Source organism: Xenopus laevis, chromosome 1S (genome assembly GCF_017654675.1).
Source record: "Xenopus laevis strain J_2021 chromosome 1S, Xenopus_laevis_v10.1, whole genome shotgun sequence".
Classification (NCBI taxonomy): Eukaryota; Metazoa; Chordata; class Amphibia; order Anura; family Pipidae; genus Xenopus; species Xenopus laevis.
In genome coordinates this window covers 96,269,716-96,332,302 of record NC_054372.1, presented here as the reverse complement: position 1 = coordinate 96,332,302, position 62,587 = coordinate 96,269,716, and the positions used below count along the sequence as shown (strand labels likewise).

At 37.6% G+C, this 62,587-nt stretch overlaps 1 protein-coding gene across 1 annotated transcript; it reads right to left on the bottom strand.

The window, feature by feature from the left end:
• Positions 1–26,396: 26,396 nt before the first annotated feature.
• On the bottom strand, positions 26,397–32,398 carry gdf15.S (growth differentiation factor 15 S homeolog). Its single transcript, XM_018242844.2, has 2 exons — positions 31,991–32,398; positions 26,397–28,231 (listed from the first exon to the last, which is right to left on the bottom strand). The coding sequence occupies exons 1-2, from the start codon at positions 32,304–32,306 to the stop codon at positions 27,414–27,416; spliced, it is 1,134 nt and encodes a 377-aa protein (XP_018098333.1). The 5' UTR covers positions 32,307–32,398; the 3' UTR covers positions 26,397–27,413.
• Between the last annotated feature and the right edge of the window lie 30,189 nt (positions 32,399–62,587).

The window sequence follows — 62,587 nt, the reverse complement described above, 5'->3', positions numbered from 1 at the left end:
ACTCAGTAGTTTGGAGCAGAAAGGCATGGGTACCCATTTTAGATTCAGTAGAATGTGTACTTTCCAAAAATATATGGGTTTGGGGGGTAAACATATATTTCTGTGTTTTTACCCCAGAAAAATGCAGTCAATGTGTTGATTTTTCATTAGATGAAGTTACCCACAGGACTATTTGTATGCGCTAACTTCATTTTGAGGCCTCTAAATGCCAGATACTTTGGTAAACCTATGAACAATGGCCACCAAACTGTTTGGAGGAACCCTGGCAATCATATTTAGGGTGCTTTTTCTTGGTGCGTAACGATACATGGGTGATATGGTGCTGAGAAGTTGAAGCTTTGAGGCAATTTTCAGATATTTCACCAAAACCGACAATTGTGGGAAAGCCTTGCGACTCAGTAGTTTGGAGCAGAAAGGCATGGGTACCCATTTTAGATTCGGTAGAATGTGTACTTTCCAAAAATATATGGGTTTTGGGGGGTAAACATATATTTCTGTGTTTTTACCCCACAAAAATGCAGTCAATGTGTTGATTTCTCATTAGATGAAGTTACCCACAGGACTATTTGTATGCGCTAACTTCATTTTGGGGCCTCTAAATGCCAGATACTTTTGTAAACCTATGAACAATGACCAACAAACTGTTTGGAGGAACCCTGGCAATCATATTTAGGGTGCTTTTTCTTGGTGCGTAACGATACATGGGTGATATGGTGCTGGGAAGTTGAAGGTTTGAGGCAATTTTCAGATATTTCACCAAAACCGACAATTTTGGGAAAGCCTTGCGACTCAGTAGTTTGGAGCAGAAAGGCATGGGTACCCATTTTAGATTCTGTAGAATGTGTACTTTCCAAAAATATATGGGTTTGGGGGGTAAACATATATTTCTGTGTTTTTACCCCACAAAAAATGCAGTCAATGTGTTGATTTCTCAGTAGCTGAAGTAAAGTCCTGAACAATTTGGATGTGCTAACTTCATATTGGTGTCTCTAAATGCCAGATACTTTGGTAAACCTATGCATAATGGGTATCAAACTGTTCAGTGGACCCCTGGCAATCATATTGCAGGTGCTTTTTCTTGGTACCTAATATAGTTTGGGATATGCGGAGCAGCAAAATAAAACCTTTGAAATGATTTTTCAGAATTTTGAATTTTTTTTTGAAAAACCACTATGTTCAGACAAGCTTTTATGTTTAGTAGTTGGGAGTAGAGAGACATAGTTACCCATTTTGTAATCGGCAGAATGTGTACTTTTCAAAAATGTATGGTTTTCTGGGGTAAACCTATGGTTTCAGGATTTTTTGCCTTGGAATCTAAAGCATGCCGTTTTCTGCCTTAGTGCTTTCAAAATTCGGTAATATACTGCCGGGAGTTTTTGAGGTACAGAAGTCCTAAATCTCCCTAAAACTATAAATATCTGGTATTGGCACGTTCGAGAGACATAAGGCTTTCCAAATCAGTTGGATTTTCATCCGTAAAATGAAATATTTTTCTGGTATAAATTGATATACGATGAAAAATGGTAATTTTTCATTTTTTTTTGGTATTTAGCACTATAAATTTTTTTGCACAGGTGGAAATACATGAAAACTCAGGCAGATTTAGAAAGCTCAGTTTCTACCGAAAAAAACAATGTATAGTTTTCCTAGGTAAACTATAGGTTTCCCCTCAGAAAATGCCCCTAAAGTGAGAGAGCACAAAATGCTTAAAAACGGCTGGCATTTCGTGTAACCAAAATGTGAAATTCTGCTGGCACTTAAAGGGTTAATGTAGACTGACACAAATGTAGCTGTGACGTTTATATATACTTCTTTGGCATTGTGATGTTATAATGACATGTCATGTGACTACACAGGGACAGAAAACTGGATTTCCTCAACAACAGCTGTATTGTGAGGTCATCACAACAGGTCATGTGACAAAAACTGTTTGGTGTAAGGTATATGGAACCATTAACAGTGCCAATGTATTAGGCCATAATAAAATGCATTGGATCGTAATACAGTGTATTAATCATAACATCATCAGGTCATATTATTTTCAAGCAGTTATTGGGTTTTTAATGATTTGTGATGTTGTTAAACATTATGCAAAACCTGTTTCTTTGCCAAAAATGCCTGGGTTTTGTAGCTCTACAATCTAAATGTATGACGCACGTTGTGTGCTGACCAGATAGGTGGTGTTGGGTGCAAACTGGGAAGGGTGGCACTTGTGAAGATCCTACCCCTTAAGATACAATGTCAACCTGTAACTACCAATTGTTTATTGCCTTTGTAGGCAAGGCACTTAGTTCTGCCAGACCCAGTATAGTATCTCATATATGTGTGTTTAGGAGGGGAACCATTATATTGAAATTGAATAAATCTATCCCTGGTTGTTGAATATTGTCTAAGAGAGTGAAGTGTATCTATCCTGGCTTCTTCAGTTAACATGGGAATGTCTCTTTCCATTGTTCAAGGAGTTTAGACAGCTTACAATTGTTTGCCATGATTAGGTGGGCATAGAAAGTAGAAAGTGATTTTTGGAGTGTTTGGGATTGGGCTACTTCAGTCTTCTAGGGGTAGTGATAATTGGGGTCATAGGGAACTGGGCTTGTACTGCATGTCTCAGTTGAAGATAGTGAAAGAAGACTGTGTTAGGGAGTGCATAAGGTGTGTTTAAACACACTGAATTCCACACAAAGATGTAATCCTAATTAAAGTCATGAATGTTTGATTGCTGTGTACATTTATTGCAAATGATCTTTAAAGCAATGCTGAAATATTCTATGTATTTGTCATTAGGACTAGAATCTAATACAAGTCATGTTTATGGTTTAAATGTAAAACAGATTAGACAGGGTAGATCCAATCAAAGACTTATTAGCTGAGTCTTCTTCCTGATGCTTATTCCTTATTTGCTCTTGTAGGGTGTCAAGAGGATCAGTTTATCTGGTAAGTGTGAGTGCTGCGCTCAGTCCAATTCGCAAAAAATATTGCTAGCTGCACCAAAGTTTTATGCGAGTCCACACAGGGCCCGCAAAATAATGTAGGACAGTTTAGGATTTGGTGCGCTAAATTGATATTCGGTCCCCAAAATCTAAGTAAGGACGGAAAGATATATATAGTGTAATACAGTCGATTGTTTTTAATAAAGGTTGCTGGTCAGAACTACTCACAGATTCAAATTTCTTGACAGACGTTTAAGTGGCTGTTCCAAAGTGGAGTCGGTCTGTAGAGCGCACCTATAACAGACAACTGCAATAGTGTAATACTATCGGACTTTTTCGGATATATTTAACGGTCAATTGTACTCACCGAGTATCAGTTAGTAATAAGCGTCTTTGGGAGAGTTCTCCGTCTTCTGCACAGAGTGTCCACCTCACCTCCACCGACTGGTTAACGATCTCTTGCTCCAAGGCTGCAGCGGTGTTGTTTTAAATGCCAAGATATCCCTCAGTGTGTTGCCGCCGATTCTCTGTGGGGCCTTGTGGGGTATCTGATTCAGTGCTCCGGTGCGAGTATCAGGTAGGGGCCATTGTCTTCGGGGAGGATCTCTGCCTGATTGTGCGCAATGTCTACCTTACTTCCACTGGTAGCCCGAGGACCGCACGCTCTGGGATCACACTCACGTGGTTCTGGAAGCCGGAAAATCCCTCAGCGTGTTACCGCCGATTCTTTTGCAGTGCCTTGTGAAATCTCTGATCTAGTATTCCGGTGTTTTAGTTTTTGGGGGGATAGAAATCAACTTGGCTGACAATTATATTATAAAATATTTATTTATTCACTAGTAAAAAAGCCCAACGCGTTTCGTATCTCATATACTTCATCAGGGGCAGACACCATGTTTTTTTACACTGGTACTTAAATAGCATTCGTGGTCATTCATTTGCTTATTTGCATAATTGTTTAAGTACAGATGTAGTAATTCTTCTCTATTTAATAAGGGATTAATACAATATTAAAACATTAAAATTAGTACAAACATTGAATGTAATAAATCAATCATTTAAAAAACATTTTAAATCAATATCTATATTAAGGCCTTGTGGTGTCAATGTTTTCAATTTATGTATCCACAGAGTCTCTTCTCTCGAGATTATATTAATAATATCACCTCCACGCCAATGTGTTTTTTCCGAAACAATGCCAGTGAACTGTAGTAGGGAGGCATCAGAATTATGATAAGTTTTAAAGTGTGCAGATACACTATGTGTCATTAGTCCTTTTTTAATATTATTCATATGCTCCCCAATTCGTGTTTTTAAATTTCTGTTTGTTCTTCCTATATATTGCAAATTGCAGGGGCATTGTAGCAAGTATATAACATTGCTACTGTTGCAAGTTATTATATCTTTAATGGCAAATTCTACATTAGTTACATTTGATTTGAAATTAGTAACTTTTCTTTCATTTACTTTACTTGTCTTGCACCCTTTGCATGTTCTGCAAGCGAAAAATCCATTTGATACTCCAGTGTTGAAAGGGTCTGACGTTTGTTTTTGTTTTTTGGATGGAAAACAGCTTGGTACCAGCATTTGTTTAATTGTGCGAGGTTTTTTATAAATAATACGTGGATTGGCAGACAAATGGTCATGAAGATCTTTATCTTTAAGTAGTATATGCCAGTGTCTTTGAATTATTGTTTCCAATTCTTTGTTGGAATTGTTATATGTTGTAATAAATTGAATAAAATTATTATCTGGTGAAATTTGTTTTTTCTTGATTTTATTTTTATTCTCTAGCATTTTGTTTCTATTTTTCTTATCGCACATTGCCTTGGCGTTTCTTATAATGTTGTCTTTATATCCTTTTTCTTTGAATTGTTTAGTCAGAATTACACTTTCTTTCTCATAATCTATATTTTTGCTGCAATTTCTCTTTATTCTATTAAATTGGCTGTATGGTATATTATCTAACCATTTTTTGTGATGACAGCTAGTTCATAAAATTTAGCCATTGCAATCAGTGGGTTTTCAGTATAAACTAGTCTCAAATTTACCTTTTTCTACAAAAATATTTAAGTCCAAGAAATTCACATTTCAGGTACTGTAATTGCTAGTAAATGTAATGTTCGAAGTATTGTTATTCAGACCTTCTAGAAAAATGGTTAAATCATTTTCGGAACCTTTCCAGATGAATAGACAGTCATCGATATAGCGTTTCCATGTAATCAACCCCACATCTTTATTTAGTTGAGGTATAATGTTATTTTGTTCCCACATTCCAATAAATAAATTAGCATAACTTGGTGCGAAACGCATCCCCATCGCTGTCCCTTTGGTCCAGTCACTAACTGCGAGTTTTACTACCCCCCATGGAAACACCTTTTGTTCCAGTCCTTTGCCAGTCTCCCTGTCTGTGTGTTCTGTCTGTGTTTTGTTTTTGTGGTGATGCTTGCCTGCTTTGAGCTTCAGGTAAATTAAATTTGGTTTCCTGATGTACGCAATATAATCATGCTATGTACCAAAATGATAGCATGGGTAACTGGTTGTACCAGTGACAATTAATAAAGAAATGTATGTAAAATAGCAATTTAATTAACCTTTTAAGTGGATTTAAGCAGTATATGGAATGTTTTGCTGCCAAAATGCATGTTTCAAATGTTTGTGTCTGTCAGGGGGCCTATCGGCTCCCAGCGGGAGTGGTCAGGACCAAGGAGGAAGCTTTAGGGGTTAAAGTCCAGAATTGCAGTACAAAAGGGTTCAGGCAAAATCGTGATCAAACTCCAGGCAGAATAATATCTAGATCAAGGTCCAAGCAGGGTCAGAAGTCCAGGAAACAGTTAAGCAAGAATAATAGCACAACCAGGAATGTTCTAAACAAACTCTATAATCGAGCATTGAACCTGTGACCCGGATGGCCTTTTAAGTTCAAATTTCGCGCCATGCACGTGACATCATTGCGACAGTCGTCAATGCGCCGGCGCCGCGATTACCCACGTGTGAGCCATGGGCGCCGCCATCTTGGATGTGACGCAGCCGGAGACGGACGCCCCGGCCGGCGCTCCTGACAGCATCAGGGAAAAATGTAAGATTAAAACTGAATATTGATTAAACACCTTATAATTTACTTCATATCTCAATTATTTACATGTAAACAATAATAAACCCCTAGAATAAGTAAACAATTACATTTTGGGTGAATTTTTACAACAATGACAATTCCCTTTCCCCTAACCAGTATATTTACTCTAATCCCACCTATTCCCCCCGCAAGTCGTGCCCCATTGCCACCCATAAATCTGATATTTGTGCCTCTCAAGGCCCCAGTTTGCTACAGGAACTCTAACTCTGGACTCCCGTCTGAGGTAGTCCTGTCGCTACTTACTGTAGAACTGTGTATTTTTTTTATAATTAGTCATGCATCTTTTTTTAATCCCTATCATGTATTAATGAAGAATTGTCAGTGTATGTGATCCATATTGTGATCCCAGCTCCATTTCTAGCTTAGTTTTAGAATAATTTTGCACAAGGAGATATTATCACGTCTGTAGGCTATGAGCTCAGTGCTTCCCATACAGTTTTATGGGAGGTTTACTTTGCTTTATTCAAACAGTCCTGTATGTCATTGCCTAATACAGAACATACCATACAGCATCCCTTGAAAAGGGCCATAAATAGTTTCACCAAATTTGCTGAACTAAATTGCTATACCCTTTACCTCTTTGCTTGCAATTAAATTAAGTAAATATATATTAATTGCACTGTGTGCAAACTTTCCAGTTATAAAGACTAGGCATGAAGGAAAGGTCTGCATTCTTTGTACCCCTGAACCCCAAGAAGGGATCTTTGTATAAGAATACATTTTTAATATGCAATTGATACACTGCTTTTATTGGCATAACATATATTTTTAATGTATTCGTTTATATATGTATCCAGATGGAACAAAGAAAATAAAGCACATAAGACACTCTGTGAGAAGGCAGAAGTGACAAACATTATTCTTACAACATCCTTTACAAGCCGTTGTTTCATTTGCTGGTTTCCTTGACATGTAACAATAAGCTTCTGTAAGGGCATAGGCGAGGTGATGAACAGGAGATATGATGGGCAAAGTAATATCATTAATTGTCTTATCATCTGATTGTCTTCTTATCATTATTATATACCTATTGCCTAATTGCTATAATAAACCTTGAGCTCTGTCTTCTAATGACAGTTGAATAACAAAATTTCAGGCCAAGTTTAAAGTATACTGAGTGGCCTAAATCCATTTTAACAAGCTCGAACCAGCAATTAACACCTTAGATGAGTACAGGTACTGGCACAATGGGAGATTTGTCACCTTTCTGTACTATTGTGGGATATTAAGGTAAATGCTTTCCCTATTGTCTGCCATGCCATCTGTTCTCTGTAGCAAAAGTCAGTCAGAAATGAGCACACAAGTGTGCCACATTTAGGCCCTAGGTATCCTCCTTCCAATTAGCTCTACTACAGAGAGAAAACACACTGTGGCTCCCAACCAAAAAGATGTGCCTTGAGCATCATGCATAAATGTTTTAATCACACCCCCAAATTACCATGTCCATTTTACAAATTTTGGCAGGTTATGAAGTTTGAACACATTTTAAGGCAATGTTTTATGTGTTTTACTAATGATGGTGAAATTTCCATATAAAGGAATTTTCAGTATAAAAAAAACTGGTTCAATGGATAGGCTGTGCAAAATAAAAAATGTTTCTAATTTAGTTAGTTAGCCAAAAATCTAATGTATAAAGGCTGGAGTGACTGGATGTCTAACACAATAGCCAGAACACTACTTCCTGCTTTGCTGCTCTCTTGGTTTCCACTGATTGGTTACCAGGCAGTAACCAATCAGAGACTTGAGGGGTGGCCACATGGGCCATAACTGTTGCTTTTGAATCTGAGCTGAATGCTGAGGATCAATTGCAAACTCACTGAACAGAAATGTACCATGTGGCCCCCCTTCAAGTCGCTGACTAACTCAGAGTTAGAGAGCTGAAAAGCAAGACCTTACCCTAAGGTCACAAGCATGCCAAATAATAAATCTTATTCCTGTACAAGATTCTGTTTGGTCAAATCACCTAAAATATATAGTGTAATTTCTGTCAGTTATAAAGGTCAGAAATCTGAGTTACACTTTTTATTAACTGAAGTGGCATATCAACCTTATTATAAACTGTACTAATTAGGCTTATAAAATGAACAGATAGCATCTCTTTAAAATATGTTTACCATTTCCTGTCCCCCCACTTCCTATTCAATGCAACAGTAATCTCTTATCTGATATCAGTAGTGAAAGTTTGGAAATATCAGCTGGTGTAGCGCTTCCTACTCACTGAAGGTTTTTGCATCATAAGGTAAAGGTAACTTCAAAAACGAAATGCAAATAAACCTGCCGCTTCTTCAGCATTTTACAATCAGATGTTTAAAAAGATGGAAATAGAGTTACATTATTATAAAGACATTATGCTTCTTAAGTTACACTGAAATATATATTTTTAAAAAATTGGTCTCTTTTGTAACCTTTGCAAATGTGCTAAATACCTACTGTTTTCTTTCGTCTAACATGCTCTTCCTGGAAAATATATTGCTTAACCCATAGACTCCCTCTGTATCTAGATAATTAAATTAAAAGTAGTAGATAATTAAAATACTTTACACCTGTGGCATAAACAACAGTGAGTGGGTGCCTACATATTGATTTGTAAACGGAAGTCTACCTTGTAACTGAGGTGGGATGGTTGATTCTTCTTAGGGAGTTCACTAATAAAATGTAAAAATGATATAGAAATAATAATTTAAAAAGAATTGCAGAAGAAAAATGCCATCACCTTGTATTCATAATGACTATCTCTTTTAAATTTGGAGAAAATTGTTGTCACATTTATTTGGGTGAAAGAAATACAAGTAATTGTTATAAGGATTTTTAATCATGATCTTATTTAGACCTTGGTAGTCGATACACAGTTGAAGACTCCCATTCTTTCTCACTACAAAGATAAAAACCGAGAAAGGAGACAGCTGGTTAAATCCATGTTGATTCAGGGGGCTGGATTAAAAGTGGCGTAACTATAGAAAATCTGCCATCTCAGACCTGCTGAGGTTGTGTATAAGTCAATGGCAGAGGTCCCTATCCTATTTTAAAGTTTCTGTGGTCTGCACTGGAATTAGCCCAAAAATCCGAAAAATCATATGATTTGGGTTTTTGTTTGATCTTATCAAGATTTTACCTAAACTGATTAAATCGAGCTGTTTTTATAAAAAAAAATAAGGTAAACTCGGGTATGGGAGTTAGGTCATGGTTTATATATTTAAAAAAATTAGATACATTTGGACTTTAGTAAATAACCCTCCCCATCCTTCATGTATCAGAAACCATGCTCCCCTTGAGCAATGTGAATATAAAGCTACACTATCACATATTTGTGATGACAAAGGCGTAAGAGTTTGGTAAGTCTCTTGGTTCTGGTGTTGTCTAAATACATGCTACATTCAGATGTGCTGAATACATAGGCAAAGGAGCTTATGTTTGGGGCAAATATTGGCTCAGATACCTAGGGGCATCAACAGGAAACCTAATTACCTGGAGCAGAAGGAGACTATAAGGCACATTTATCGAGTGCAAAAACTGACACATATTTCCCAACGTGTTTCCCACAAGCTGTGTCTAGTGGTGCAGAGTTGGGAAAAACGTTATTTAATTGCATGGGCTATGCATGTGAGCAGTCCAGGGTTGGACTGGGGTGCGGGACATTGAGAAAACACCCAGCAGCCTGCTCTTCCCTCTTTACTGAGGCCTTTGGACAGATATACACTCTCCTACATGAGGGGAACTCAATTAAAGTTTACTCTAACTCAACCACAGTGCATGACATTACCTGGGCGTGACTGCACTAACTCTCCCACTCACATTTACACAACACCAGCCCTCTTCTAGTAAAGGGCATTAACACTACATTAGAGACCAAATTCTGTAGGGGTGGCTACTCACTAATCCCTTATGCATGTAGAAGCAACATTTGCAACAGAACCTTTCACAAAATCTACTGCTGTGTTAGCATACAGCAACAATATATATTTGGGCCAGGTAATCTTTAGCTAATGATTATTGTACCTGCTAGTTAAATGAATTATGCTACTCGTGTCTATTGTTCCTTATCAGTTAGCAGTAAATGTTACTAGTGCGTCTCAAGGTTAACTGTAAGGAAAATCAGCATTTTTCATTCGTTCACTAATTGCATTACTATTTTTATATGGTAATATGATTTAAAATACGTTCTGTGAATAGTATGTTATATAGTGGCCTATTTATTTTTTATTGTTTACTTTTTCTCTGCCAGCCCAGAGTGGAAAATTGCATATGGTTGTCAGGGCCACTGACCCAACAATTTGTGAGAAATACGTTTTAAACGTATTCTTTATATTCCTACATTTTGTTGGCACAAATATCTGAACATATTATAATAGTCAATCGTCTAAAATTCCATAAATATTCAAAGTCCTATATAACATATTCTCATTCATCCAGGTCATGGTATATCTATAGAAATAAGTCAACAACAAAAAAAACACAGCAAGTCCAGTTGATTTGACTTATTTCTATAGATCTGTAAAAATAAATTATACAGATGATAATAACATGCTGAATTTCGCTTCATATGATGATAATGTTGTAAAGTTTTTGTTGAACATTCAACAGTTTTAACAACATATAATCATCATACGAAGCTATGTTTGGAGAGTAGCTTTTTTATGTATAGTTATATATTTTTAGTATACATATGAAAACTACAATACAAACATTGCTTCATAGCTTGTATTGCTTGTAGGGCCAAACCCTGCTCATTTTCTTGTCTTTTTTTTTAATTAATAAATCCTACGTGTGCTGTTTATTAGTACAGGTACAGTATGATCCATAATGCTCGGGAACCTGGGGTTTTCCGGATAGTGGATCTTTCCATAATTTGGATCTTTGTACCTTAAGCCTACTAGAAAATCATGAAATGTTAAATAAACCCAATAGGCTTGTTTTGCTTTAAACAATGATTCATTCTATCTTAGTATGGATTAAGCACAAAGTACTGTTTTATTATTATGACTTAAAATAAAAAAAATGAAAGGGTGTCTTTTTTCAACCTTACTTACTATGTTACTACTATGTTACTATGTAACTTATTTCCCAGATATCTGAGGTTAATTTAAAAGAGCCCTTTCATATTGGATATGCACATATAGGTAGAGAACATTCACAGGACATTTTTATTCGTGTAGGGTGAAAAAAGCCTTTTCAATAATAACTGGAAAGAGTCAGTTTTACCAACACTATCACCTTAATGTTTATCCCATGTTCTGTTTTTCTGTAGACTGGAATAAGGATGCTTTAAACACATATTTGTAATAAGCAATAAGTAAGAAATGGGATAATCTTTTGTGCCACCCCATGGAAAATGTTTGATGCATACCAATCAGTACTTGGTGTATATAAGGACAACATTGTTTTTAGCAGTACTGTTTAATAATTAGTTCACAATAACACCTTGCTTCCCCCCTTTATTTCTCTATAATTCTTTATTATGTTGGCTTGAAAAACACGTTCTCTGAACTGACGAAAATTTTCCATGGCAATTTTTTTGCCAAGATTTTCACTATATTTATCTTCTGACATCACTGCTGCATGATCCTGTGGGCTCAGTGACGCAAAATACATGTCTGGGTGATAATGCAACTCTATCCACAAGACTTCAGTGCAGATGAAGAAATATTAACCTTAATCACATGACTGAAGACATTTAGGAAGGGTTTTTTTTTTTAACTGTTCCAAAGCTGTGTTTTAACTGGTATATTCTATTACCATCCAGTTTTTGTTATGCATTTTACGTCATACTTATCTGCTTTGTGAAAGTTACTTAAGTACTTCACTGTAGCCATTTAATGGAAATTGGAACCATGAAACAAACTACAATGTGCAGAAAAGTGGGTGGGTACAAAAATATGTGTTTACCACACAACTCAAAGCCTAGAGCAGAAGTCCACCAACTTTTATTACCCGTGAGCCACATTCAGATGTAAAAAGAGTTGGGGAGCAACACAAGCATAAAAAATTTTCTGGGTGGTTCAAAATAAGGGCTGTGATTGGCTATTTGGTAGCCCCTATGTGGACTACAGGATGCTATGTTTGGCAGTACACCTGGTTTTTACCAACCAAAAGTTGCCTCCAAGCCTGGAATTCAAAAATAAGCACCTCCAGTACCCAGGATTATTTATACCGGTGTTAAGTATTTTAAATGGCTTAATTTTACTAACAATAACATTTTACTAACAATAACATACAAACAGGCATTTTTTTGGAAGACCTAGGCCAAAATATTGGTGTAAAATGTGGGTAAACATGGTATGGAATCTGGAAAAACTTGAAATGCATTGTAAATTGTTGAGACTGCAGAACTGGGACTGGTGTAAAATCAAGTCATGACTGTATACCTGTATATGTATAAATTCCATAACAAAGCAGCACGTGCCATTGCTATGAAAGAGTGGAAAAAGAAAGCTAATGACAATGCACAGCCTAAAGATATGTTTCATATTGATGGGGTACTTTCTGACCACACATGGAGTAATTTAATAAGTGTTAGGAAAGACTCTCCAGCAGTGCTGTAGTTAAGTGGCAATCACAACTGGCCAATCAGCAGCAGTGGGAGGCCTTAAATAGTCTTGCTTACACTGGCCAATTGCCGGTACAATTGGTTAAAAAGAGCACACAAGTTAATACTTGTTAGCTGTTCCTAGAGTGATTCAAAGTTTAAATTTTTCAAAGCCAGATTTGACCCCGCTTTCGGTATCTCCTTTTGGCTTAGACGTTTCGGTATCCTTGATCCCCACGTACGACCTCAGTCCAGCTCTGACTTGTCTTCAGTTTCCCCTCCAACCCATGACCCGCTAGCTCAGCCCCGCTAATTTACTCCGCGCTGCGGCGTGTACACCCGCTCACTGCTCTCAGCTTCGGCACCACGCAGGTGCTGTTGTAATCCGTTCGGGTGCGCAAGCTCACCGGCAAAAGGTTCCCCGTTGGAAACTCTAACAGTAAGCAAAAGTGAAATCACCAGAAGGGTAACCAAACTGCAAGTTTCTACTTCAAATGGGACATTAAGGTCAGAGACACCATGAATAAGGAACCAGCATTTTGCTGACAAACATATGTAATGATAGATATTAGTGTTCACGTGGACAGTGTACAGGTTGGACACAGAAAATAAATCCCAAGCAATAAAACAATTTATGTTACAAGTGAACTGTTCCTGAAGTCTTGCTGGGATTTTCTTTTCAGTACACTAAGGGGCCCATTCATCAAGAGTCGAATATCGAGGGTTAATTAACCCTCGATATTCGACTAGGAACTAAAATCCTTCGACTTCGAATATCGAAGTCGAAGGATTTAGCGCAAATGCTGCGATCGAACGATCGAAGGATAATTCCTTCGATCGAACAATTAAATACTTCGAATCGAACGATTCGAAGGATTTTAATCCAACGATCGAAGGAATATCCTTCGATCAAAAAAACTTAGGCAAGCCTATGGGGACCTTCCCCATAGGCTAACATTGACTTCGGTAGCTTTAAGCTGCCGAAGTAGGGGGTCGAAGTTTTTTTTAAAGAGGCAGAACTTCGACTATCGAATGGTCGAATAGTCGAACGATTTTTAGTTCGAATCCTTCGATTCGAAGTCGTAGTCGAAGGTCGAAGTAGCCCATTCGATGGTCGAAGTAGCCCAAAAAACACTTCGAAATTCGAAGTTTTTTTACTTCGAATCCTTCACTCGAGCTTCATGAATTGGCCCCACAGTGTTTTTCTTTGAATTACTTTTAAAACTGTTGTATGTCATAGCTACTATTATAGTTAACCTTTGACAAGATAAAATGTCTTAGAATGCTGCAGTTACTTCTGTTTTACAGCACTGGAAGCGCTAGTGTGCAAATTCAAGTAATAATACTGGTTACATGGCTGCTTGCAATTCTTCTCAGTGCCACAGTGAAGTAGGATTGTAATGACTTAGAGAGTTCTGCGCAGTATATAAATGCATATTTCACCTTAAAATTAGCTTTTAGCATTATGTAACCATCGGCATTTTAAGATATCTCAAGTTTGTCTCCATTTAATATATTTTTGTGGTTCTCAAAATTTTTAAGTTTTTTGATCTGCAACTGTCAGACTTGAAATTAATAACCCTGGCAACCAAGCCGCAGTTTGCAAGAATTAAACACATTTAATATATTTTTTCTTTTCTTGGGTCAGTAACATAGTTAAATTGAGTTGAAAAAAGACAACGTTCATCAAGTTCAACCCCTTCAAATGAAACCCAGCATCCATACACACACCCCTCCATACCCTCACATAAATTACATATACCCATACCTATGGCCTTACCAGGGACCTATAAATAGCCAAAATTATGTTTTCATCCCATGAGTTTATTCCCTTTTTTATGCAAGTGGCCATAGAATGACACTTCACGGAAAAAGTCAACTTGTTATCTAAAAAAAAAACGGATGTCTCATTTAAGGAAACTCCCAACACATTGACATTTAGGGGCCCATTTACTTAGCTCGAGTGAAGGAATAGAGGAAAAAAAACTTCGAATTTCGAATGTTTTTTTTGGCTACTTCGACCATCGAATGGGCTACTTCGACCTTTGACTACAACTTCGAATCAAACGATTCGAACTAAAAATCGTTCGACTATTAGACTATTCGATAGTCAAAGTACTGTCTCTTAAAAAAAAAAATCAACCCCCTAGTTCGCCACCTAAAACCTACCGAAGTCAATGTTAGCCTATAGGGAAGGTCCCCATAGGCTTTGCTATCTTTTTTTAGTCGAAGAAAAATCGTTTGATCGATGGATTAAAATTGCGGTAAATCATTTGACTTCGATATTCGAAGGATTTCAATTCGGCAGTCAAATATATAACTATATATGTATAACTAACCCTCGATATTCGACCTTAAGTAAATTTGCCCCTTAGTGTATAAGTTGCAGTGTTATTTTCAAATCAAGAGTTTTTAGTTGCAGGATGGAAATTGGTCAGAATATACAGTAACTGGCAATATTTTAAATACATGTAAAATAGATAATGTAATATAATTTACTTAGATTAGTTCTTAAACATACTAAAAGTGAGTATAAAGTCGAACATCCCCTTTAATCAGTGTTACCCCTGTGAGACCCCTGTGAGATTCACTTCAGTGGGAATTGTGCACCAAAGGCAGGTAATGCTAACTCTGGGGTGTTGTGAACACTCATCCTGAAGTTGCACTGGATGATTATATAAACAGCACCCACCTAACAGACACTGTGAAGAGATTACATATGTCTGTATGTTATTTAAAGTCACAGTGTTCTACAAATAAACCTTTCAGCTATATTCCTGTGTGTGATTGTGGATCAGAGAAGTTCCCAAGGAAGGGTATTACAGACCAGTCTGTCCTGACCCTGGGTGGAGGCACGCCACTCTATAGTGTACCTGCTCTCCCTTGTAATGGAGACACAGGACTCCTGTAGCGCCATAAGGAAGGGCAGTAAACCTTATCACACTGGATTGTGTACAAGACAGGCCAGAAAAGATATCCTTCACTGCAGAGGCACATGTCTGAGGTAACTAAACTTGTTATAGAGCCCTTAGCAACCTTAATTTGGCCCAATCCTTCACATTAATGGGTTGCACTTTTATGGGGTGGAAGTTCCAGTATCATGATGATCACCTGGTGGAAATCTTTTTATGATATTAATAGACAAGATCTGAAAAAATGTCAGGACTGAAGGATAACTGGAAGAAGGTCATAAGGATGTTGCTTGATAACCAACACCCAAAGCCCAGAAAAGCTCACAGGAGGCAAAATATGCAACTTGTTATGTTGGCAACTCATCATAAGTAACTGATTATGTCACAGCATGCTGCATCTTGCCACTAAGCAATTTGTCTACTTCCATCACTGTTATAGGTATATATAACATTTAAAAATGTCTAATTAATGCTCTTTCTAATTTCAGAGCAAAGGGTACAGAAAATGGCACATGGCATGAACAGAAACAAGGTTATACGTTTGAAATTCAACATCAAAATTCAACCCCTTGCTTTGGCAAGCACTTAGATTTTACTACCTCCAATAAAAAGGTTTACCTTTCTCAGGTGACGCAAGCATATAGATATAGAAATTTAAAGAATGCTATAAATATGTATGGGTAAAATGACAATGACATTCAAGTCACAAAACTGTTAAGTTCAGTGACCATTGAGGCAACAGTGAGTCACACCATAGAAAAAGTCTTAAAAGTTCCTCTTGATTTGTTTCTTGTGCAGTCAGGACAATAACAATAATACAATAATGCAGAAATTGCAGTTGCTGGGGAATCAAGAATATAGAAGGACTAAAATGCCTGTAGTACATGTTTTTACCCCCATGGTAATCTTTTTTTTTTATGTCACAGAAAGGTTGAAGTTGACTAGAGGTCAGAAAAATGAAAAAAACCCTTCTGCTCTCCAGTCCTCTCTCCTTCTGCTCCAGTCTCCTTCTGTATCCTGTCCTCCCGCTATCTCCTTCTGCTCCAGTCTCCTCCCGCTATCCTGTTGCCCAGATCTACGCCCGCACCGTCCTTTCCTATCCAGTCTGTTCCAGTCCCGTCTGAATTATAGCCAGAAACGTAACTAGAGGGGGGCGGGCCCTGGCGCAGGACGCGCAGCCGGGCCCCCTCCGTACACCCGGAACCGGCCGTCGCAAAGCGGCGTGCAAACTGCCGGGGGGCACTGAGGGGGTGCGGGCCCTGGCCTGCTCGCACCCCCTGCTCCCCCGGTAGTTCCGCCACTGATTATAGCCCTCTTCAACCTGTTCCTGCCTTCCCTTTATGTGTTCCCTAGTCACAATCAACTCCTGCTTTTATAAAAAAATTGCCATACAAGCCCCCAGACCTTGCTTTTGATTATATGGGTTTTATCACATCATACAAAAAAATCTACCCAAAAGGCCACCAGTATGGTATTTATACAAGTGTTACTATTGCTGAGAAGCTCCTCACCTTTTGGATACATGATAACTCATTAAAAACAAAAATGCAAAGGAAGTGGACACTTGAGTGAGAAGTGGACACTTGGGGGCAAATTCACTAAGGTCCGAAGCGCCGACGCTAGCGTTAATTCGCTAGCGTTTGGCATTTTCGCTACTGCGCAAATTCACTAACGAACGCTGGCGTAGTTTCGCTAGTGTTACTTCGCAACCTTACGCCAGGCGAATCTTCGCTAGCGACGAAACTACGCAAATTCACTAACTTGCGCAGTGTAGTGAACGCTACCTTTTACGCTAGACTTCCTTCGCCACCTCAGACCTGGCGAAGCGCAATAGAGTAGATAGGGATTGTTTCAAAAAAAGTTCTATATTTTTTCTAAGTCCCAAAAAACGCTGGCGTGTTTTCTACATGATGGCTGATAGGCTGAAAAAGATCAAAAAATTTTTGGGGCTCCCCTTCCTCCACCCTACATTTCCTGACTCATGGCAACTTACCTAGACAGTGGGCACATGTGTAGGGCAAAATAAAATTTTTATTTGCAGATTTGAAGGTTTTCTAGGCATTTGTAGTGCAGATACGTGTTCCTCCATTGAAATTTGAATTTCGCGCCATATGCAAATTAGCCTTCGCTAGCGCAACTTCGCTTTATATAGCGAAACAACGCTAGCGCAACTCCGCAACCTTACGCTACCCCTGTGCGCAACTTCGGATTTTAGTGAATTTGCGAAGCGCTGGCGAAACTACGCCTGGCGAAGTGCGGCGAAGTGCGGCGAAGTTGCGCCTGGCGCAACTTCGCATCTTAGTGAATTTGCCCCTTGGTGAGAAAGGGCCAATTAAATGTAAACTGACTCATAATTGATTAGGCCGAGATTTTTAAATTGTGCACCACTATGCCAGAGGTTTTCTCCACTACAAGTTTTCAATCATTGGGTCCAGAGGGCTGAGGATTTCATACGGCAGATTTAAAAACCTATGAAATCTCCTGGGCCTCCCAGTGCTCCAGAACAAAGTTTAGATGCAGTTGAATAGCATGCCACAGAGGAGGCCTTATTTATCAAAGTCCGAATTTATCTGAATATTTTAATCAAAAAAGTCCGGCCAAACTAGGCTCCTCGATTGTACCTTATTTATTATTAGAAAAATCACAATTTAATCGGAAAATCTGAATCATATGACTTTTTATGAGGTTTTTCCTGAATCGCTTGATTTTTAATGGCTTTTTCCCGAAGAGCCTGATTTTTTGATCTTTTCCCAAAAAGTCCCAAATAGTCGAATTTTCAAGATAATTCCAGTGCAGACCACAGAAACTTCCAAATAAGTCTCCCATTGACTTATATACAATCTCGGTAGGTCTGAGATGCTGGATTTTCGGATTTGGACTTTCTAAAAAACCTGAGGTTATTTTTCCACTTAAAATTCTGATTTTATAGTAAAAAAAATAAATCGAATTTTTGGAGTCCTTAAAGTCCTTCTGCCTTTGGCTTGGGCCTTTGAGACCTTCCCACATAGCCAGGCATTTAAGTGATATACAAAACAGAATGCATCACTACAAATTCTTTTGCTCAATAAATTAAACAGATTATGTTATTTTTAGTTGATGGCATAGGATGTAATCCTTATATACTGTATATTTTAACTATGGAAAAGGCAACTATATGTCTATTTCTTCTCAGCTGGATTCTGTAACTGAAATGGAGTTAATAAGTAACTGCATATTAAGCATGTGTCCTGTAAAGTGGCAGGTACCCTTTGATTATTGTAATCTTCCAGTTTCTAAATTTGCGAAACCATAGGTCATTCTGTATATTAGCTACATTTAGCACAGCTTGTCATTGAGTCAAAATGTGGCACCGTGAGTAATGCTGATCTGTAAACTTTTCCTTACTTACTGAATTATGCCATGATTTTAGTTCCTATATATTTATACTGCACAAGAGACAGAAAAGACACTCTAACCTATGGACAGAATAGTCCATGTCTAGGGATGAGTGAAATATTTTGACACATTTAGCCAAGAAAAAATGCAAATAAACTCTAATGGACAGTATAAAAATGTTGTGTGGTTTGAAAAATTTTCAAGCAAAAAGACGCACAGTTAAAATTAATGAGTTTGCTGGGGGTTTTTTTTCCGGTTTTGGGGGGGTTAATGTTGCAGTTATTAAAGATGCAAGCGTTACAGGTTAATAAAGCTGCTGAAGGTTTGCATAGAGGAAACATTAAATGGAAGTGAGGAAAACAGTGAATGTGGTTAGAGACAGGGAAAGAAGCAGATAAATGAGGTATAGTTAGGAAAAGAAATTGCACTTGTTGGAAGTTGTGAAATCTTGTAAATAAGAAAGATATTATTGGTTAAGCCATTGAGCCTTTGTATGCAGAACAGCACCAGACTGTGAAACTTTTATGTTTAAAAAGCCTTTATTTCAGCTTTGGGCATCACCGCAACGTTTCAGGCCATGCGGCCTTTTGTCAAGCTTGTCAAGCTAAATGTAGCAAATTGTAACTATTCAGATGCTGCTGGATCCATGAGCTGCTAGATATGAACACTAGAGAAAGGAACATTTAACTTTAATGTTGGGAAAAATGTAAATATTAAAAGTTGGAGAGCAAGTGAAAAAAGTCTTTGTTTATGGTGAACAATTTGAAAACAACTCAAGTGAAAAAATGGAAGGTGAACAACCCTTTTAATATACAAAAATAAATCTAAATAAATATAAAGGTTGGGTTATAAATTCAATTAAATGTAAATAAAATACAAAAAATAGATAATAAAAAATTACATTTGACAAAAGCATTACTTAAACATGCTTTTCCCACTTTCTTCTGGCCATCCACAGGGAAACAGTAACGTTTACATTTCTACCACTGACTTATTGACTTATTAAAATCGTATCTGAGAGATAATAAAAGGAATTCTTCTACCAACTGAAACCATTGAAATCATATCAACTGATACACAAATCACCAACTGCTCTGTGCAGTGCTATAAACAATCATCCAATAGATTTATTCTTCAGCTTAGAGAATGGCGTAATACAATGCAGACGTGACTTAAGGCCATGGGGTGCAGGTATTTAAAGCTGGAAGGATGGTGTAATAAGTTGAAAGGTATGCACAGCTGAGAGCTCTCACCTATATATATATATGATTGCTGAGGTCAGTGGAATAAAGTTGTAACACAACTCTTTTGTACATGCAATGAAACAGAAAGCCCAGGCATCAGCATAGAAAAAATTATAATATTTTTAAACAAAGAAATTTATATAGAATTGCATTTAAAAAGTGGATGGAATAATTTTCCTTTATGAAAAAGAAGAATTGCTCTGAAGTTAAGAATGCTGCATTTGTGAGAATTGCCATTTTGAAAAGGCATTTTTCTGGCATTTTAAGGAAAGACTTTGGCATGTGAACTTAAACGCTTAGCAATTTGGACATTATGGCATGTCACATGGGCGTGCCATGGGTGTATACTTACATGGCCATTAATTTTTGAGATGTAAGTGTAGAGCATATATTACAGTTGTACAGGGGAATGATACAGAGTGCAAAGGATAGGTAAAAACCACCACATGCATGCTGCCCTTCCTTCCTCTGGAGTACAGGGACATGCACTTTCCCTCTTTCAGCAGAATATGTCTTTTACAATGGCCTCTGTGTAGATCAATTTGGCTGTAATTGTCATTTTATTTCTAGGTGTCACCTGTATGAATCTGGCCTGTGCTGAGAGTTTTATTCTCTGATGAATTCAATCAATATGAGCTGCATGTCTTTATCTCTGTACACAGAGGTATGAAAATGGAGGTTTTCCAAACATGAGATAAAGCAGTCTGGCATTCATAAGTATTTTATCAAAGCTGCTTACGGCTGCTGGAAAGGAGAAAAGTATGTGCTACGTATAGTGTACTAATATTTCCTTCAGACCTGGGCTATTTTAGGATCATATTTGGGACAGCTTTACGCACTAGCTGAATATTATAAAATAAACAGACTAGTCATGGCAGACACGGAAATCTCTTTACTGCAATGGCAGAAATTCTTTTCTCAGATGTTGTGGAGATTAAAAAAAAAAAAAAAATATATATATATATATATATATATATATATATAAATATATATATTACTCTCAAATTAGTAATTTACACATGATTTTCATAAAAGACTTCAAAATACTTTACCTGAAAGTTAATGATTAAATAAGGGTAATTGTACATTGTTCATATTATCAATGTAGACGCTTTGTTACAGGGCAAGGGAAGGCAGAAGAGGCACCTGCCTAGGGCGCAACAAAGGGGGGGGGGCACTGGGAAGGTCTTCTGTCTCCCCTAAGTCTGGTTTCACTTGCTTCTCCTGCTCCACTCTCCCTTCTTCCCAGCACAGCTTCCCCCTTCAAAGTCATTGCACATGCGTGTATAAACATGTGCGCACACAGGGGGTGCCTGGTCGACTTTGCCCGCAATGAGTCTTATTTTAATTCTAGCAGTACTGATTCTTTACAAATGATTTTGATTTTTATGCTGGATATTTGTAACCAGAGAATCACCCCCATGATGCATTTGCACTTACAGTACCCACCTGTTATTTCAGGGTTTCCATTGGTTCAAGCAGAGTTCCATTTTAATTTGTCTTCAAACTCTAAGGTAAGGGGCAAGGCAAATCTGCAAGGGGATATTCCAAAGGAATGTCAATACTCACTCTCATACTAAGGTTCTCATTGAAGAAAACTCACTATATTTAAAACAACACTTATAGAGAAATAGTGGGAGTAATAATATACAGCTTAACCATCTAGTAAACAAAATGCATTTTACTATAGCACACAGAGTTCCTATCGTCATACATTAGTTTCTTAAAATAGCCAAAACTGTGAGAAAAACCCTAGTGTTTATTTTTATAGTAAACTTGTCAAACCAGAATTAACATGCTACTTTGACAGGGGACTGAATAAAAGGCATAAAGACATGAATTGTTTGATTCCGTAAAAATAACAACTGTAATAGGAAATAATAACGTATGTGCACACATAGCTAATCTGGTTTAGTAGATTGAGAGTCGCAAGTTTCTGGTTTTATTTAGAAATTTACAGGAAAATGTATTTAATCTCCATTGCACTTATAGCCATGTGCTGTGCATGGGTTTATTGTCAACTATAGCACATATCCAAATGGTAGTAAAAAAAAAAACAATGAAATCAATAAAGTCCAGGGGCAGGTTAGGGGCCTTAAACTGTCTTGGAGGGACAAGCTGGTCACTGGACGTTAGTTGGACATCCCTGTGCTATACTAGTGCACACAGGGTGAAGAAATACAGATTTATGAAAATGTTCACACCCAAAGCAATTAGCTCTTGTCCCCACTCCTGCTCACTCCCCACTGGCACTGCAACTGCCCACTATTGTCCTTGCTTCCTCTACCCATGCCTCCACTTGTTTACTTTCACTCCTCAGCTCATGCTTTCACTTTCAAAGAATTTAGTGAGCCAGAGTGGACAGAAGCAGTATATTTTCATACTTTGCAGTCATATTTTGTGGGTGCTATCCCTAGTAGCACCCTAGGCAGCTAGGTATCCTGCCTACACGTGGTTCTGTCCCTGTAGCTAGGATACAATTTTCATATGTCTGCTCTAATAATATAGATAATCTACGCCTCTCTCACTGAGGTATATGGCATTTAACAGTTAATAAGAAGATGTCAGAATCATTTTAAACAACTACTGCAATATCTCTATAACTCGGAAATAGCTCATTTAAAAAAAATAGACCATGATGTCACCATGTCACCATGATGTCACATTCCGCTCACACTCGTGATCTTTATCCTTTAGATCTGTTATTGAATTATGGATTCTTTTTTTTTTAAAAAAATGAAATAAATAATACTCTATTTTTATGTTTTTGAACCTTGGTCTGTCCATTGGCAAGCGTTCTTTTGTTTGATTGCCTCTTCAGAGTTACCATTAGTATTCAAACTAAAGCGCTACATACATCATTTTTATGAGGCGACACACAATAAAGCTAAATGTACTTTTAAAAGGAACACGTATACAAATCTCTTTTGGAGGTTTGCCAGGATTCATAAATGTAAAGTGTAGCTGTAGTGGCAACAATTAAGTTATATAAACAATCTGAAATTTTATAGCAATATGTCACTGCGTCTTGTGATGAATATTTGAGGTTGATGACCGAAAGCTCTTTCACCTGCAGCAAATAAATATGGATTTTCTTCAAGGTAGACTTGAAGTGTTTGAAAACATCAGACTTCTAAAAGTATTCAACTTATGTATGAAAAGGACCAAGATAGTTGGTCTTAAAGCAACCAGAGACAGAATAAAAAATACAGTAAGAACCAAGATAAGGGAACACTGCTCACCAGAACTACATGCAGAGTATATTGCATGTCCCACAGTGGCCCACAGCCACTTATTTTCAAAATAAAGGCTGAGTTGGCAGCCATCTATGTATGGCTACGTCTGTTTGTATGGTATACACTTTGCTGTAATTTTTAAACAAGGAATTTTTTTTATACAGAATATACATTAAAATTTTAAATCACATATCAACCAAATGAAAAAAAAGGAAATAAAAAATTCCGGCAAAATGCTGTGTTTTGATAATCAGAGACCATAAAAGAAATGCAGTGATCCTTGTTAGCTGATTGACTGTCTCTATAATGTAACTAGTGATGGGCGAATCTCTCCCGTTTCGCAGAAAAATTTGTGAATTTCCCGCAAAATTCACAAAACGGCGAAAAATGTGTGAAAAATTGTGAACTCGGAAAGTTCACGAAAAAATCAAGAAATTTGAACATTTTCACGAAAAAATCAAGCATTTTGAACGTTTTCATGAAAAAATCAAGCAAATTAAAACGTTTTCACGGAAATATCGAGCAATTGAACCCTTTCACGAAAAAATCGAGCTATTCGAACGTTTTCACAAAAAAATAGAATTTATTCGGCCATCACTAAATGTAACTGTAATTATAAACATTCTATATATAATTTAACATTCTGCACTATTTCTGAAATAATCAAGCAACTGTTCACTATCCCCCTCTAAGTAAAATGTGACTTTACGTGGGAGTTGATGCTGCATTTTGATCGACGTTCAGGAAAAATGCATTGTTGTGTCCTCCGATTGCCTGGACAATGTATTATTAACTCTCTTTTAATATAAACAACTCTGGTACAAAGCTACATGAAGAAAATCATATTGCTGAGAGAGGAAGTAACACTACAGAAACTGTACATTGTTGGTATTTCAGTGACCCAGCCAATAAAAATTAAAATGAATAGAAATGTAATTTATATGGAATCGCTAGGATATGTCTATAGAAAGGCTAGTATTATTTTACAAAAAGGGTGGCAAACCTTCCTGTAAATGAGGATGGTTTGCAATTACAGGGCACCATTTATAAGTTTTCTAAGTTTTATGATGGAATTTAATGTATGATGTGCAGAACTAATGAAAGGATGTGAGTACAGTTAATTGTGCTGTTGTTTTGCTGTCTTGGGTCCTTAAAATTACTCAGTGCTTTCTTTTTTTGTTCCCTGTGTTAGAACCATTAAGGATCCATTAACGATTTTTAGGTAGTTACATTCATTTGTAGAAAAGAAATCCCTGGATAATTTTATAGACAAAGATAAAAAGCCTTTCAAAACACTGTTCTCATAAACAAGGCAAAACTGCATTTACCATAAGCAGACATCATAAACGGTACAAAAAAAAAAAAATAATGTTTCAATCCAAAAATAATAGTTTATTTAAAATACACAGTATAACAAAAAAAGTATGCAGTTAATGCTTCAATATAAGAAAAAATATATTCAGTATGTTTTCTTCTCAGGATAATACAAACAATTCAGGTACAAACAAACTAATAAATTATGAAATAAATAAAAATGCATAAATATAGATAGATAAAATCCCATGGCACTTATGTCATATAAAATCTATATATTACTGTAACATGAACTGCAAATGTATTTTCATCATAATTGCTACTGCTCTGATTGAAAAAGTTTTAAATAATAACCCCCCCCAAACAAAATATGGCAAGGAAATGTAATGTAATATCAGGATAAAATATGCTCCAGTTCTAGTTTACTCATAGCAACCAATCAGCAGGAAGCAATTATTGGCCTGCTGTTTTAATGTAAACATGTAATTGGTTGTTATGAGTTGTTAAACCTGGAGCAAAACTTATTCACTTTCACAAAATTTAAGAAGTAGTTTTAAAAGCCCTCTTTAGTATTTGTATAAAGAAATGGTTGTATAAAGCCAAATTGTTCAATGAAATAATATTATTCATATATAAATAAACTTTTATTAACATATAATGGTATTTTTCTAGATTTCTCCCTAGAGTTCTGTTTTGTGAGGTAAGGTTTTAATGTAGGAATAATGTTAAGTTCTCATTAAGATATTCTGGTTATTTTTTTCTCTTTCATATCAGTGCAATAGTATTTAGGATATACTTTTGTGACAATCTTCCACTATGTAGATTCATTTAACAACATGTTTGTAGTAGTGCAATAAAACACAGGCAACATAATAATAACAATAAAAATCACATAGTAAAACTTGTAAGGCAGCAGGTTAAAAACAGGCTAATAAATAATAAATAAGTGATATAGGATGTGTTTTGACCACACACTCACTTACATAAACTATGGATATTTAAGACATTGCTTTTGAAAAGCTTGACTTTATATTTCTTTAGCAAATTCCAACCGAATGCCTTGTATGCACTTTGGTCACTAGTCGTGCTGATAAACTCATCAGATATTTGTATCAGTAATCAATACAAACAGGACAAAACTGGCTTCAGCTTCTGGAAACTGAAATACATCTTTAACCTGAAATAGGAAGGAGTGAATAGGGGAACACATGACATGTGTACATGTGCAGTAATTGGATCCAATGTGCCTACCCTACTCAGTATTATTTTAGATTAGCATTTGCCTCCATTGAGACTTTTTTCTTTTCTCCAAAACATGACCAGTGTGGTAGAATTACACCATAATTTGGTAATTCTACTGTAGTAGAAATTTTCTCTGAAAACAATCAACAGTCAGGGGCACATTTACTAAACTCGAGTGAAGGATTAGAATAAAAAATACTTCGAATTTCGAAGGTATTTTTTGGCTACTTCGACCTTCGACTTCGAATCGAACGTTTCGGACTAAAAATCGTTCGACTATTCGACCATTCGATAGTCGAAGTACTGTCTCTCTAAAAAAAAATTCGACCACCTACTTCGCCACCTAAAACCTACCGAGCACCAATGTTAGCCTATGGGGAAGGTCATGAGTTTTCCTAGCTTTTTTTGATCGAAGAAAAATCGATCGATGGATTAAAATCCACGGTAAATCCTTCGACTTCGATATTCGAAGTCGAAGGATTTTACTTTGACGGTCGAATATCGAGGGTTAATTAACCTTCGATATTCGACCAATAGTAAATGTGCCCCTTAAACTTGCTGTCATAATTTAGGAGATGATTTATCAAGTTTGGTAAAAAGTAGCCTCCATCTGTCTACTACCTCCACTATATTGGCACATGCACCAATAATATAAGAAAGGGGTACCACCCCTCCCCCCGACCTTTACTGCTGGATTTAGCCTCACATGTCCATCGGCAGGATGGGGGGGATTTTTTAAGAGTATTTGTTTATATAATCACACAAGGTCTGCCTCCCATAAAGTTGCACCCCATGCACCAATACAGAGAATAGAGATTACAGCCCTGCTGAGGAGCACTATTACTTTATACAACAGATTGGCCTTCATGTGATCAAAGCAGTTCAACACTTTCTGATGAATTGAAACAGGTATATGTTTTGAAGGGAAAAGTCTTGATAAATGTAAAAAATATTTAACTACTGGGAATCAGCATTTCATGCCCCCAGATATGTGTTATTCTATCAGCTGTATTGTGCATCACATGCAACTGATAGAAAAGTCTAATAACAACTTTTCAATTATAAATACACAACCCTTATTTTGTCACAGACAGAATGCACCCTATTTTTTGCTTCATCTAATTTCAAAGCAGAGGTTATAGATACACATATTATTCATACAGAATTTTGCTCATAGCCCTAACTGTAGAGATGCATTGTAAAAATGTTTCAAAGCACTCTAATATGAATGCTGAAGTCAAGGATATTTAGTGAACACAGTTCTGCTACACATTTTGTTCTTTAGTAAACAATGTTCAATGCTAAAGGAATCATCTGTTTTGGAGCACATTTTTGGTGTGCCATTTTAGCTGGTTGACACTCTCCATATGTTTTCATTTGGTATTCTTTAGACAGCATTTTACGATGACATAAGGTGTTGCAGGTTTTGTCAGACAGCTTCACAGTGTTGACCTCTAATCTCCTTTTCCAGAAATACATCTAACACAATGTAGGTACGCGTTCAGGCACAGTGACACTTCCTAACAATCATGTCCTCAAATGGAGTTAAAGTTAGTTTGCCTTCGGTATTGTAATGCATAAGTACCATAGGTTCATAGCTTGCAGGAACGCAGCAAGGAGCTGGGGTAGCTCCATTAGATATGTGATGCATCCTGTATTTGATCTGAGCATGCATGCTTGCTGGCTTATAATTATGTGGGCAGGAACCATCACAAAAATGCATTGTGTATGTCTCTGGAACAATGATCCAATCTGACCAGCCAATCTCCTTGAAAGACACTCGCAAGGATTTACGACAGCATTTCTTTTCACTTTTTTTACACTCCTCATCTGCAGGAAGTGATCTGGACTTCCTTATGTTGGAATGTGTCCTCTCTTGTGTCTCTACTTCTAAAATAAGGTCATCGTTCTTTTCTTTTTGTTTACTGTCATTGGTTACAAAAGAGAAATCTGTTGGAATGACTAGCTCAAGCCGAAGACATTTCTCTGAGCTTGCTACCCACTGCTGGACAGCAGACGCAACATTTAACATTAATGTTTCTTTATCAAGCGGTTTAGAGTCAAGTAATTTATGCTCTTCCTTTCCATCCCTCTCGTTAGACTCTATCACTTTATAAATGTTCACCATGGGTTGAGTGGTTGAGTTACTCTCAACCGTTTTTAATGTAGACAGGATATTCTTGCATAGTTTTAGTTCAGCTCTCATGACACTCAGCTCTTGATGAAATGTTTGAGTTCTCGAAAATACAAGATTGTACCTGTGGCTGTTGCTTTCTTGTTGTATTTCCAATTTTCTTGCCATTAGTGTCTTTTTTTGTACTGTAATAAAATCAAGGGACCATGATTATTAAGTCATTAACAATTCAATTGTTGTACTATGCTTAACAAATAATTGTACCTATATATATAAGAATACCTACTCCTAGGTTTTTTACTTTAAATCGTTTTTGTATTACTTTTTTGCTCAAATATAATATATATATATATATATATATATATATATATATATATATATATATATATATATAGATATATATAGATATATATAGATATAGATAATATAGATATATTATGTCTCCTTACACACACACACACAAATACAAGAGTCCTCTGCACTCAACCCTTTATCAATATATTTAAGACAGAGACATTTTGTGCATACTGCTACTGAAAAATGCCTTACCCTTTAAACAAAACAGAGATTGTTTGTCCATATACAACTTTCCCTTGTTTATAGATATATATATATACATATATATATATATATATCCTGTTGAATGTAAAATTCTTATTTTTCACAGTGAAGGCTGTTATTTAGTGCACCTGCAAATCCAAAGGATTCATCATATCTATTTTAAACTGGGCACGTGTATAATTTATACAGTATCTAAAAGTCTGCATTTACCCCCATTATTTATCATTAGATATGGTTCTTTGCTGGATTTTCTCATTACTGTTGGTGAATGAAGGCCATTGTTTGCTAACCCAAAAAAGTACCACATACCACATTTAGAGAACTAAATGGATGGGGACACTTTTGTGTGTGTGGCTGATTATTGAGTATATGATTTTATGAGTTTGCTTATGTTTTGCAAGCATGTTTGGTCAATATCTACTCAGCTACAGTAATACAGCAAAGAGAGTTTCATTATTAGCCAAGGGCAATAAGAAGATGACTAAAGTATTCCCTTGATATATAATGAACAATTATGTTGAATATTGTATAAACAATTATACAATTATTTAATATATAATTAAGAAACAAAGATATATTTTTAAAGCACAGAGTTCAGGTGCAATACTATGCATTTTTTTTTAAATTTAATGTTGTAGAAAGAAGACTATCAAGAACAGTAAACCTTGATAGATGGAACAACCTATGCTATATAATATACAGGTATGTGACCTATAATCCAGAATGCTTGAGCCTTGGGTTTTCCAGATAAAGGGTCTTTCTGTAATTTGGATCACCATACTTGGTCTGTTAAAAAATAAATTAAATGTTTACTAAACCCACTAGGATAGTTGTATTTTTTCTATGGGAGATGGCATTCCTTTAATTTGGAGCTTTCTGGACAACGGGTTTTCAGATAACAGTAGGGATGTAGCGAACGTCGGAAAAAAAGTTCGCGAACATATTCGCGAACTTGCGCAAAAACGCGAGCGGTTCGCGAACGGTTCGCGAACCCCATAGACTTCAATGGGAAGGCGAACTTTAACATCTAGAAAAGACATTTCTGGCCAGAAAAATGATTTTAAAGTTGTTTAAAGGGTGCAACGACCTGGACAGTGGCATGCCAGAGGGGGATCAAGGGCAAAAATGTATCTGAAAAATCTGCCTGTGTGTGCTTGGAAGAGATAGTGTAGGGGGAGAGCTGTTAGTGATTTCAGGGACAGATGATAGTAAGTTTGCTGGCTAGTAATCTGCTTGATACTGCTCTGTATTGGAGGGACAGAAGTCTGCAGGGATTTGAGGGACATTTTAGCTTAGGTAGCTTTGCTGGCTAGTAATCTACTGTTCTCTTTAAACAACTGCCATACGTTGACCTTGTAGGCATTGTTTGCCCAGTTTTTTTGGACGCAGCCACTGAAGCACAGTTGCCAGAAAAAATATGCCATATAAATGCTGAAAATAGTCATTTTTCGCCATTACATAAAATATATTATGGCTGCTTGAAAAAAGTGACTCCGGTGTTTTTTCTGGAGACGGTAATATTATGGATATTTAGACAGAATGGGAACAAGGTCACACAGCTCGATGGCGGGTTGAAGAAAACAGTGTGCAAATAATGCCTACAAGGCCAACGTATACACTACTACAGCGGTGGATACGGATTACGTAAAATATATTATGGCTGCTTGAAAAAAGTGACTCCGGTGTTTTTTCTGGAGACGGTAATATTATGGATATTTAGACAGAATGTGAACAAGGTCACACAGCTCGATGGCGGGTTGAAGAAAACAGTGTGCAAATAATGCCTACAGGGCAAATAATGCCTAAAAGGTCAACTTATACACTACTACAGCGGTAGTAAAATAAAAAAAAGTAAAATAAAAAAAAAATGAATATTAAAAAAAAAAAATTAAAGTTGGTGCTGCTGAACTACTAGGAGCAGCAGATTAGCACACCAGTCCCACTCCCCAACACTGCTAGACTAATAGCACTGGGCTCTTATAGTAGTAGTAGTAGTAGTAGTAGTAAAACAACAAAAAAATAAATAAAAGCAGTCCTTACAAGGACTACTGTTATTGCAGCAGTCAGCAGATGAGATCAGAAGCAGGACAGCTGCCCACTGCAGCTACATACAGAGCACTGCAGTAGAAGGTAGATTACTAGCCAGCAAAGCTACCTAAGCTTAAATGTCCCTCAAACCCCTGCAGACTTCTGTCCCTCCAATAACAGAGCAGTATCAAAACGATTACTAGCCAGCAAACTTTCAACTGTCCCTGAAATCACTAACAGGCAGCAGCTCTCTCCCTACACTATCTCTTCAGCACACACAGGCAGAGTGAAAAAACGCTGCAGGGCTTCGGTTTTTATAGGGAAGGGGAGTGGTCCAGGGGAGAGCTTCCTGATTGGCTGCCATGTACCTGCTGGTCTGGGGTGAGAGGGCAAAAAAAAGCGCCAACAATGGCGAACCCAAAATGGCGAACGTCGCGCGACGTTCGCGAACTTCCGGCGAGCGCGAACACCCGATGTTCGCGCGAACAAGTTCGCCGGCGAACAGTTCGCGACATCTCTAGATAACAGATCCTTCATCTGTATTTTAATAGCCATTTATTTGTATGCCATGCATGTTATTTACTTGGCATAAAGATTTTTTCCACTGACTTTTTATCATGATTTTCTAAGCAAAAAACAATGTGAAACAATGCAAAATACTATGCTGGCAGCCCAGTTTATGGGAAATTAAGTTTAAATATATACAATATCTAGCCTGGCTGCAGTTACAACGTATATAATAATTTGTTCTAAACTGTGCTGCATTACAATTTACTGTGTAGCACCACTCTTCCAGTGAAGTCATTTGGTGTCTTTAAGGTTTAGCCTTGACTTCACACTTTGTATTCTATTCCAGTCTGAGTCAAATAATCAGTGTCCTTCAGAAAATGTTTTTTGTTATCTCTTTGGCAATATAACTGTCTACGTAGGTGTAACAGCACATGAGGAAGCATACATTTTTATGGACCTGCCAATCTATCCCTATATTGAGGAATAATTAACAGCTACACAAATGCTGAATTTTGTAAATAAATGTTACTTTATTATAGGGTTACCACCCTCTCTAAAAAATACTGACTTCTTTTTATTTCCTTTTTGCCATAATTGTTATCAAGTATCCCTTTTATTAAGTCAACCCTACTTTTTATGGTGATATGCACCCTGCAAGTATATACTTGGGACACATTTCAATTCCCCTACAGCTTTTTGTAATTATTACAACATTTTTATTGGAAACAAATCCCTTTCACATTACAATAATAGCTTTAAGTACTATTAAAGATGATTTGCTAAAAGATGTGCTGCTAAAGGGTTTCATTCAAATGATTGGTTCAGTTACAGAGTATGTCACTTACATGTGGGTGTCAGTAGATGTACTATTCTCTCAGGGATTCCATCTTTGCTCATATTTCCCCTGAGTTCCATTAACTTTTCCTGGTAGAGAGAGTACATTTTGCGTATTTCATCCAAGTCCAATTTCTCCCTGATGACTGGAGGGCTGTTCAGTCCCAAATGATCCAAAATTCCTTTCTTCACTGCTTCTAGTTGCATTTTCTTTTCTTTTTCCACAAAAGGCCTGAGCTGCACACCACTGATGAATAGGTAAGTGAAGCACAGAGCCGTACACCTGACCTTCCAGCATGAGATCTGCATTGTGTTTTTGCAGCACATTGTCACAGTGCAAGGCTAATTCAACAAGGAGCTCCTGAACTGTCTGAATGAATGAAATTCCCCAGCGCCTGCCTTTATAGCTGTGCAAATCACACGCCCCCACAGCACACACACTCATCCTTTTGCAGAAGTAAACATTGCCAATGCTGATGTAATATTCTCTTTGATGTTTTAGATGTACAGTTAAAGGTAAAATACCTTTATTTAAGTGCAATGTATGATTGTATCAGTGTATCAGGAAACCCGTTAACCAGAAAGCTCCAAATTACAGGAATAATAATTAAGAATTGTAATAATAAAACAGTACCTTGTATTTGAACTAAGATATTACTATCAAAACAATCCTATTGGTTTTATTTAATGAATAATTTATAAATTATTTGAATAGATTTAAGGCATGGATATCCAAATTACATAAAGACCCCTTATCTGCGAAATCCCAGGTACTGGTCCCTCTAGAGTACATGGCTTTTCTGGGCCTTGCTGTACCCAGGCTCTCCTGGGCATATCCAGCTGGATCAGCATCCAGCAGCCAAAGAGAAAGATCCACCCCTTCTCTCTCACTATACCAGAGTGTGACAGGACTTGGTCACAGCGCCTCCTGGCCAATAATATAACTATGCAAATCACATCTAGCTGCACGGGCATCTGCTCAGCAACTAGGGAGATCAGGAAGTGTCCCTACAAGTACTTGCTACTGCATCTGTCTTAGCAGCCTGCACCTACAGTCTAAACACAAGGTGCCAGTCAAGGGCTTATTTAAGCATGCCTTGTATTACCACTTAAGTACTTGATCATTAAGATCACTAGTTGTAATGTAGCCACCAGAAGTCTCTTGGGGTCATTTACCAAGACCCTGGGCAGAAATGAAAGAGAACTAAGGGGCATGAGATTACACTCCCTTGGTGTTGGACACCTCAAACCTTACAGCCTCAGGAGTATTAGACCACTGTGCACTAATGTCACTACTGAATTACCTGAATTACCACTCCATTATAAATGTATGCAGAAAAGGTCTTAAAAATAATATTGCATCTTTGACTTTCTCCTACTGGGAGCACAGAAATATCCTCCACGGTATTAAAATGCTTATTACAACGGGTACATTGCGCCTTTAATTAAGGTGCTCCTAAGGTGCTGTATGTCCTATGCTGGTTAGAAAATGGACTCTAAAAAGTTTGATCGGCTGTTTCAATGAATTTATCTGGCATGGGATCAGGAGTAAGTTAACTGGCTACCATTCCAAGTTAGTATACCCCTTACCAATCTATGTATATCAGCACTCGTAGGCATACCCCCAATTATTAGAGCTCGAGGATCAGCCCTACAGACATTTGCCATAGCCATAATAGATGCTGAAGCAGCACTATGGCCAAAAGGGAGATTCCTTTGGCTGAGATCTTTCTGTCTCCCCATTGTTGGTTAAAGGCTGGAATTACAGTAAGGGTGGCAAGATGGGTAACCACTTGCTTTCACATAACAACATAAATATGTATTCCCTTCATTCCAATGAATTTGCTTTCTCAGCATTCAATTGAGTTTTCTAAGGGGTGGTTCACCTTCAAGTTAACTGATCATTATTTATTCTGTATCATTTTTTAATTATTTGCCTTTTTTTCTTATTCATTTCAGCTTTCAAATGGGGGGTCACTGACCCCATCTAAAAAAACAAATGTTCTGTAAGGCTACAAACTCACTACATTACGTTTTCATTACTTGTCTTTCTAGTCAGAGCCTCTCATACTCCAGTCTCTTATTCAAATCAATGCATTGTTGCTAGGGTAACTTGGGTCACATATTGCGGAAATTGCAAACAGAGTTGCTGGAAAAAAAAGCTAAATAATTAAAAAACCACAAATAATAAAAAATGAAAACCACTTGCAAATTTTCTCAGAATATCACTCTGAACATCATACTAAGGGGCCAATTCATTAAATTTATTGAATTTCAAAGTGTTTTTTGGGCTACTTTGACCATCGAATGGGCTACTTCGACCTTCGACTACAACTGCGACTTCGAATCAAAGGATTCGAACTAAAAATCGTTCGACTATTCGACCATTCGATAGTCGAAGTACTGTCTCTTTAAGAAAAAACTTCGACCCCCTAGTTCGCCAACTAAAAGCTACCAAAGTCAATGTTAGCCTATGGGGAAGGTCCCCATAGGCTTGGCTATCTTTTTTTGGTCGAAGGATAATCCTTCGATCGTTGGATTAAAATTATTCCTTCGATCTTCGATATTCGAAGTCGAAGGATTTTCATTCCCAGTCGAATATCGAGGATTAATTAACCCTCGATATTCGACCCTTGATGCATCTGCCCCTAAAAGTTTACTCAAAGGTGAACAATCCCTTTAACTAAAATAATGCCCTTGTAAGCTTCTAAGCACAAGATTTGAAATTGTTATCCTATATTGTCCATGCCTGTATGCAAAAAAGATATAGGGACACATGAGGTGGAGACATGGATGATTTGATCTATGAGCAGCAGAGGTTGGCCCAGACAGTATCGTCTTTGGGGTATACTTATCAAAGAGTGAAGTTAGACATCAGCACAGTCCACTAGTGTGAAATTCTGCCAATCTCCATTCATTTCTATGGGATTTTTAAAAGAGTATTTATCAATGGGTGAAAGTGAAAATTCACCCTTTGATAAATACGCCTTTAAAAAATCCAATGGCAATTCATGGAGAGTGGTGGAATTTCACACTAGTGGACTGTGCTGATGTCTAACTTCACTCTTTGATAAATATACCCCTTTGGCTTTGCTGAATTACAGAGAAATATAATAGTATATTAATCACAGATTTTATCTCTCCTTAAAATAACAAATAAAAAAACAAACAAATACAAAAGTATTGTAGAAGGGAAACCTAAACAAACTGCACATGGTTAACCTGGCAATACCATTATTATTTTTTGCTGCTTTTTGATACTACATGCTTTAGTCTTATACATACTGGGCCTAAATAATAAAGATGCTGAATAAGATGTTTAGTGTAAATTTCCCATTACATTTGAAACTATGCATCGTAGGTATTTGCCTGGACAGCAGGTGTCAGCATCCAACAAGAAGCTGCTACATGAACTGACATTTCATAGAAAAACCTTAGTCATGCTGAGCATAACCCTTCAACAGTCGGCAACTGAGGAATGCTATAGAAGACTGAAATAAAAATGTACCTATAGTAACAAAAAACTGTCATAAGGGTTGCAACCATGATATCCAAAATGATATCCAAAATGGGAATGTCTGATGTAACTCTTCTGCATTATGAGTAGAGGTTGTGTGATACCTTGTTTTACTTTGACTGGTGTTTTATTTCACTACATGTCATGTAAAGTCTAGGATGTATATTTCCTGAATGTACAAGCAAAAGCTTCAGTGAACTCAAAACAGCAAAAAATAATAAAATTTTTGTGTAAAGCACTGTACATTCAACATTTACAGGATATAGAATTAAACCTGCACATGGTGTATTGTTGTTATATGCAGAGTAACTACACATTGTTTTTGCAATTTATAGCACCATTATATTTATTATTAGATATTAGTTATACTGTATTTGTATCTGTATTTTCTTGAAAAAGTATGATGCTTCTGTAGGCTGGAGAACTGTTTTGATTTGTGCTCCAGCATATTGACTGCATCACCCCCAGCCCAACGAGACCTCCAGAAACAATTACATTTCCTAAGACTTGTCTGTGGGTTGGGGGGGGGGGTATTTTGTAAAGAAAGAGGATTGAGGCCCTTGATTACATATAATGCTAACACATATATACCAACAACAGACCAGCCAATGATTACCTCCCAGCACTCATACTTACTGACTATTAGTGCTGCTATTTTTTCTTAAGTTTACATGAATAGACAATCCTAAAGTTAAAAAAGTGTATTAAGTGATCAGTATTGATAACATGCACACAAAGACACATAAAGATTACTTACGGGTAGGGTTGCCACCTAAAAAGTTTGGTTTGTCTATGGCCTGTTCAGGTCTCAGCTTTCTGTTCGGTTTTCAGCCTTGTGAAACCCAAACAATAAGCTGGTCAATACTAAGATACTCACCTCAGCATGGCTTAGTTATTATCAAGTGCAGTTCATTTCTAATTATTACAGAAACAAAAAAAAGCACCATAATCAAAAATAAGAAATTTTGATCTAAATTAGCATTGCTGTATTTTAGAGTTTTCTGGATTAATGATTTCTATATAATAGATCCCATACCTTTAGTTAAAGGATTGTCCTTATTCATCGGGCAGAATAGATAGAGGAAGTTTGCCACCCGCATGGGTTGTCAACTGGCCATCTCAGCTGTCCGTTTTAAAACATTCAGAAAACTGGGCAGAAATAAACCCAGTTGTGTCTTTGGGGTATATTTATCAAAAAATGAAGTTAGAAATCACCACAGTCCACTAGAGTGAAATTCCGCCACTCTCCATTCATTTCTATGGGATTTTTAAAAGAGTATTAATGGGTGGAACTGAAAGTTCACCCTTTGATAAATGCACCTTAAAAAACCCCATAGACATTAATGGAGAGTGGCGGAATTTCACTCTAGTTGACTGTAGTGATTTCTAACTTCACTTTTTGGTAAATATACCCCTTTGTGATGCAATAACCTGACCCGGCATCATAACTCCACCCTCATCATTGTGTCCGCCTCTAAATGCTATCTGCCATGCCCCCTTTGTTCAGGTTTAGCTGATGGCAAAGGTGGCAACCCTACTTCCTGGTTTGCTTCATCAAGGAAGTGCTCCAACAAGGAAGTACTCCTTGTGCACAAAGCCAGCAAACTTCTAAAGTTCTGTGATTTTCACAAATCTCTTTGTTCTGTACAAATCTGAAGATATGGGGCTTTCTAAATCAATTGTATTTTTCTGCATAGAAAACATGTTATGGTTGATATATGTCTTTACAATATAAAATATGCTTCATTTAGGAAGGGAGTGTTCTAAATTAGCATAGCAAATCTGTGTATGTGTTAATGCATGTCTAAACATGTATATGAATGGCCACTGCCTACCTACATACGTAAGAATGCAAACAGGAGACTAGTGAAATGAGTCACACATTAAACACATCCAGCACTATCAGCATGTGCATGTATGATCCATTATAATTACATTAACTTTTTTTATTATCCTTCGTAACATAAGTGTGTGATTAGCCTCAGCTTCTGATTACTGAACATGTTAGGACATGGATTCTCAGTCTGTAGTTTTTACTATAGATCCTGGAAGTTGTAGCTAATCATTAGTTAAAGAGCCACAAAACAGATTCCTCCAAGACTAGCTGACTAAAATGTTGCTACAAGGGCATTTATGGTTCTAATTTGTAGCATGGTGGGTCAAAAAGCCACATTTTGAAGCACATTCCCCTCAAAATGAATCGAGCAATCAGCAATGGGACACAGAGTTCCAGTAAGGCATATTTAATAATTGAAAAATGTATTTGTTTGATTTACCAGCATTTTTACCATGTGGGAATTAGCAAATATAAACCGTTGCATTTCACACAATCTGTCTACAAAACAGAATACAACATTTTGGGAAAATTAATTTTGACATTCAGGGTTTGCTTTATAACGCAGTTTTAGTATAGGAGACATAAAATAATAACAGAAAACAAATGTAATTTATCAATTTGCTTCTATACCACCCAACAAGCAATAAAAGCCATTTTATTTTCATTCTAATTTTATCTTAATTATACTTGATTTGTTTTCTTTTTTAAACATAAAATTATTACCTCAACTCTTTGGGGCAGATTTACTAAGCTCGAGTGAATTTTCCAAAAAGTCCAAAAAGTTCGAATTTCGAAGTAATTTTTTTGGATACTTCGACCATTGAATAGGATACTACGACTTCGAATTTACTTCGACTTCGATTCGAAGTAAAAATCGTTCAAATATTCTCTTTAAAAATCAAAAATTCAATATTTCCCCAAATTAAAGCTACCGAATTGCTATATTAGCCTATGGGGACCTTCCAGTGCATTTTTTAAAGTTTTTGGCATCGAATAAAAATCCGATTTCAATTCGATGGTCGAATTTCGAGGCTTTTAACCCCTCAAAATTCGACCCTTGATAAATCTGCCCCTTTGAGTAACTTCAAGTTCTATTGTTGTGTATGAATCCTTTAAATATTTTCATAGCGTCTGGAAATAGTCAGTACATGTTTCAGCTTCCAAAAGTGATATTTTTGCCTGGTAGTTAATGACTAAGCACATGACTAGCAAAACTTTGTGCATCACACAATTCTATTTTCACATTGTTGTGCTGTCCTGGATACCAGGGCTTTGCAGAAGAAAAATTCTTGGCCTGCCTTTTGACCTGGGAAATACCAGTAGTTCTAATACTTACTTACTTACAGTTTAATATTGTTATAACAATATTTTAGCTTCATAAATACCACATTTTACTGGTTACAAAATTATTTACAAGTGGCTGCCAATATAAAGGAGAAATCAACATAACAAATTTTAACACCCTGGTAAATCTTCATATTATCCTTCCTTGTTATATTTTCATCGACCTGTATCTTATGACGCTGTTTGCTCACATACGTGGATGGATATTTGTTGTCAGATGACTGTGAGTTGCTTGCCAATTTTGCCTTGCATGTCAACACAAACTGCAAACATTGCTGTTAGGGAGTATGTGTTGTACACATTTGCCTCTGTTGTTCCTATTTCTTTGTCAGTCTCGACAAAACCAGTGTTGTTCTTGATACAACAAAAATCTGAATTTGCCAAGTATTTCCAACTACAATTCCTGCCTAAAATTCAACTGTCATCATGTGGCTATGTAATTTAAGTCTTGTTGCCTATAGCAACCAGTCAGCAGGTAGCATTTATTAGTCACATATTGTAAAGCAAATTATAATTGGTTGCTATATGTTTTTCTGTGTCTAGGTAAATATTGTGCCTTTTGGCGGCAAATACTCCAAAATATTGGGCTGTGGAGCAGTTGATACAATAAAGATATACTGACATTGGATTAGTATTCGCTGGCATATCCTTGGCCTCTGCATACAATTAATCTGAATGCACTTCTTTTGTTTGGTTTCCATGTTTTTGCAGAGTTTTGGTAGCAACTATATTCCATCTTCCACATCATAAATATAAATTCTGACAAATGTGCTTGAGCGTGGGTTAAAGGGATTCTGTCATGATTGTGAAGATGTTGTTTTTATGACTAAATTACACTGTGTGCATTTCAAATAATTCATTCTAGCAAATTGTATTTTTTAACCGATACATTTTTTTGTTGTTGTTGTAATATTGGTGTGTAGACAGCCTTCTCGGGCCATTGTGCCGGACCCTGTGCTTTCAGAAAGAGTCAGCACTTCACAACAGAACTGCTTTCTGTCAGCTATTTTATCTCCTACTCAAGTTCTTTCCCAATTTTCACTTGATGTGGCTTATTTCTCTTGCTTGGGGCTTTTCTCATGGCCACCAGTAGGTGTACGCATCCCTGGATCTGCACGCATCCAGACCCAGGAGTAGCATAAAAGCGGGGCCTGTGGATGTAGCCTCGGGTACCCACATCTCATTAATCCGCCACTGGTTAAGGGCATTTAGGAAGGTAAGAAAATGGCTAGTCTCACATCAGATTTCAAAGTTTAATAATTAAAACAAATCTGTTATTTCTTTTTAATAATAGCTATTAATACAAGATTCTGCTGGAGGAATGCTATTAACTGATGACTTTTGCAAAAAAAAAACATGTTTGTTTCCCAATGAAACAAAAACCTTTAAAAAAATGATTGTGTCAATCAGTGTCAGTGGTATTGATAACCCTTGCCCATTATAGGTATATGTTAAGGCATACTTTAAATGGAGTGCAACCCTGCATATGAATGGCAGTTAAGAGAATCACCCTCAGTGTATTTCTTATAGTGTAGGCAGCAGACCTGGACTGGGAATCAAACTGGGCTCTGGCCAGTGGTGTAACTAGATATTACTGGGCCCCACAGCAAATTATTTTTCAGGCCCTCAAAATGTCTAGAGGTTGACCTGTTTTACCAATATTTTTTAAATTGTATATTAATTATGACCTCACGGAACCCCTATAGCTCCTGGAGCCCCCTGCAGCTGCAGGGTCTGCTTCCTCTGTAGTTACGCCCCTGGACCTGGCATTTCAGGCATGCAGAGGCCTAACCAGCCCACCACCAACCAATAAATCATGACTGTCTATGACATCTTACAGCAGCTCCACTGTCAGTCCAGGCTTGGTAGGTATTGTGGTAACTAAATGTTTCCTGGCTTCAACTGCTCCAAGTTCCTTGATGAGAGGGTGGATGAAAGAGCTGCATTCCTATCAAAATAATATATATGCTCTGCAATGTATTTACTTGAATTTAGCTTGACAGAATTTTACAGAAAACTGCTGATTTGCTTTCATACCTTTTTTGGAAAAGTAAACACTTGCACCATGTTTATATTAACACTCATCCTGACACTCTGCTAATAAACCATAATAAAAATAATAGCTCAGCTTTCTACCTACTTGACTTTGAGTGTACTGAATTCCAAAACTATGATTACTTAGCAGAGACATTCATAATGCAAACTGTCACGCTTGAAATGACAGCAGCTTTTAGGCATTTATATTTAAGTACATTACAGTATGAAATGTCTGGAAAAAAGTGAGATGATTTGGCAGAAATAAATAAGAGATTAAAAAAGAGGGATCACAAAAGGTCATATATTAATCAGCAGTTCCAGTAATTAAGACCTTGAAGAGGAGTACTGTGGAGGTTGTCCATAGATGGTTACACAGAGGGTAAATTCTCCATTGCATAACATGGTGCCCTTTAAACTGTGTAAAATTTCCAGAAGTCATCTTTGTTTTATTGGTTGTTGAATAGAAAAATACATGACAAGAATGGAACAAGAGGTTATACAGGAACAAAAATAAAGTTTTTTTTTTAACTTACACACAACAGAAAGTTCATCTAAAGAATTTATCCAGTGAAATTAATGGTAAACTTTGCAGTTGAAATAAACATTACATCTTACCATAATGTTGATATCTAATTTTTTTTTTTTAATACGTCCCTAATATGGTCACTTTTACTAATTGCTTACAACTGCCTGAGCTACCTTCGTAGAACTGAATAAAGAAAATGGTTGTATGTGACGAGTAGTCAGCCTAAAGTTTCTTTGATTTAATGGTCACTATACCTTATTCCTCTAATGAATGACATTAGGAAGATTAGAAAAAGAGGAATATAGATATACCTGTAAAGCACAGTTAATGAAAATGTGAAGATGCACTGTCAGGCTCTGAACCAGGGACCTTTGGGTTTTTGGCTTGATGCCTTAACCACTGGGCCAGATGAGCAGCCTGCTTATATATTACCTGGCCTTTGCAGCCCCCAGCTCAGCAGCAGCCTGATTGGTTTGCAGTCAGCCAATCAGGGCTGACTCTGCCCTATTTAAGGACAGCCCTCAAAACACTCCTTGCCAGAGCTTTGGTTCCCATCCTAGCAGCGTGGCATTGTCCCTAGCTTCGGGTTAATGTTCCTATTCTGCCTTGCCTTTCTTTGCCTTTTGTTGTCTTGTCTGAACCCTTCTCTGTCTTGTCCTGCCTGGCTCTGAACCTTGTCCTCTCTTGATCTGCCTTACCTTCCCCTTCCAGTTCTGCTCCAGTCCGGCTGTCAACCTTAATCTTTCCATGTAGCCTAGCCTTGACCTGCCCGGCTTTCCTTGCTTCTGAATCTTGCTCTGCTCCTCACTCCAAACCTGACCTTGCCTTAACCTTATTCTGCCTTGACCTTGACCTGACCTTGGCTTTCTGGTTCCTGCTACCTGTTCTGTTCTGACATGTACCCTGACTATATCTTCCCTCGTCTCGCTCTGCCTTTTCCAGTCCTCTCGCTTTCTCGTCCTTTCCTGCTATCTGCTCCAGTCTCCTCCCGCTAACCAGTCCTTCTCTTCCCGATCTCAAGTCTGCTCCCGATCTACGCCCACACCGTCCTGTCCTTTACTTCTAATCTGCTCCTGTCTCCTGATCTGATCTACGCCCGCACCATCCAGTCTGTTCCTGTCCTGACCTTTACCCTCTTCTTCCTGTCTAGTCCAGTCCTGATCTTCGCCCTCTCTGTCCTGTTCCGTTCTGCACCTGTTCCATTCTGATTCATCGCCCTCGTCACCCTGTTCCTGCACTTTGTCTGTCTGTGTCCCATGGGTTTGGCTAGCTCTTGCCTGAAAGGCTCACTTTCCTCCTGCTGCCTTCACAGCGCCCCCTACGTTATCCCTTACATACACCCTAGGACATTTTTCTTAACCTCAGGTCTAACTGGTAAAATAACCTGCATAACAATGCATCGTGATAGGGTGAAACAGTAGATACTGAGGTTTGTTTAAAGAAAAGTGGTTAGGAATGATCTTTAATGGAAAGAAATTTAGTTCCTTCCTTTACTTTCTAAAACAACTTACTCACTCTATAAAGATTAATGGGGGGAATGTAATAAAAGTTTCAAAAGAGCAAAACAATTTGCACAAATAAGAATAAAAAATAAGAATTTGCAATGTAATATTCTTCCTTAAACTGTTATTGCATTGCAAATTTTAATTGCACATTGCCCATTTTTTTAAGTGCTTGAAGGTGTTCTGGAGCAGTGCTGTCCAACTTAAAATGTATCAGTACTGAGATTATCTAGCCGCTGCATTGTTTACACCTCAAATTCAGACAATAAACTCCTGCATTGTTCACACCTGCAACACCTCTATTGTTCACACCCCTAAAGCCCTGTACTGTTCACACTCAGACGCAGACTAAAAATGCCCACATTGTTCACCTGTTCACACCTCATGCAAACTGCTGGAGGATCACCAGCATTGTGTCACTATGCTCCCTGTGTGTGCCCTACTCAGGCTGACCTATGCTCCCTGTGTTCCATACTCTGGCTGCCCTATGCCCCTTATGTCACATAGGGGGCATATGGCAGCCAGAGTATGGAACACACAGGGAGCATAGGGCAGGCAGAGTATGGCACACATAGGCTATGTGCCATACTCTGCCTGCCCTGTGCTCCCTGGGTGTGCCATACTCTGCTTGCCCTATGCTCCCTGTGTATGCCATACTCTGCCTGCCATATGCTACCTGTGTGTGCCATACTCTGCCTGCACTTTGCTCCTTGTGTGTGCCATACTCTGCCTGTCCTACAGTATGTTCCCTATGCGTGACATACTCTGCCTGCCCTATGCTTCCTGTGTGAGCCATACTCTACCTGCCTATGCTCCCTGTGTGCCATACTCTGTCTGCCCTGTGCTGTGTGTGCCATACTCTGCCTGCCCTATGCTCCCTGTGTGTGCCATACTCTGCCTGCCCTATGTTCCCTGTATGTGCCATACTCTGCCTGTCCTGTGCTCCCTGTGTGTGCCATATTCTGCCTGCACTATGCTCCCTGTGTGTGCCATAATCTGCCTGTCCTATGCTCCCTGTGTGTGATATACTCTACCTGCCCTATGCTCCCTGTGTGTGCCATACGCTACCTGCCCTAGGCTCCCTGTGTGTGCCATACGCTACCTGCCCTATGCTCCCAGTGTGTTTGTTTTTTTAATTGGGTTTTAAAAGCTGCTTAGTAATATTTAGCATTTCACTTATTAAAGCCATTTCTTTGAAAATTCTTAACTATTGGTCTTTTATTTGTCCTTTCCTGGCCTTAATTCTGCCTTTTCCATTTAGTAACCTTGGTTCAGTCTGACTTTTTTTTCATTCCTCTTTTGTCCTCCATTTCCACATTACCCTGTAACGGTTGGCACCCTAAATCTAGAACCGATGCCAAGCACTCTCGTCTCGGCTCGTGCTTCCGCCTATAGCTGCCACCTTTGGCTTCAGGAGGAGCCCTCAGCTACTCAGATGCCGCCAGGTCTTAAAATGAGAGGTGCAAGGCGAGGGATTCTAGACAAGCAGAGGGGCACAACTGTAAGGCAAGAGTCCTTGAGCAGAAGGTCACAGTACAAAGCGTGAGACAAAATCGTCATCAGAACAGGCCGGGTCGAGGCAGGCAGAGAACAAACACAGGCAGGCAAGGGTCAAACCAGGAAGTCAATCAGAGGGATAAGGCAGAATCTGCATCGGAAATCAGGCAAGGGGTCCAGATACAGAAAGTAGAATCATCAAGAACAGGCAGGGGTCACAACAGGTAGTCAATAACAGGTTTTGTGAATCTGAATAGCAACAGCTAAGCACCAGGAACAAATCCTATCACGGTCACTGACAAATACAATCTGCCACTTTAAATATGTTTGAATTTCGCGCCACTGCGCGACCGGAATCATCACGCCATCGCGAGTGCGCCTACAATCCCCGAAGAAGCGCGCCGCACATGCCCTAGGAAACCTGTATTTTGATAAATAACCCCCTTAATTTTGCCACAAATCCATACCTGCATAGAAATTCTTGCTCATATTTATTCTGATGAATGCTATAAAGGCTGATGCACATAGCATGCAGGCTGAGAGAAGCAGATCCGCTCCCTTACACACCTCAGTTAAACTGCACTGAGAAGTATTGCTTATGGCTACTCCTCTGGTTTATGGCTTTGCCCGCTTTTGCTTTTTCAGGCCTATTCCCACCTAAATGTCTGTATATTTTGAATATCATGGTATTGTCAGAATTCTTGATTGCCACAGGGGTTATGTCGGATATTAGTAGACCCCAAGTCAAATATAATTACTGTATATGGCTCACAGAACACAGCAGTGCCATCTTTTATTGCATTTTTTTTAAATACAGTGTATGTTACTTGTTATAATGCAATTATTAATTACTTATAATATAACTCAGTAATGCAAATCAGGAGATCTGGCTTGTTGCACTATGCCCTAACCAAGAAGACTGCTCATCAGCTGCAGTTGATGTACATTTCCCATGATCTTCTGAGAGTCTTTAGCTTTAATTCCCTATAAGACGAGCTTCTGGAGAAACATTTATGGTCATAGCTATAGCTGGTAGCCATTCAAACACATGGGGTGGCAGGAAAGCTAAAACCTCTAGGTCACAATGAATAACACATTGTGTGGTCATTTATATGGGTTAATATAAAGTTAATTTTTTTTTTTTTAGTTTCTGGGCACAGCAATGTTGTAAGCCACATAGCTTTTTATCAAGGCTGACAAAGAAGAGCCATTTGGCTTGAAAGGTAGATGTGCCCAAAAACCGAGAAAATAAAGGCAATTTTATTCATGGGATTGGAGAACTGTTGCATGATATGTCTGTATACTCATTGTGGTGTAGAGGACTGCAAAAGTGAAGTTTGAATTAGTGGAGGTGTATATACTATAATATAATGTTAAATTAATTACCTGTTTTGAATTTTAAAGAAATATATCCCTTAATATCCTTTAAATATGGATTATCAGTATAATTGTATGGGCCAAGATCCTTGCAATATTCATAGATCTATACAACACTGCTCCAGAAAGTAACCGGAAGGATAATAAAAATGCTCCATTGAGGTAGTAAACAGTGATGGATTAGAATTATTAACACAGTTGTTCACCAATAAACCTAAATACAGTATAAAAAGTTTGCTACTAGTCTATTCATCTATATCACCTATTGGAGTTCACCTGTAAGTGCAAGTGAATAGAGCAAAATTACATGCAAAATTGAGCACACGTAAAAGTTATTCATAGAGTCAATTATGTCTAAACATGGCCCTGCAACTTGCCCCTATTGTACCTGATCTGGTTTAGCCTGCTTTGATTAATTGCCGGCACGATGCAAAATACAGGGTACAATGGAGCCCTGAAATTATTACCTGATTTGAGGAGCTACATCCAAGGCTCACTTGCTGTCTTGCTCCTACAACTTGCTTGCACCAAGTGAATCACCTGCTAACACCATTGTTAAAGGGTTAGTTCACCTTTAAAGGGATACTGTCATGGGAAAAAAAATAATTTCAAAACGAATCAGTTAATAGTGCTGCTCCAGCAGAATTCTTCACTGAAATCAGTTTCTCAAAAGAGCAAACAGATTTTTTTATATTCAATTTTGAAATCTAACATGGGGCTAGACATATTTTCAATTTCCCAGCTGCCCCAAGTCATGTGACTTGTGCTCTGATAAACTTCAATCACTCTTTACTGCTGTACTGCAAGTTGGAGTGATATCACCCCCCTCCCTTTTCCCCCTAGCAGCCAAACAAAAGAACAATGGGAAGGTAACCAGATAACAGCTCCCTAACACAAGATAACAGCTGCCTGGTAGATCTAAGAACAGCACTCAATAGTAAAAACCCATGTCCCACTGAGACACATTCAGTTACATTGAGAAGGAAAAACAGCAGCCTGCCAGAAAGCATTTCTCTCCTAAAGTGCAGGCACAAGTCACATGACATGGGGCAGCTGGGAAATTGACAAAATGTCTAGCCCCATGTCAGATTTCAAAATTGAATATAAAAAAATCTGTTTGCTCTTTTGAGAAATGGATTTCAGTGCAGAATTCTGCTGGAGTAACACTATTAACTGATGCGTTTTGAAAAAAACATGTTTTCCTTTGACAGGATCCCTTTACGTTAACTTTTAGTATGTTATAGATTGGCCAATTTTTAGCAACTTTTTAATTGATCCTAAATTTTTTGGCTATTAGTTGAACTTATTAATTGATCCTATTTTTTTAGCTATTAGTTGTTTATTAATGTCTACATCTTACTACAAGTTAAGTTAAAGTGGAAATACACCTTTAATGTGTTAAACTGAATATTTTTAGTTAACCAGCCTTCGCGTGGCTAAATTCTATAAATGTTCATTGCAAAATATATAGCTACATTATTTAGCCTGAGGGGTCCGTTTACTAAAGTGCGTTAAAAATATTCGCACAATATATAGACAGAATTTTCGCAAAATATGTTATCGCCAGTTTACTAACCTGCGGTAAATATAAATTTGCGAATTTTCATGCGCAAGAATAATTGTTCGCCAGTTATCGCATTCGCTGAAAATAACGCTACGTACACATTAACGCATGGTTTACTAAACAGCGAAATGTGCTAAAGACAAAATTAACGCCAGAATATTCGCAAACTTTTACCGCCACCTATGTAGTGGCGTAAAAGTATTTTTTTCGCCAGAAAATTCTCAAGGGGCAGGAAATATCCCATAATACTGTTTTTTTTTACCCATCATTGTTTGCTGACAGGAGAGAGATCTGTAGCTATTGCTGACAGGATGTTTTGGCTTCTATCTGTTGCAACAGCAGCAGTTTCAGATCAGAGTCGTATTATTGGCAGCGGCATCACAGTCCACGGATTCGTCAGCCTCTACGCTTTTTTGGTTTCATTGTTATTGGCTACATTAAAATGTCCATTTCTATGAAGCAAAGAGATTGACTGGTATGATTTCTTGTTCATATGATTCTATTGGCAGAAGGGTTTATATGATGCATAAATGTTTGATTGGTGTTACTCTGGTAACGTTGTTGGATGGTATAATCATCAGTCAATAAAGTATATGAGTTTTGAAGATGCATTTCTGGCCATAAATGTCAAAGTAAAAATTGCCATAATAACCGCCATAAAACAAGACTATTTTATAGCATAAATATTCGCAAAAACGTAATTTTTCGCCAGAAAATTCGCAACTCGCTAAAATTACCGCTAACGTAAGCTGGTTCCTTAACGTAGTTACCGCAAGTGATCGCAATGACTTCTGAGCGCATCGCTGTTTAGTAAACTTAGTCGCTGCGAATATTCTGGCGTAAAAATATTCTCAGCGATAACATGCGGAAACTTAAAGTCATATTTACCGCACTTTAGTAAACGGACCCCCGAGTGTTTTTTCTGTGCTAAGCATTTAACCAGTTTTTGTATAGATGTCTATCCCAAGGAGTACCACCCACACTAAGAATTCCAAATATCAAGAACCCGAATTATACCAAAGCAATATATAACAGCCATTATTTAAACAGGTTGAAAATATATCCTTTTTGCATACAAATAACAGTTTAGATGAAAAAAGCGCCTCTCAAGAGCTAAGACAAGAATTACGAAAATTATATTAAAAATATTTATCAAATATTTAATCAGACAATAATAACAATCAAACCTATATGTATACATACCAAGGAAACAATGAGCACATTCACAACCAGAGTAACAATACTGGCAAATGCGGGCAATGCTCAACTATAAGTCACCGCTTGTTGTAGCGTCAGGTGCCAGCTGCTGGTCCTCCTCCCACTTATAACTCCAAGAATGCTGCAGTGTGTGTTTCTTGGGTGCATTAGTTGTCCTTGATAAAGATTACAATATCAATGAAATTTTCTCCCAACTTAGTGATGAAACAGTATATCAAAACATAGAAGGTGATCCACTGCCACAAATACAAAATACAATTGATACACTACTTAGGACGGACCTGGGGGATGGTGTGATTGATGAAGATTTAACAAAATTTCTGCAGCAACAACATCCGGTGACTCCGGTGTTTTATACACTCCCAAATATCCACAAGGATTTACACCATCCTCCTGGGCGCCCTATTGTAGCTAGTAATGATTCCGTCCTAAGCCCATTATCTGTCTATTTGGATAAAGTGTTACAGCCTTTTATTGCGAACAACTATCGCTTTACGCGTTTCAGAATTAAATCCCTTAATCATAGGCTTACACAATCAAGAATGCACATGGGTATACAGAAAGGAAATGGCGACCCCTATTGGGCACCATGTCACATCACAGTCAAAAACCCCTTTATTCATTATCCAAAACCATATGGAGTTCTGTATAAAATACGATAAAAACCATTTCGATACTATGGAACCTTGTGCCTTCCATCTTAGATATGTATAGTCTTGTCTTTTCAATTCTCATGATATATCTTACACTATTATTAGCCTTAAATAATCCTCTTCTTCTTATCCTAACTAGTATTCACTTTTATATTTTCATAATGCCAAACTTCTGTTTTGGTGGTAGGGTACCAGGTGAACCTTAGAAAGGTTAATGGTATTTAACCTGTACATTATGGTTATTACTGATGTGAGAAACTTGCCTGGTGGTCTAGTGTGGGTGCAGCGTGGATGCCTGGCGCTTCCATCTAGTTCAGCTCCATTGTGCTGAATGCGCATTTCTTCCAGGATCACGACTTTGGCTGTTTCCGGATTTATCGGGAAAGTGCCGAACATGATGCCACTGGCTGGCGTGAAATTCAAATATTTAAAGAGCCGTCTATGGGGAAATCATTGCCCAACGTGTGACCCCAACAATCCCTACGTCTCCTGCATCTATACCGTATTGACTGTCTGTTACTGACCCCGCCTGGCTTTTAATCACGTTCCTTGTTTCCCATTCTACAATACTAGGCTCAGTTCCCTTGCTCACTCAGAACTCTCTCCTAGGTTCTACCACAATAAGACCTGGTGGCATCTAAGTAGCGGAGGGCTCCACCCGAAGCCAAAGGCAGCTGCTACAGCTGGAAGAGTGGGCTGAGACCGGAACCTTGGGTTTGTTCTGGATTTGCGATACCCTGCATTACACCTGATTTCCAAAATAGGCCTCCCCAGCTTATTCAGGCTAGGTGCACATTAGATGATGCAGTGATCAGAATAGGACTCTGTTCCCAAACTGTATAGATGTAAATGTCATTGCAATTGAACATTATTACCATACTGTATTTGACAGGGTTTTAAAACCACACACACACTTTAGGAATGCTTGTTATAAGCCTGGTTTGAAACTAGCCAACAGATAGAACCATTGTCAATTAGATCCCCAAAAGTCCCTTAATGGTCATGGAGTCGGGATACAGAACACGTTAGGGCTATGGCACAGAGGGCATTTAATCACTGTAAATGAAGCAGCATAGAATACATTTAGTTCATCTCTATTTTTCTATTATTCACCCTGAGATAGTTTCTGCTTTCACTGGGCTATTTTTTTGGTGAATCATTTTTTGCTACATGACAGGGCCCACAGAGTGTGAGTTGCCTGGGCCCCTCTGCCTGCTCTGTCTTTTGTAATAGATATGTTATATTAAAGAGTTTGCTGTGTACATAAGTCACTCACTTTACTTGAATAAATGTATCTTCAATGAAATTGGCCTGTCCAACTGTTTATCTTCAACACCACCACTGTAAGCAGGCAGAAAATATCATAAAGAAAGTATAATGATTCACTTCACACCTCATGTATAAAGCACTCTGTTTTGGCACTTTGCATCTTGCCTCATGTGTTGTGCACTAAGGCATGACTCTTTGCACACCTAGAATGGAGTGCAAAAAGTTATTTTACAGTCCCAGATCCCAGTTACTGGAAGAATACTGGAAGTCCCTGGTAATTTCTTGACCCAGTTATTGATTGGGCTTATTCATGCATACAACAATACAATCAGGATAATTCCTACATCTTAACATTTATCTCCTGAAAATAAAGAGAACACAAAAAATGTACAGAAAAAAGCCTCTACGCAATTCACACTACTTTTCGGTGAGTGATTATTGGATGACATGCACAGTGAATGCCCATAAACGGCAATATTTCTTTTTTCATCATTGATTATTGGATTTATACACTTACTTCCTATCTGACAGTGCAGTTTTTTATCATTAAGCATGTTTGAGTGCAGAGGTTTATTCCTGCCTCTTTACTTTTATGCATAGTTTGATAAGGCAAGTATTTACTACAGGTTTAATGTGTCTAGTAAAGAGCATATTATATGTGATAATGCGCCTATAACTATTTATCTATTGATTTTTGCTTGTATATCTCTGTTACCATTATCTAGTGTTACCTTCAGTTTGCCTTGTGATTCAACATTATCTACGTCATATCTGTGTACAGAGAATAACATAGATTCACCTGGGCTAATATTATGTGTCTGAGCTGTGAACTTTACTTCCCATGACTATATTTTATTATCAAACCAGAGAATAAAGCTATTGTTAATAACAATTAGGTAACAGTGTTTTGAAGTACATGTTGCCATATTGTCCATGATATATATAGATATATATACACAGTAGAATCCCCATTTTATATCCCCTGATAAGTTTTCCCTCATTTTACAATGTTGTTTTGTGGTCCCACCCATATATTATGCATAATACATTTCCCTGATTTTACATTTTCCTGGATTTTACACTATATATATATATATATAAATCCCATACAACTGGTGCACTCTAAACTGTCCTCAAATGCCGGGTGCCGGTCAACACATTAGTATAGCAGAAAACAAACAAACCGCACTCCAAGGACTTCGTGGCTTTTGAGACACGAAGTCCTTGGAGTGCCGTTTGTTTGTTTTCTGCTAAATATATATATATATATATATATATATATATATATATATATATATATATATATATATATATATATATATATATATAAAGGTTGGAAGGATCAGCACACTCCATTTTGCGATGAACAAAGTGTTTTTTATTAAACACACATAACTCCAACGTTTCGGTTCCGCCTGGGAACCTTTATCAAGGATGGAGTTATGTGTGTTTAATAAAAAACACTTTGTTCATCGCAAAATGGAGTGTGCTGATCCTTCCAACCTTTATCTATGATTTTATTGATCGTGCACCTCGAACTCACAAGCTAAGGAGTGCGGACACTACAGACAACTTTATATATATATATATATATATATATATATATATATATATATATATATATATATATAAGATCCTTGGTAGTCCGCACTCCACTGGAATCAGCAAGGCACCCGGGTGCCACTCATATATCAAAAAGCATAATTATTCCTGGAAGCATGAGTGCACACTAGGATTTTAATTAAAAATCAAAAATTTATTAAATTACATTAAAACTGGTCAACGTTTCGGTCCACCTCTAGGACAATTATCAAGACGATCAAGTCTTGGACGATCAAGTCTTGATAATGGTCCTAGAGGTGGACCGAAACGTTGACCAGTTTTAATGTAATTTAATAAATTTTTGATTTTTAATTAAAATGCCAGTGTGCACTCATGCTTCCAGGAATAATTATATATATATACGGTATATATATATATATATATATATATATATATATATATATATATATATAGTGAATAAAGTACCCCCTCTTGTAAAATATAAGGATATTATAAGTTACCGAGGAGTTTCATGACCATATAAAAACACGAGGCCGAAGGCCGAGTGTTTTTATACAGGTCATGGAACTCCGAGGTAACTTATAATATCCTCATATTTTACAACTGGGGGTACTTTATTAATTATAATACACAAATTTTAGTGAGTCATGTGACAGAAATTACATCACTACTGACCGTTTATAAGGATATAATTTACAGGATATTCATGGCTTTTGTGTATTATATATATATACACACACACATATATATATATATCTATCTATATCTATATCTATATATATCTATATATATATATATATATATATATATATATATATATATATATATATATATATATATATATATATATATATATATATATAATATATATATATACAATAAACAAACAAGCCGCACTCCAAGGACTTCATTTTGAAAAATAAAGGGGAAGTTTTATTCTCAACGTTTTGGCTCCTTAACTAGGGCTGTCCTCTCCTGAAGATGGCCCCAGTTAAGGAGCCGAAACGTTGAGAATAAAACTTAACCTTTATTTTTCAAAATGAAGTCCTTGGAGTGCGGCTTGTTTGTTTACTGCATACTAATGTGTTGACCAGCACCCAGGCAACTGTGGGGCCAGTTCCTCAGCCCCCATAGATGCAACCACTCCTTCACTTTATTCTATTGTGAAGTCCCTCTACTTTTCAGAGAATCTGTGTACCACCTGCTCTAGCAAAGGGGGTTAATGTATAATCCATTGCTTCACAAAGGAAAAAGGAAAAGGAAGGGGCATTACACTGTGAGCCTAAGGGGATGAAAGGGAACTGGTCCCTGCAGTACAGGGCGGGCTATCATGGTTTCCTATTAGTCTGTGATATCAGGTATGTCTGTATATAAATTACATTTATATTTATTTTTGGAAGTTTGTGTAGTGTTCATGCACCTTCTCCAAACTAAATGAGCTCATGTCATGTCATATATTTTTTTATTATACCGTATATACTAGCGTATAAGCCGAGTTTTTCAGCACCCAAAATGTGCTGAAAAACTCAAACTCGGCTTATACGCGGGTCATACCTCCTTCCGCGGCCCCAGCAGGACTGGACCTGGACCTGCTCCGGGCAGCGACACAGTCAGTCACAGACAGTCCTGCTGGGGCCGCAGGTATATCATGACCTTGATGACTGAAATTAATTATAGCCTTCATATTCTATAATAGTCACATGACACAATGCAACTACAACACTGCAATAAATCTATTCAGGAGTCTAACAGCATGTGCAGGCCTTGCAGGACTGGTAGTTTAAAAAGAAGACTAATGGGCAAATGTTTTTAGATCAAAAAAGAAGGGGTAGAACTACTGGGGGGTGCACCCCCTCAGGGCCCGAGTGTATACTGTATATACACACAAACACACACACACTGTATGTCAATGTACAAACTCAAGTAAAAAAATAAGGAAATCAACATCAGCTTGTATGAGAAAATCCATTCCACACCACGAGTCGCCAATAGCAGCAGGAATAACACTCTATAGCAACAGGAAGCACTGCCAAGAGAATTTGAAATCTGTTTCCAAGCCCTGCAAGCTCCTTTCACACTGCCATTCACATCACGTTTTATTAACTTTGTTGTACAAGCTCTACAAGTGGACTCCATCATGTTCCTGCTGATGGAATTATGGGGAGGCTCTTTTAAATAGTTTTAGATAGATTTCTATGCCATAAAACATGATTACACATTTACACATTCACATTTTGAAATCTGACATGGGGCCCCTAGGCTTATACACGAGTCAATACATTTTTCCAGTTTTCTTAGGTAAATTAGGTACCTCGGCTTATACACGGGTCGGCTTATACACGAGTATATACGGTAAATAACTGAACAGTTAAGAGGGGAACATGGACAGCAGAGTTAGTGTTACTGTTAGAACCCGGTACTCCAATATTGTACTGTTCAATAGTTGCAGCTATTGATGCATACTGCAAAAGGAACCATAGAACTAGTGGCAAGTCAATGCTAAAAGTAACTCCATGGTTATCATGCAATACATGCACTTGCACATAAATTATTAGAGCAGGCCACACATTTAAAGGAGTGTGTATCAGCACTCCTTTATATAATGTGCTTAAAAGCATTTTATTTATAACGGCACATTTTGAATCTCAGGAGTGTGCAAGTGATTACATAAGTGCAAAAAACTTCACTTTGAGTGCATTGCTGTCTGGTGGTGCACTGTGTTGTTCTATAGGAGCATGGCCCTGTATATTTGATTTGTCCCTGGGACCTGATCTACAATACCTGCCTTGCACCTTAGAGCTATGGCAGCAAGTTCTTACGGACAATGTCAGCCTGCCACTCCACAAGAGGGAGAACATCCTGGAGCTCCTATTGCAGTACTTCCAGATAGACATATATGTAATCTTCAGAGAGAGTAAAGAGTAAAGGCTCCTCCGTCTTGCTTTTCTATAATGTAATCATGTTAAAAATAGTTTTACTTCTGTTTCTTAAAATCTCTTACTTGATAACTGTTTAGCTAAAAAGGTACATGGGAAACAAAGCAGAATACCATAACTACTTAACAGGAGTTAATGCAGGGTTTTCAGACAATTCTTTTTTCAGTATACAGTGTATAAAAGAAGAATTATTGGCTGTATATTCCTAGCAGCGTGAGGATGGCATACAAACAAGTCTGGATAAAATTAAAGTGAACAGAGCCACTCCACCACATGACGCACACCCAAGAAAGCATAAGGAGCTTAATTCTATAACAAGATCACAATCTTAATTCTTTCATTTTCCATGGGCATTTTGCCAGTCAGTTAGGGAATAGCAGCTGGAAAAGAAGCACAAAATGTATAATTCAGTCTACAAATAGATTAAGGGTGAGTTTTATAAATGTATCTGCATGCAAAAGAGCAGCTCAGAATATAACATGGCATTTGTGTAGCCTAAATACATGTTACCCTAAATAACCCTTACTGTGCTTATAGGTTATTCCGTATATACCATGCACACTCACCTGTTATACTTCAAGTGGCAAATGCGACTTTCTTTCAGATATGCAGAAAGAAGGCAGATATTTGTTTACAGTTTATGCACTCCTAATGTCACATCATTACACTTTCTTTGTCAGTGAAAAAAAACCACTGATGGCACCCCATGATTTTGGTCAAAATGTGCATTTTATAGCTGAAATCCTCCAAACGTGTGCAGTTCCTATTCATATACATAAACATAGAGTGACATTGGGATGGGATTGGTATTCTCTCCACCAATGATTTTAAGATGGTTGAGAAAAACTCATTGTGGGACATTAGTCTAGCTAAATGTTTGTGGATGTATATTGTACATACTGTATCTATAAACGTATTGATAAAAACTTCTGTGAAATAACCCAGTGCTCTGAAAAGTAATAAATTGGACTGTAGTTGGTATTAGAACTTTTCTCAGTGAGTAAGCACTGGCCCACAAGACACATACAACATGGAACCAATTAATGCCGCAATCATACAAGTGTAAAGTCCTTAAGCAAATTTTGATTTGGGTAAAGCTGGGCATACATGTAAAGATACACTTGCTTGGCAAACCTCCCTTAAAGGAACAGGTCAGTGTAAAAATAAAAACTGGATAAATAGATAGGCTGTGCAAAATAAAAAATGTTTCTAATTTAGTTAGTTAGTCAAAAATGTAATCTATGAAGGCCGGAGTGACTGGATGTCTAATAGAACAGAACAGAACACTACTTCCTGCTTTTCAACCAACTCTGAGTTATTCAGCGACTTGAAGGGGGGCCACATGGTACATTTCTGTTCAGTGAGTTTGCAATTGATCCTCAGCATTCAGCTCAGATTCAAAAGCAACAATTATGACCCATTTGGCCCCCTCAAGTCACTGATTGGTTACTGCCTGGTAACCAATCAGTGGAAGTCAAGAGAGCTATAAAAGCAGGAAGTAGTGTTCTTGCTATCATGTTAGACATCCAGTCACTCCAGCATTTTTAAATTACAACTATATTGAAAACATTTTTTATTTTGCACAGCCTGGTCTATTTTTCCAGTTTTTATTTTTATACTGAACATTTCTTTAAGAATGGATGTTCATGACCCTTCATGAATATGTGACTACACATTTCATGATGTCTTGCAGCTATAAAATGAGCTTTGTTTTTTATTGTGTAATAAAAATAAAGAAGAAACAGAAGATGGTGGAGCAGTGTTATATGGATCATACCTTGGGCCAGTGAATTTTTCAGTGAAGAGGAGTAATCGCCCATTGAAAATAGTATTCTCTTGGGTTGTCTAACTGGCACTTCTCCATTAAATTACACTATCCTTGTCCTTGCAATATTGCTGATGTACATGTAAATTCTTATGCTATAAAACTATTGTAAGTTTGTAGTAGAAAGTGGGTCTATATTTCCCAAATCTACCCTGTTTCCCCAGTCTTTGCATTCTACATGTTTCCATCTCTGCAAAGATGAAACAGAAGTGAAAACATTTTTAGAAGTTAGCAACAGATAAAAGGAAAAATACTTTCCAAACAAACTGATTTTCCGGACTCTAGTGGCTTGAAAAAGCAGGACTTTAATTGCGTTTGACTGGTGCCAATGCTATTTAATTGGTCTGCTAGGGGAATTCTTTCGTTGGTAAACCATAGCTGCTGAACAAACGTACTTGAAGAGAACACTAATATTATTATTAAAGGTTTTTTGCTAGTGAAATATCAGTCAAACTAATTTTAGAATTGGATGAGAAATGATAGATAATGCATGAGGAATGTACTGACAGCAGGGTCTTGTTTTCGTTTTCCCCAAATTCTGATCTAAAATGAGGAATGGAACAAGCAAACGAATGGACAACACAGTAGTCAGATAATGTTGTAAACAGCAATGAGCAGATTTAAGGCTCTGTTCAAAACGGTATGAAATTACGGCCTGCTAGTTTTTAGGGGAGTCAATTACCATTTGTATTCTTATATACAGCTTAGATCTTAATTATAATGATAATGAAATCATGTCTATAGAAATACCTATCTATGACACATTACATATATTATAAGCATATTTTTCCCTTTCTTTTAATTCCTTCTTTGTGGGTCCATGTGTACTCAAGAATGGGGTCTGAATAGAATACTGCGAGGTTGACATTCAGTTAATGAACTTACACAGTTAATAAGTATTTTTGTCATATACACATTACATATCTTCAAGAAAGTTGATTTAGGGACTAGCCTAATTGTGCTCTTGCCCCCCACACGTGGCAAATCGGAGAGGCTTCAGATGGGTTTTTGCTGGGATTAGATATTAAAAAATGTGCAGGTGCACAGAGATCCCTTAATAAAGAAAGGTCCAAAGAGGATCTACACTAACTCATATTATCATTAATTCCCAAGGGCCTTCAGGGTAACAAACATGATGGTAAAGCAGAGTTCGTCAAACATGATATTAATCTTCTCAGACAATGTGTTTTGAAAATCCAGAGTTCTCCCTTTTCATAAAGTACAGTAAATGTGAATGGGTATCATTGGCATGTGTTTTTGCTTGTTTTTTTCTACTTATTTCACCTATTCTTCATTTCTAGCTTTATGTCTATTTTCATACTAGTTCTGAAATATTACTTTTTGGGTACTTTTATGTGGAATAGATCAAAATCAGTTATCATAACTTTAAGCAGGATGCACCAACATACTAATAATTATTTTGCCAGACAGGGCTCTTCAGGGTTGGTTTGGGAGAAATGGAGGGGGAAAAAAGAGATAATTGTGCAGAATATAATGAAGGAGAAAAAGACAAAGGGGCAAAAGAAGAACAAAGGGGAAGAAATATAAAAAAAGAGATGCTAATCATACATATATAGAAGCTGAGAGAGGGGGAAATTATTTCATAATGAGTCCTTGGGCAAAGGTTTCTTGGTGGGGCCCCTATATTAACATGTTTGTGTTCAAAATTTGATAGCTTAAGGAAAATAAGGTTTGTTCTAGTGCAAATTCAACAGTATTTGTCAAAAAACTAATTACATTGCTCTTCTCTATTACAAAGGGTGTCTGCACTTGTATGCCAATGCACCCTTAGGAAAAGTCCTACTTACCTAAAGTAAAAATGACAATCCCTCAAAAATCCAGTGAGCCCCAAATGAATATCTGGAGGATTTAGCAAGACTCTGACGGGTCTCAAGGGGGTGTGGTCCCTCGGTAGTTCCGCCACTGCCTGAGTCAGTGAAGTTTTCTGCTGATAGGAGCAATGGCCTGGATATCAGGTAAGTGAATACAATCACTGGTGGGTGCCTAACTTTAACTTTAGGCATCCCCAGTAATTGTAGACTTTCCTGGTCAGTGGCAGATCTACATACAAATTGTCCGTATAGCAGGGAGAACTCACTTGAATTTATAAAGTATCAACCATACATTTTTTGAATGAAACCGAGTTTAAGACACGCCGGGAGATCTCTCCGGTCCCTTACCTCCCGACGCATCTCTTCTCACGTCTTAGTGCGCAGAGGATTTCCTTTCCTTTGCTGAGCATTCTGACGCTGGTGTGTTAATGCTGGGCGTCATGACGTCATCTTTGGGTGTCAGATTTGAATCTTTGGCACCAAATCCCATTTAAAAGGCCTGTCCACCGTTTTAATAATGCCAAAGCTGGTTCTAGTATATCTGTTCCTGCCGAAGTGTATTATTCTGACTTTTGAATTTCTGGTTTTGACTACTGCCCGACTACGATTCCTGCCGTCTGCCTTGAACCCTTCGCCTGATTTGACTACGCCTTCTCTTGATCCTTATCGGTACCTAGTTTACGGACTTGTTACGCAATACCTGTTTGGTTTCCGCAGCAGAAAGCCCGGGGCCCCAAAAGGGCGTTGGTGAACACCGGAAACCACTGTGCGTCCACAATGTACTATCACCAATAAAGGTTACGGAACATGGTCGTTACACCGAGACATTGACTGAAAATACTTGGTTGATAATTTATTAAGTCCCATAAGTGCTTACAGTTTGCTATATTGACAGTTTACCGAAAGAAGGATAATACCTGGCCGGTATACATGTGCACCACTAAATCATATACAGTATGTTCAAAAGGCATAAGTCATATTTGTAATTCTGCAGTAGTGAGAATTAGCTCCTCTATTACCTGACAGGACACGTTTTCCATGATTCTATTAGCAGGAACAGTGAAGCAAGTCTTATGTATTGATGTTTAAGGGTAAGGCCACACTGGGCGTTTTGGGGAGATTTGGCGACCAATCTCCCCAAACGCCTTCCCTCACTCTGCGCCGGCTAAAATTAAAAAACGCCAACGCTAATCACACGCGGCGATTCATTTTCCGAATACGCCCGAAGTTTCCTAGTGAGGCAACTTCGGAAAACGAACCGCGCGTGTGATTACGTTTTAGCCAGCGCAGAGTGAGGGAAGGTGTTTGAGGAGATTGGTCTCCGCAAAGACGAGGCGATTAGTCGCCAGGCGACCGAATCTCCCCAAAACGCCCAGTGTGGCCTTACCCTAAGGCTTTCATTGTTGACACAGCAAGGTTTTCACACTTAAGCAAAGGTGGTTCAAGGTGTTTAGAAGCTTCTGTTAAACATTAGAGGTGGAAAGTGTAAAAATGTTAATTTTGTGTTAATTTAGCAATGATAATAGAAGAAAGATATTATCTCCATCTTTAAAAGCCCTATTGGGGTTTAAGGTATTATCCATTTCTATCACCAAAGCTTTTATGGTGAGTCAACGACTGGGTTTTTTTGTAGATTGCTTTTGTTGGAATGCATTTGACAGGCTAACATTGAGCAGGTAAATGTAAGGTATTTTACAAACAATATTGCTAAATGTTACTACAGGTATGGCATCTGTTATCCAGAAACCTGTTATCCAGAAAGCTCCAAATTACAGAAAGGCTGTCTCCCATAGACTCCATTTTATCCAAATAATCCAAATTTTTAAAAATCATTTCCTTTTTCTCTGTAATAATAAAACAGTTCCTTGTACTTGATCCCAACTAAGATATAATTAATCCTTATTGGAAGCAAAACTAGTCTGGTTTATTTAGACTAGTTTGGTTTATTTAAGGTTTACATGATTTTCAAGTAGACTTAAGGGATGAAGATCCAAATTATGGAAAGATCTGATATCAGGAAAATACCAGGTCCCAAGCATTCTGGATAAAGGGTCCCATACCTGTACAACATTTAAGGAGAACATACATTTGCAGATATTGTTGCACACGACTAGACTGATTGTTTGGAACTAGGGATGCACCGATTTATTGCAGGATTTGGTTCGGGATTAGGTCAGGATTCAGCGTTTTTCAGCAGGATTCATCGAATCCAAGACAAATTGAATCAGAATCCTCAAAATCACACAAATTCCTTCAGATTCCTTCAGATTCAGTGAAGTCTTTCATGAAGGATTTGGGATATGGCCAAATCCCAAAATAGTGGATTCCGAGCATCCCTACTATAGATCAACATATGATTAAAGAGGTGGTTCACCTTTAAGTTAAGTTAAGTTTTTTTTTATTATTTGCCTTCTTCTTATGACTCTTTACAACTTTCAAATGGGGGTCATTGACCCCATCTAAAAAACAAATGCTCTGCAAGGCTACAAATGTATTGTTATTGCTACTTTTTATTACTCATCTTTCTATTCCAGCCTTTCCTATTCATCTTCCAGTCTCTTATTCAAATCAATGCATGGTTGCTAGGGTAATTTGGACAGCAAGCTGGAGAGCTTCTGAATAAAAAGCTAAATAAGTCAAAAACCACAAATAATAAAACATGAAAACCAATTGCAAATTGACTCAGAATATCCCTCTCTACAATCATACTAAAAGTTCATTTAAAGGTGAGCTATCCCTTTAACTGCTGTCTCGGAAAAGCCATGCATCCAGCAGTAAGATTTTTGATTAGGTTGTCATCTGGAAAGGTCTTTATCTCATACCTGTGTCACATACAGGTCTTGCCATACGAATGAGGGTATTGAAACTTAATCTTCTGTAACTTATCAGATCATAGAATTAATAAGCACTGATCTAGACTGATTATTTGTTTAATGCACACAAACCGCTTACAGCATGAAACTTGGTATCTGATGACATTATCTGTATGTGTGATACACTCCAACTTCAGAGAAAAACTCTTCTGTGCATCTGGGAGTAGAAAAAATGGCAGAAATCAGAAAACGACTGCTAAAAATGACTTGCTTTCGAATAAAAGCTTTCGCAAACCATAGGCCATGAAAGCAATGTATAATGCTTACAAACTTGAAGGATTGCAGGATTGTATATTTAACAGTTAACAGTTTTTCTTATCTGATACCAAGCTAGACATGTTGTTAGTTTTCAAAGTTTTCCCTCAATCATGTGACTTGTGCTCTGATAAACTTCAGTCACACTTTACTGCTGCACTGCAAGTAGGAAAGATATAACCAACCTCCTCCATTCCCCTTAGCAGGCTATACAGAACAATGGTAACCAAATAACAGCTCCATGGAAGATATGAGAGTAGCAGTCAATAGTAAAAATCCAAATTCTCACTGAGACTCCTACAGTTAAAAAAGCAGTTCCATTGTGAAGTGAACACAGGATCAGGCACAATGACCTGAGATGGCTGCCTATACACAAATATTAGAACTCAAAAAAATACTCTTGTTGGTTCAGTTTTATGTGGTAGATTGTATTATTTGTAATGTAAACAGTGTAATTTAAAATTAAAAATATATTTAAAAGAATTCATTTTTGTCTCTCTACTGTGTGTTTTTTTTTGGGGGGGGGGGGTCAGTTTCAATGCCAAACAAAGTTCACTGCTACTAAAAATTATTCAGTTTGTTTGAACTGGTCATTTTTCCTGTGTGTAATCAGACTAATGTTATAGTCTTATAATTCTCATAGCCCTTATAGTTGGTATGAAGATATTGCAAATTTAATACTAAACTTCATACAAAACTATATACTTAAAGGAGAACTAAAGCCTAACGAAAGAAGTAGGCTAGAAATGTTGTACATTATGTTTTGGGCTTCTGTACCAGCCCAAGGCAACCACAACCACAGTAAAGATCTGTGTCTCCAAATGTGCCCCAGTAGCCCCCCATCATCTTTTCAGATGATTCACTGCACATGCTCTCAGCTGCTGTCACTTACTGAGCTTAGGGACCCACTCACAATATACTGTACACATAGAATAAAAATGTCACAATATAAGGCTGATTAGTAATTAATACAGATAATTACT

Excerpts from the sequence above, each read along its gene's own strand:
- gdf15.S (XM_018242844.2), bottom strand. The coding sequence starts at position 32,306 with ATGTGCTGCAAAAACACAATGCAGATCTCATGCTGGAAGGTCAGGTGT. Across the intron at positions 28,232-31,990 it reads ACATCTACTGACACCCACAT|TACAAAAAAAGACACTAATG; the intron begins GTAAGTGACATA and ends ATTTTATTACAG.